Source organism: Bubalus bubalis, chromosome 16, assembly GCF_019923935.1.
Source record: "Bubalus bubalis isolate 160015118507 breed Murrah chromosome 16, NDDB_SH_1, whole genome shotgun sequence".
In the NCBI taxonomy this organism is placed as follows: domain Eukaryota; kingdom Metazoa; phylum Chordata; class Mammalia; order Artiodactyla; family Bovidae; genus Bubalus; species Bubalus bubalis.
Genome location: NC_059172.1, coordinates 12,120,228 through 12,192,316, shown reverse-complemented (window position 1 = coordinate 12,192,316; position 72,089 = coordinate 12,120,228). Strand labels below are relative to the sequence as shown.

Genomic DNA, 72,089 nt, shown 5'->3' with positions numbered 1-72,089 from the left:
CTGGAAGGCTACAATCCATGGGGTTGAAAAGAGTCAGACACAACTGAGAAAACACACACACGAGGTTGTAAAGATTGGGCCCTAATCCATAAGACTAGTATTCTTATACGAAGAAGAGCTCTCTTGCTCTCCCCCTCCTCCCCAATCCCACACACTCAGGAAAGGCCATGTGAGGCTGAGGCAGCCCTCTTCAAGCTAGGAAGGAAGGCACCATTTGATCTTGGACTTCCTGACATCTAGAACTGTGAGAAAATAAATTTCTGTTGTTTAAGCCACCCAGGCTATGATGTTTTGTTACAGCAGCCCAAAGTAACTAATATATTTGAGATCCTATTTGATTAACATGATAAAATATAATTTGGGGCAGGTATATTATGTTTAGTAGTTGCAGAGTTCTGTTGATTTTGGCTTCTTCAGGATTCATTTCTCCTTCTGTTAATAGCAAATTGACTTTTTTTTTTTTCTTTAAGAATTCATCCTTCTTCCTTTGGATATAGTACTCTGGGACTGTCAACCAAAGACTCCTTTACTTTTTTTTTTTTTTGCCAAGAAGTAGATCTGTTACTTGATCTAGACCAATAATGCTTCTCCTATAGAATTTAAATCATAAAAAAATGTGGCACAAAGATGAAAATCATTTGGTCTACATGTTTCCTGATGTTGGTACCCTGCAACATCTAATACTAAAATCTTCTCTAGCACTTTTATCCTAAGCTTTCCTAAACATGGTTTTTTAGAGTGTTTTCTCTGACTTCTAGCCACCTTTTAGTCTTGATTTGTTGCTGCTACTCACCATAGCACCACTTTCTATTTCTTTAAAACAAGACCAACGGATCCTAACAGACATCAAAATTGGAACAATGAGTGGTGCATCCTAAGTCACTTTAGTCATGTCCACCTCTTTGTGACCTCATGGACCATAGCCTGCCAGACTCCTCTGTCCATGGGATTCTCCAGTCAAGGATCCTGGAGTGGGTTGCCCTACCCTCCTGCAAGGGATCTTCCCAACCCAGGGATCAAACCCATGTCTCTTACATCTCCTACATTGCTAGGTGGGTTCTTTACCACTGGTGCCACCTGGGTGGGGCTACCCATAAACATTAGAATGTAAGCTCAATGAGTGTGAGGAGACAGCAGTCATGAATCATTAGGCATTAACTATATAATTTCACAATACATTGAATAAACACTGCAGACATTCAAGAAAAAGATCCACAGTCATAGTTAAAGATATATAATGGGTATAATCAATATAAAAAGGGAAAATATTAAGTCAGTATTCAGGTTAGTTAAATATCTTAAAAGTTAGTATCACCTTTATATTTCTTTAGCCTTTCATGCATTGAAGACATTTTTACACGGACTCATTCATATGAACTTCTCCTTGCCTCTCTAAAGTATACCAGGTAAGCAAGGAACAATGCAATCTGTGGAAGAGCTGTAACAGTTTAGAACTCAAGTCTCCAGGTTTCAAATTGTAGTCTTTTCACTGTATGTTCGGTAATGCAGCTTCTTGGTCTACCAGCCAGCTCACTACTACAGAGGACCTGAGCTTTCAAAGCAGTAGATATGTGCTCCTAAATGACAACTTACTAGATAAATTCAGAGTGTGCTTAGTCGCTCAGTTGTGTCTGACTCTTTGTGACCCCATGGACTGTAGCCCACCAGGTTCCTCTGCCCATAGAATTCTCCAGGCATGCCCAGGAATTCTCCACTGGAGTGGGTTGTCATTTCCTTCTCCAAAGAATCTTCCTGACCCAGGAATTGAACCCAGATTTCCTGTGTTGGCAGGCAGATTATTTACCATGTGAGCCACCAAGGAAGTCCTCAAAAGACCTTGGGCTTCCCTTGTAGCTCAGCTGGTAAAGAATTTGCCCACAATGCAGGAGACCTGGATTCGATCCCTGGGTTGAGAAGATCTCCTGGAGAAGGGCAAAGCTATCCACTCCAGTATTCTGGGCTGGAGAATTCCATGGACTGTATAGTCCATGGGGTTGCAAAGAATCGGACATGACTGAATGACTTTCACAAATTCACAGAGACATCAATCTAAATGATTACTAGAGGTTATTTGTTTTAGATCCTGACCTACAGTGAGTGTTCAATACAGGTAGTTATTACTATGTGTGTCTGTGTGTATGTACTCAGTCACTCAGTCGTGTGACTCTTTGTGACCCCATGGACTGTAGCCCTCCAGGCTCCTCTGTCCATGGAATTTTCCAGGCAAGAATACAAGGGTGGGTTGCCACTTGCTATTCCAGGGATCTTCCTGACCCAGGGATTGAACCCGCATCTCCTGCATTGGCAGGCAGATTCTTTACCACTAGTGGCCCCTGGGAAGCCCAGCAATTACTGCCACTACTGCTAAATACCATGAAAACTCTATTATTTCTAATTTGACTTTTCCTTATCTTTGTTCTGAGAATGTCATTTGCAGTATTCAGATCACTCATTGGTCTCAAAATGCTCTTCTGAATGAGATCTCAACTTCATAACCTTTATACATGGTAGCACGTTTTGACCATTCATTAAATGGTAAGAGACAACACAGAGAAGGCAAAACTTCAATAGTTGCGTAATTGCTGTGCTTTGAACTTTGTTCAATACCATAAGGTTACTTTCCATCTCAGTTCTGCTGATCCTATATGAAAGAAGCGTCCCCAGACAGCACCACAGCATCTGAATTCCACCAGAATGGCTGGATTTCTCTTGCAGACACAACTAGTTGGTACTTGGCAAAGTCTGGTCTTTGAGACTGATTCTAGAACCAGGTTGTAACAGCAGTTGGTGTCTAATAAAACCAGTGATATTTACTCCTTAATGCAGTCCCTCTTTCCAGGGTATGCTTTCTCTGAGGATTGATGGCCGTTTTTATTGTCTGAGCTTGTAAAATGCAAAATGATTAAAGGTACATCTATTTTTTCAGTCCCATCTCTGTCATTTCTTTAGTCAACAGAGGCAGAGTCCTGGCAGTTTCACATATGCTTACATAAAAGGTCAAGTTTAGCCATCAGTGCTGAAAAAAAAATCTTAAAGGGCAAGATTGCTGCATGGTAATGAGTTTGAGGAGCACTTTCAGGCTGACGATAAGCTGAAGGACTCTTGATCTTTCAGAAAGCTCCCCATTTCATTTCTCTTCCCCAGCATGAGCCTCACTAAACAGATCCATTTCCATATCATTATAGAGCATGAAAAGGAAATCTCCTCTCCAGAGCCACAGCTTGGAGTCATTCTATTAAAGTCTTTTCCATCTTCCCAGGCCCCAATGCCTGTTTCTTTGACATTCCAGGACACCTCTCAGCTTTGACTTCTGTTTGATTTACTCTCACTGCGGGCTGCCAAGGTCTCTCACCCTTTCCTTTCTGAAAATCACTTCTGTTCACTTCTTCTCTGTCCCATATCAAGCTTTCCAATTGCACATTTCATTTAGGAATTTTAATGTGGCAGGAGAAAGAGCTCAACAAAACTGTTGTGGGTGGGAAATGATTGAAGTACAATTGTGAAGTGAATGCTCAGCATAGCTTATACTAGAACTTCAGGCAATAGTTTACTGAGTGAGCCATCTCTCCCCAGAGGTGGCCTCATTAACCAAAGAATAAACACACACATCCGAATGTTCCATCTCTCCCCTGGAGAGAAGGCAAACCTGTAAAGAGCATCTGCCCCACCTGTCCTGGGGACAACCTGCTGCTATCCAGGTCATAAGAAGCAAGCTGGGTCCGGCAAAACTTGGACACGATGGGAACTGAGTTGGGGCAAAGAACCCAAAATCATTAGAGAGGAAGTAAAGCCAAGCTTCTGGAGAAGGAAATGGCAACCCACTCCAGTGTTCTTCCCTGGAGAATCCCAGGGACAGAGGAGCCTGGTGGGCTGCCGTCTATGGGGTTGCACAGAGTCAGACACAACTGAAGCGACTTAGCATGCATGCACGCATGAAAAGCCAAGCTTCAAATCCTAGGGATAAGTAAGAGCTGTAAATGTGATACAAATCCAGAAACTAGAAGCTAGGGAATCAAGTGTGTGAGACAGGTATTTGAGGGGAGGAAGGAGATAAAACATTCTGGGTTCAAATTCCAGCGCAGCTACTGACTGACTCGAGGGCTTTGGGTAACTCTCTGAAACTATTGTAAACCTCTATTTTTTCACCATTTAACTGAATTCAATCTTGTTATTGCTTTGTTGTTTAGTCACTAAGTCGTGTCCGACTCTGAGACCCCATGGACTGCAGCACGCCAAGATTCCCTATCTATACTATCTCCTGAAGTTTGCAAAACTTCATGTCCATTGAGTCGGTCATGCTATCTTCCTCTAATGTTAAGATGAGGATTAAATGACATAATGGTACTTACTGGGATGAATATTGTTTAAAATACTAAACTCTTATGCAAATAAAGACCAATCAATGAGAATAAGCAGAGGCTATTTAATTAAAGCTTGTTCTACCAAGTGGATCAGCTACCATCACTTACATTTGGCAGAGACTCCAAGGCAGCCAGAGGAGTGGGAAAGCTTTCTAGTGAAAAAAGGGAAAGACTTCAGGTAAGTTCTGAAGTCTGTTGGAGTGTGCAAGCTAGAGGGGAGCTGACTACACAATTAGTTAGACAGTATGTTTAGCTATTTCTGATTGTCCAGGGACAAATATTGTAAAGGTGTCAGTTATTAATCAAATTCCAGCCATTTGAGGCCAATTGTTACAGGGTCACTGTTTAGCCAGACATAGTGGTCTGACTTCCTGCAAGACTGATTTATAGTAGACTGGCTTCTAGGCTGATTACTGCAGATCATGATAATGTCCTGGGACACTTGCTTCAGACTATGGGTAACAGTTCTGTCTTTACATATGAATGGGCCAATGTCTGCTTGTATATCCAGTGTATAACTTCTGCAGTTTTCACTTCTCTTAAGCAAATGACTACCTGGACCTCCCCCACCAAATCTTACCATCTGTTTCAAGGTTTCAGGGAAAGGGTAGAGATAGGCTGCAATAATGAGGCTATTGCTCAAGTTTTATTTTTAAATTAAATTTTAAATGTATTTTAAATTACTCTAAAGACAGTAGTCTCTAGAATATCAGCTTTTGCAAAGACAGAAAAGAGATTTCTAATTTCCAAAAGACTCCTTCACAGGCGTGATCCTAAATTACTCAGATCAAGGAAACCCTCATGACTCAATGTGAGAAGTCCTTTTGCAGTTTTCTTCACAGGAAGATAATAAAAAAGACAAAGAAGAAGAGAGAAAGCTTTGTGCCAAGTCAGTTCAAAGAAACCTTCCAGTTTCCACAGGCAGCCTAGGGCCATGAATATGTTTGCTGAAATGAAATCCTATGATACTTAACGACATCTAAAAGATTCTCAGGGCTTTCCAGGTGGCTCAGTGGTAAAGAGTCTACCTGTCGAGCAGGAGATGCAGGTTCAATCCCTGGGTCAGGCAGATCCCCTAGAGAAGAAAATGGCAACCCATTCCAGTATTCTTGCCTGGGAAATCCCATGGACAGAGGAGCCTGGTGGGCTGCAGTCCATGGGGTCGCAAAGAGTCAGACACGACTGAGGGACTAAACAACAACAACAATAAAAATTCTCAGTTCCTTGCGTCCTTAGGAACACTTGAAATCTTGCTGTTAATAAACCACTCTGTAAAGTAATGCATTGCTTCTTAACCTCTTCTTTAAAAAAAAAAAAAAAAATTCTGGTCTTTATCGTGTTCAGTCCTTTCCATGCATTACATTTAGGAAACATTTACACAGAAGCTAAGAAGTCAATCAGGATGGTGAACAGGCTCAAAGCTATGTTGTATAAGAATGGAATAAGGATTTCTTAACTTCAGCACTGCTGACGTTTTGGACTGGATGATTCTTTACTGTGGGAGCTCTCCTGTGTACTTTTTTAATGCTTGGCAGCACCCCTGGCCTCTACTTTCTAGATATAAGTGGCCCCCCTCCCCAGTTATAACAGCCAAAAATGTCTCCAGACATTGCCACATGTCCTCTGAAGTACAAAATTATTCCCAGTTGATAACTACTGGAAAGTGAAGATTTCTGTACAGAATTCCTAAAGAACTTGTTAAAATGATTGACTCCAAGGATCCACTGTGGAGATTGTGACCCCAAAGGACTAGAAAACAGTATGTCTTTAGAGTTTCTCCGAGCTCCGATCATCAGTTTGGAAATCACTTTTTGGTTACTAACCATGAATAAGAATTGACTCAAAGGGATCTTATAGCCATCTTCAAATATTTAAAACTTTGCCTATAGAAATGAGACTCAACTTTTTCTGAGTAGCTATAAAGAAAAGAGAGCTCAAACTAAATTAAAAAACAAAATAACATAAAAATGATTCGAATAGAACAGTAATCTTTTTTAAGTTAAGTAAAGTAGGTTTACAATATTGTGTTAGTTTCATGTGTAGAGAACAGTCATTCAGTGTTTTTTGCAGTTTATACTCCATTATAGGTTTTTACCTATAGATAATGAATATAATCCCCTGTGCTATATAGTATGCTATTGTTGCTTATCTTTATATATATATATATATATATATATATTAATTTGTATCTGTTAGTCCCAGGCCCCTAATAGAACAGTAGATTTTTTTTATAACTGAAGGCATTTAAAGAAAAGTTGAATGACCATTTGTCAAGAAAGTTATAAAAAATAAATAAAATCACAGAGGATTTTGAACAGTGACCTTTAAGGCATATTCTAATTCTGAAATAATATGATTCTATTTAAATAAATTATGCCTTAGTGCAAGTTAAAATATTGGATCCTTTTCAGTCTACATTGAAATAAAGGAAAAGGAATTAATGTTACTTCCATCTAAATCACAAGTTCTCAATCCTGGGTAGAGAGCAGAACCACCTGGGGAGCTTTCAGAAAATACGAATATTTGAGCATGTGGGGAGTGAGAGTCCCTGGATGACTCCCTGACAGGCTCCCCTTACCTCAACACGCAGACATCAGCTTATCATTTTGCATGTTCAGATGAGAGTTCTAATGTAAAAGATCGCACAATTGGCTCAGGCCTCCAAATTTCTGAGTAGTAAGATAGACATCTAGTTCTCTCTGACTTTAAAGACCGGTTCTCTTCCTCATGAGTCCCACAGTGACTCACCAAAGAGAAGAAAGGAAGAGTAGATATTTTTGAACAGCTGCTCTCTTCCAGGCCTTTGGTGCGTGACCTCAGAAAACGTTAAAATGACCTTCGTCTTTTTTTGACAGTTTTGTCTCATGCTAACTGAAGAGCAGAACTAAAACAATGAGAACCAGAAAAGACGGTTGTTACTAAAAAGGGAGAAAAATTATACTTAAAATAAAATTTAGTGAGCCTTAATTTCCCAGAGAGGAACATGTCTACTGAGAAGAAGGTGAATCATTATACTGTGTGAATGAGGAGTCTATTACCAGGCATGCTGTTGTTGTTTCGTCACTAAGTCGGGTCTTTTGCAACCCATTCGGACTCTTTTTGCGAATCATGGGCTGTAGCCCGCTAGGCGCCTGTCCATGGGATTTCCCAGGCAAGAATACTGGAGTGGGTTGCCATTTCCTTCTCCCGGGGATCTTCCTGACTCAGGAACCTGCATCTCCTGCATTGGCAGGCAGATTCTTGACCGCTGAGCCACCAGGGAAGCCTGTTACCTGACAAAGTTTGCACAAATTCCTTCCACTGCTGAAAGTCATGATCCACATTTCACAGACGTAGTTCACACTTCCATCCTAAGGTGTCAGCCCAACATATGAATTTTAATCAGATTGAGGAATTACCTAAGATTTCTATCATATCCTAACCCAATGCTGATTTGACCCCCCAGTCCTGAGGTGTTTCTCATGATAGATAAGGATACAGGTTGCATTTGATAAGATCATCTATGATATAGATGTGGAAGGGAGACGGGTGGGGAGAAGGCAGAGGGGATCAAATTGATAAATTAGTATAAACTTGAAAAGAACAAAAGAACATAATTCAGGAATAACAATAATCAGATAATATATTAAGTGTCATATAAAGTATCAGAAACTGTGCTAAATACTTTACATACATTTAGCACAGTTGATGGTTTCAAAAATGCTTCATGTTCTTAATGGCTGACTCATGTGGATGTAGAACAGAAATCAAACCAATACTGTAACAAAGCTATCATCAATCAATTAAAAATAAATATAATTAATAAAAAAAATGCTTCCTGCTATAATTCCATTGTACACCTAAAGAAATGGAGTCAAAGTTAACTACTTGACCAAGGTCACACGGACTGTGCGTGTGGATGCAAACCAAGCCTTTCTAACTTCAGCATATGTACTCACAATATGTACCCGCCCACTCTCCGTTTTGTTCCCACACAGATCCCTTCCATTTTCAAGCACCAGCTAATGATTGATGGTGTGGAGATGTCAGGCAGGGATCCCGTGGTTTCATTCCATTCCCGTTCCACCCACTCTTTTAGGTTTTGTTAGTGGAGTTCATCATTAAAAGCTAATTCAGATGCCCCTGTGACTTGTGGAACCTTCTAATGAACATAATAAAAGTGAGGAAGGCTTTCGCATTTGGGAATGCTCTCGGCTCTCGCATTCTAGCTGATTCCAGAGATTGAGCTCAGCTTCTGAGAAATCAGGTTCAGAGGCCTTTAGCCTGAATATGTCTGAGCAGATGGGCAAACTCTCTAAGATCCTGAATTTGTTTCTGCAAAAGCAAGGCAGCTGAAACACAGGAAGGGTTCGAACTGGACCCAGAGTCATTTTGATTTTCTGCTTGAGCATCCTGGCACACTCGATGTTTAGTCAGAAGGCCAGAGTCCTGCATGCTAAGAGCTGGCACCCGCACAGGCAGGGCCGCAGACCACCCAGCGGCAGAATTTCAGGACGGCTAGGAAAACAGGCCTCAAGTGATATGTTCTTCCTGCAGCTGAACTGAAACCCTCATGCTTTACCTTGAGGCTTGTTTTCTCTTAAAATTCAAATAGCTTCTTGTTAGCCTGCTATCAAGAACCAGCCACGCCCAGGAAAGTTCATGTAAAGCCACTCTAAACACAATCCTTCCATCCTTGCTCCAGACCTCACCCACTGAAAAGGGGACAGTGAGTCCTTGGCTGTTACTTCACCCATTACAGCCCGGAACCGTGATGCTCGCGGGGACCCCCTGCTATCCTGCTGTGGATCCTCTGGCTTCTTCTGCCCCCTACACTGCCTGCCTTTCATGCTTTCCACCTTCTTCATCTTCAAGGATAACTTTTGACCACCATCCAGGCCCTTCTTGCCATGTTGCTGACTCAGACTGCCCTGAGTAAGCATATTCTTCATTTTCTCACCTCTAGTCACCTCTGCTTGCCCACTTCTTGCCTCCAAGTGAGAACAAGATGGTGAAGCATAACATGAACCAAAAGGTGGACACTTTACAAAGAACAGAGACTTGGGTTAAACCTGAAGGCTGAAGCACCAGGGAAACCAAACTGGATTATCAGCCTTGTATTTAGTGTCTACCATGGACAGATTAAAATGAGAGACAAACCAGGAAAACCACCACGTCATGTCTGCCAGTGGCAGTGAAGGAACTATAAAATCTGTGCATCTGGTGCTGTAGTAAACCTAGCAATAGTAGTGATAGCAGAAACAAAACATGCATCCTTCTTTATATTTCACCAGTCACTTTCAGTTACATGACGCTGCTCAGTGTCTTGTTCAGTTCTTCCAAATCTACTGTGAGGTAGGGATTGTTATGCCCATTTTAGATGTTATGCAGTTGGGGTCCAGAGAAATTAAATGAATAAGGCAAAAAATAAATAAAAAGTTAGGTGGCAATAGAATCACAGTGGGAGTCTGAGGTCTGCCTGAGTCTACCTAGAAAGGTTGATGGAGTATCCCCTGACCCTCTGCTTCAATTGTTCCCTTTGACATGAACTGAATGATGGTGATAATGGGTCAGGCTGCAGGAGCAGGGGTGTGTAGGAGCAAGACAAGGAGGGCGGAGCCCAGTCCCCTTACTTTTTCTGGCTATGTGACTTTGCTTAAGTGGCTTAGTTTTTTCATACCTTTGTTTCATATTCTTTTTAGTAGTAATTGCACCAACCTCACAGGATTCTTGTATTAAATAAGATAATACAGAGATTATGGCACTTGGCTCTCACTAAACCAACGTTAGCTGCTATAATTATGCATGCTGTTGTTGTTTATTAATGTGATGATGATGGTGGTGATGAAATTCCTTTAAGATCCTGCTGGACTTGGGCTCTGTGAAGGAAGAATACATCCAATGCAGGGCAAGTATGGTTTTTGAGACCTGAGAGCAATTTCAGAATTTAACCCGAGACTTCTTTTAAAACACTAGCTTCAAGGATAATGTCTCAATGTTTCCATTGTCTTCAGCACTCCTTAATGACAGGGCCATCTCCAGAAGGAAGATCAGGTGTTCCAGATGTACCAAAGTCAATACTGGGATCAGGCACAGCAGCCTCTTCTCCATCCGTATCGTCCTGATTCTCACATGTCTGATGTCCTTATATAGTACAGCTCTGTTATCCAAGCTGGTAGCCACTGATCATTTGTGGCTATTTGAATTTAACTTAATTTAAAAATAAATAAAATTGAAAATCTTGCTTCTCAGTTCTCACTAGCCACATTTCAAGTGATCAATACCCACAGGTCACTGCTGCTGCTGCTGCTGCTAAGTCGCTTCAGTCATGTCCGACTCTGTGTGACCCCATAGACGGCAGCCCACCAGGCTCTCCCGTCCCTAGGATTCTCCAGGCAAAAACACTGGAGTGGGTTGCCATTTCCTTCTCCAATGCATGAAAGTGAAAAGTGAAAGTGAAGTCGCTCAGTCGTATCTGACTCTTAGCAACCCCATGGACTGCAGCCTACCAGGCTTCTCCATCCATGCGATTTTCCAGGCAAGAGTACTGGAGTGGGGTGCCATTGCCTTCTCCAAGGGCTACCATATTGGATAAAGCAGAAGAGAACATTCCCATTATCATAGAAAGCTCTGTTGACCAGTGTTGGTCTAGACATGTCAAAACCAGTTTTCATTAAAAATAAATGTTGGTATTAATAATATTCTGATACTTACTTTACCAGAAGATTTATATTGTGTTTTTTTTATAGTAGTCATCTTAATTTCCATATGAAATGCAAATAAAATCTCTATCCATTAAGTTGGACACTACAAAAAAAAAAAGTGTTGGCAAGGATATGGAGAAAATACAGGAAAATGTATTTCCTTAATGATTAGTGGGGCTTCCCTGGTGGCCTAGTCAATAAATTACCTGCCTGCAAAGGAAACTCAGGTTAGATCTCCAGATCAGGAAGACCCCCTGGGGAAGGAACTGGCAACCCACTCCAGTATTCTCGCCTGGGAAATCCAAAGGATAGAAGAGTTGGTGGGCTATAGCACATGGAATCACAAAAGAACTGGACACAATTAAGCAACTAAACAACAACAATAATTAGCAATCATCTTTTCAAGTATTTTTTGGCCATTTGTATATCTTCTTTGGAAAGATGTCTGTTCAAGTCTTTTGCCCATTTTAATATCAGAATTGTTGTTGCGTTTTATTTTTTTAACTTTTATTCATTTTCATTCTCTTTTTTTTGTTGTTGAGTTGAATTTCTTTGGATTCTTCTGAAGCATTATTTTTTAATTTTAATTGGAGGCTAATTACTTTACAATATTGTGGTGGTTTTTGCCATACGTTGACATGAATCAGCCATGGGTGTACATGTGTTCCCCATCTTGACCCTCCCTCCTACCTCCCTCCCCATCCCATCTCTCAGGGTCATGCCAGTGCACCAGCCCTGAGCACCCTGTCTCATGCATCGAACCTAGACTGGAGATCTATTTCACATATGATAATTTAAAGGTTTCAATGCTATTCTCGCAAATCATCCCACCCTTGCCTTCTCCCATGGAGCCCAACAGTCTGTTCTTTACATCTGTGTCTCTTTTGCTGTCTCGCATACAGGGTCATCATTACCATCTTCTATATATTCTGAATCAATCTTTTCAGATAGCATGATTTATAAATATTTTCTCCCCTCTGTGAGTTGCTTTTTACTCCGTTGCCTTTTCACTCTGTTGATAATGTCTTTAGATGCATAGAAGTGTTTTTAGTTTTCCTGAAATGCAGTTTGTTCTTTCTTTTCTGTCTCTGCCTTTGGTGTCAAATTGTGCCACATTTGTTCGAAGTGTCCTATTTCATTGCTGAATATACTTTTCCTTGCTCAAGAAGATAGATTGGTTAATTATAATAGTAAGGAACCATAATTTTTATTCCACTTACACTGATCTTTAACTGTGGGAAAGTAGCTTAGTTTTCCTTCCCTGGACATAAAGAGTAGAGTTAAGATCATGGTTAGCATTCTGGCTCTGGTAGAGTTATACTGCCAGGAGATGTGGTTCAAAATGAATCTGAGGAGTAAATTTTTACTGTTAACCTAATCAAATATTTAATATTGATATGTCTGTATATTCTTACATATGTAGTTACAGAACCCTACAACCAAGGCTGGGAAACCACTTTTGTCTGGTTCTTGTCAATTCATAAAACATCAGCAAAGAAGGAACACTATGGTGGTCACCTAACCAATTTAGTAGCCATAATCATTGAGCAAGCATAAGAATAAGAATGCACTGCTTTATAAGTTTAGTAATGATGACATATAGGCATAAGGCGTTTTTAAAATGTTGAAGACTACTACATGCTACTCACTGTTGCAAGTACACAAAAGATCAGAACAAAAATCAACCTGAGTCCTGACTTTCATAGAGTTCATTATCTGAGAAGGATGGTGGACAGAGATAATGAACACATCAGTTCAATTCAGTTGCTCATTCATGTCCAACTCTTTCCAACCCCATGGACTGCAGCACACCAGGCCTCCCTGTCCATCACCAACTCCCGGAGTTTACTCAAACTCAAGTCCATTGAGTCGGTGATGCCATTCAACCATTTCACCCTTGTCGTCCCCTTCTCCTCCCGCCTTCAATCTTTCCCCACATCAGGGTCTTTTCCAATGAGTCAGTTCTTTGCATCAGGTGGCCAAAATATTGGAGTTTCAGCTTCAACATCAGTCCTTCCAATGATATTCAGGGTTGATTTCCTTTAGGATGGACTGGTTGGATCTCCTTGCAGTCCAAGGGACTCTCAAGAGTCTTCTCCAACACCACAGTTCAAAAGCATCAATTCTTTGCTGCTCAGCTTTCTTTATAGTGCAAATCTCACATCCATACATGACCACTGGAAAAACCATAGCTTTAACCAGATGGACCTTTGTCAGCAATGTCTCTGCTTTTTTATATGCTGTCTAGGGTGGTCATACCTTTTCTTCCAAGGAGCAAGCATCTTTTAATTTCATGGCTGCAGTCACCATCTGCAGTGATTTTGGAGCCCAAAAAATAAAGTCTGTCACTGTTTCCATTGTTTCCCCATCTATTTGCCAGAAGTGATGGGACCAGATGCCATGATCTCAGTTTTTTGAATACTGAGCTTTAAGCCAACTTTTCTCTCTCTTTCACTTTCGTCAGGAGGCTCTTTCGTTCTTCTTCTGCCATAAGGGTGATGTCATCTGTGTGTCTGAGGTTATTGATATTTCTCCCAGCAATCCTGATTCCAGTTTGTGCTTCATCCAGCCTAGCATTTCTCATGATGTACTCTGCATATAAGTTAAATAAGCAGCGTGACAATAAATAGCCTTCATGTACTCCTTTCCCAGTTTGGAACCAGTCTGTAGTTCCATGTCCAGTTCTAACTGTTGCTTCTTGATCTGCATATAGGTTTCTAAGAAGTAGGTCAGGTGGTCTTGTATTCCCATCTCTTTAAGATACATACTCATACAGTCTCTATAATACAATATATTATGTATATATACATAATATACTTTAATAAATATAATGTAATAGTCTCTATAATATATAATAAAATATAATGCTCACATACAGTCTCTATAATGAGACTCATAAAGCAGGAATGAAGGAAGTGAATGGTTTCACGTGTGTCATTCATGATAGCCCCTCTGAATTTTTAGTAGAGGCTATGACATTTAGGAGTATGCGTGAGCTCAGTTGCTTCAATCATGTCCAACTCTGTGACCCCATGGACTATAGCCCACTAGGCTCCTTTGTCCATGTGGATTCTCCAGTCAAGAATACTGGAGTGAGTTGCTGTGCCCTCTTCCAGGAGATCTGCTCAACTCAGGGATCTTCCCAACCTAGAGATTGAACCTATGTCTCCTGTGTCTCCTGCATTGCCAGCAGATTCTTTACCCACTGAGCAACCTGGGTCATTCTGAGCTATGTGGGTCACCCATATGGATATCTGTAGGATGAATATTCCAAATGGGAGCAGTAAGTTTAATACAAAGGCCTTGCAGAGAAAGTTTACTTATTGCAGTAAGGCAACAGTAGAGAAGAATGAATAAGAGAACAAATGGAAGGAATTATAATTAAAATTTAATTGCATTTATCACATATGAATGCCTGTCTTCATCATTAGAATTTAAAGCCTATGAGAACATGAACCATGTTTATCTTTTGTATGCCTCTGTCTCTAGGGACTAAAAAGATGGCTTGCACAAAATTTACATTAATGAGGTAAGTTTTATTTTATGCACAAATGAAGGCAAGGAAGGAGAAATAAATAAGGGATGGCAGAGGGTGGCCAAGAGATGATAGTCTGGCTTGTTTGGTTTTCCCACGAAGAGAACTTTAGGACAACGATTTCAAGGTAACCTATGTAGGATCCATAAATTGGTACAGCCAAAGAAACATCAGGCAACGTGACAACACTCACCTTCACCCGTTTAAGTAACTTCCCAGAATAAGCCCAGTCTACACATTCACAAGGTATAAGACACATGATTGCAGATTGAAGTAATGACTCAGTTCTCCACCCACCCCCAGATCCATGGCCGTCCTTTGCCATGAAACAGTTTAATGAATTTTTCCCTGTACACAGGGTGACCTGCATTGCCTCTGATTTTGGAGCTTACCTGTGTGGTTTAATAAGGTGAGATTGACCATGTGCCAGGTCTAAACTTGGGTTTCAAGACACATGGAACAGAACTGAGTCACCCCAGTCATTCCAACAGAGACAAGCCAAAATCAGCAGGGCCACCTATTCAGCCCACACTGAACACAGGTTAGTTGCTCAGTTGTGTCCAACTCTGCAATCCCATGGACTGTAACCCTCCAGGCTCCTCTGTCCATGGAATTCTCCAAGCAAGAATACTAGAGTGGATAGCCATTCCCTTCTCCAGGGGATCTTCCCATCCCAGGGATCTAACCCATGTCTCCTACACTGCAGGCAGATTCTTTATCATCTGAGCCATCAGGGAAGCCCACTAAACACATATTCATGTGTAATAAACACTTTCTATTATATGTCACAGAGCTTATGTGGTTGTTCATTTAACGTGAAACCCAAACTGAAAAACACAACCTTTCAAATTCCCTCTAAAATGTTCTTCAAGCTTCTCTTTATGACAAAGAGGAACAATATAAAATTGTGCAACAGAAAGATCTTCCAGTGTACAAGAAATGCTATGATGAGCTATTCCCACCCACCCCTGGTAGACACAGCCGCCTTAATAGTCAACTCTGAAGGTCAAGTCCTTGGTTCCCTTGACATTTAAAATATATTTTATTAAGGGAACTGGGGTGTTCTTTGGAAGGAATGATGCTAAAGCTGAAACTCCAGTACTTTGGCCACCTCATGCGAAGAGTTGACTCATTGGAAAAGACTCTGATGCTGGGAGGGATTGGGGGCAGGAGGAGAAGGGGACGACAGAGGATGAGATGGCTGGATGGCATCACCGACTCGATGGACGTGAGTTTGAGTGAACTCCGGGAGTTGGTGATGGACAGGGAGGCCTGGCGTGCTGCGATTCATGGGGTTGCAAAGAGTCGGACATGACTGAGCGATTGAACTGAACTGAACTGAAACTCATCTCTGTTTTTTATACCATGGGAATGTATTTGACCAGAAGATAACAAGTATAACAACTAGAAAATGATGTGATTTTCCTACACAGCCTGAGAGTTGCTATCATCAGACTCCTTAAAGCACACACAATACCCATTTCAGCAAAACTAGTATTTGCAGTTGTTTCCCACTGGCTATCTAGATGTTCAACTGAGCTTCTGCACTAATAAAAAATGATAATGAATGCTTTTATATTTTTCAACAACTTGTCTCTTATAAATTGTTTAAAGAATATATCATCCAGGGTTCTGGCCTACAAGCAACAGAAATTTCTCTTTACTAAATTAACCAGAAATGAAGGTTTGGGGAAAATATTTAATATTAGGCAGGCAGATGGCTGACTTCACAGAGAAGAGTGTGATATAGGGTGAGTTTGGTCAGAACACCACTGGCACTGAACTCCAGGAACCACTGCTGCCTCCTCACAGTTCTTGGACACTGGATATTCCTGCTGTGGCTGGAATGAATTCTCCACTGACTTCTTCACACCACTCACTACACAGTCAGATTCCGAGGTAGTAGCAAAATGTTCAATCTTTTCTAAAACTTATAGAGCTACTGCTTCAAGCAGCTCAGCAAACCCCAATCTGGATAAATACTAAGAAGACAACAAAGCACAGCATGATGTGATTTCTACAAAATCGTGCAGAAGTATATGCGCACTAAAACCCTCACAAATCAGGGAACTCTTTAGTTTCAATAAAACCAGAACAGCTGTTGCCCAACCTAAGATATCTGGGGAAATGAATATCTGATTCTTTTGCTTTCAAGAGCAGTATATAGGTCCTTGTTTACCCCTGAGACAGGTAAATCAAATATTTCCCCAAATATAGAAAGAGAATATTAAAAAATAACAAACATGTACAACACAGATAATATTTTATTTAACACTCAGGAAAAATAAACATGAGATTTCCAGGGTAGGTATTTTCCTAACTATCTGATGCATAAGAAACTAGGAAATCATTTATTAACTCATTCAACACATGTTTTTTGAATGTGCCAGGCATCCTGTTAGTCACTTGGGATGCATATGAAAAAGACAAAATTCAGGAGTGCATGTTACAGGCAGGGTGCTTTAGGTAAATGAATTTATTATACCAGGTAGGAACATTTGCTATGAAGAAAAAGTAAGGAAGGAAGGAAATTGTGATTAGGTGAGAGAATGAAAGGTATCTATTTTTAAAATGGTAGTCAGAGAAATACACTCTGAAGAGATAACAACAAAACAAATCTTGAAGTGAGGGTACAAGTATTAAAAACAAGTTGAACAGGAGTATCGTGGACAAGAGAGAAGCAAGAATAAAGAACCAAGTCTGAAGCAAATTTGGCAAATTTTAAGAATAGCAAAAAGGGGATTTCTGTGGTTGTCCAGTGCTCAGTACTCAGCATTTTCACTGCAAGTTCAATCCCTGGTTGGATAACTAAGATCCTGCAAAAAAAAAAAAAAAAAAAGAATAGCAGAAAGGCAAATTTGCCTGAAACAAATGAAACAAAGTCAAACGAATATGGGATACGGAAGAAAAGACACAGTTATAAACCAGATCATGGAAAGTCTTATAGGACATGGCAGATATACTCTATACACAAATTCAGAGAGCTCCAAAAGGAGCATTTGAAAGTATTAAGCTGAACTACAATTAAGTTACTCATCAAAAACAAAATTCCCACAATCTATATCGTTGTTGTTGCTGTTTAGTCGAGAAGTCATGTCTGACTCTTTTGTGACCCCAGGGACTGTAACCCACCAGGCTCCTCTGTCTTTGGGATTTCCCAGGCAAGAATACTGGAGTTGGTTGCCATTTTCTTCTCCAGGGTATCTTCCTGACACAGGGTTTGAACCCATGTCTCCTGCTTGGCAGGCAGATTCTTTACCAGGCAAGCCTGTCTCACAATCGATAAAGCAAACCAAAAATATCCAAACCCTTAATATTATATGCATAGTGACACATATTCCCCAAAAATAGTGATATGCAATGAATCAGACAAATGTTACTATAAATATCAAAGTACTCACAAAGTATCATTTATAAATAAAGAGAAATCAGTGAGTAAGATCAGGCCCCAAGATAACAGAAATGATGGAAGTAGAAGACAAGGACTTTAAAACTGCTTTTGTAAATATCATCAAAGATGTGAAGTAAAAATATGAACCCTAGCAAACAGAAAAATTCAAACTCTGGGAAATAATCAAAAGAACATGCAGAGCTAAAACACATGATACATACAAGTGAAAATTCATTAGAAGAGCTTAATGGCAGATTAGATTCTGTGGGAGAAAAGACCAGTAACCTTGAAAACAAGGCAACGGAAGTTATATTTGAAAGAAAGGACAAGAAATAAAAATGTGAAAAAATGACTTGAGTCTCAGTGACCTGTGGGTGGTCTGAAATAGGAGAGCACAAGAAGTAGAGAAGAGAAAAAGGAGGAAAGGTCAATTCATATTTGTCACTAATGTATCAAAGTTTTCAATCTTTTATAAAACTTCAGAGCTACTGTTTCAGGAAGCTCAGCAAACCCCAGTCTGGATAAACACTAGGAAGACAAGGCACAGCCTGATGAGATTGCTACAAAATAGTGAGAAAACCACAGACTCAAGACACATTGTGAACCAGAGCAGTATATATACATAACAAAAGATATCTAGACATATCATATTATATCATAATAAAAATACTGATAACAAAAGCAAGGAAAAACTATAAAGAGCAATCAAAGAAATGTGGAAGCTGGGTATGTTAATTATTACTTCAAGAATTTTAGAAAATTCCAGGCAGGATGAATAGAGCAAATGTAGGCACATGTGCATGTGAGTACCCAGACACACACATACATTTAGATACATAATTATCACACCACAAGATTTTTTTTCTTTTAAATCTTGAAAGTCTCAAAGAAAAAAGAAACATTAACTACAGAAGTACAATGATAAGAATTACAGTAGATTCATCATTCAAAACTATGCAAGAGAAATGAGCGATACATTTAGAATATAGAGAGGAAAACACTATAAGCCCAGAATTCTATATCCCATGGAAATAACTTTCAAAAATAAAGTAGATTTTTCAGGTAAACAAAGACTAAGAACATTTATTTTTAGGAGACCTGGTATGCAATAAAGAATTAGCAACAAATAGTTAATTCATAGGTGTTCAACCGTGCACATTCCAAAGAAAGGTCTGGCTCCTGGGTGATAACCTCTAAGTCCTTGGAATACTATTCCTGATTAGAGGATCCGTACACCCAGGGCCATGAGCCATGCCAGATAGTTTATGCTAAGGATGTGATCTTGATGGGGGCTTTGCAACACACTATATCAGTCTGACCTCTGGTAGGGCTGGAAATAGAGATTGAGTAACCAAGTACAGTCATGTGGGTCCATGCCTACTGACTCATTCTCAATAAAAACCCTATACCATTAAGTCTTGAGAGAGCTTCCTTGGGTGGCCATACCTTAGAGATGTCATTACACACCATTGCTTGGGAATTAAGCACTGTCTACAAAATTCTGCTGGATGAGGATAGTTCCTACATATTGATATGAATATTAGTAGCATGTATGTTTTGACTTTATAAAATTTTACTGAGCTGTGGATGTATTTGTATATATTGCAATTGATAGATAAGATGTATAGATAGATAATTACTTCAATAAAAATGCATAAAAATATATTATAGACATGCAATTGGGGGTTGCCTATGAAGACAGATGTTGCTAAGACAGCAAGACTATCATGCTGCTGTGAGTGTTTCAGTTTGCAGATAATACAGCATCATGGAAAGATTGTAAGTTTGTAAGTCAAAAGGAACTTGATCACTTTTTAATGGCCAGTGACCTATGTGTTCTTAGGTAAATCTGGGAGGTGGGTTAAGTTGGAGGATAGTCACTTTATGATGCTGTGTTTGTTTCTTCTGTACAACAACATGAGTCAGCTATGTGCAGGTTACACGATGTTAGTCGCTCAGTCGTGTCTGACTCTTTGCAACCCCATGGACTGTAGCAGCCAGGCTCTTCTGTCTATGGAATTCTCCAGGCAAGAATACTGGAGTTGGTAGCCACTCCCTTCTCCAGGGGATTTTGCAGACTTAGGTACTGAACCCAGGTCTCTAGCATTGCAGGCAGATTCTCTACCATCTGAGCCATCAGGGAAGCCCCGAGTCAGCTATAAGTACACACGTATTCCCTCCCTCTTGAATCTCACTCATAATCAGTTTCCTCATTTGTAGTGGTGAAAACCGTATTTTCCTTTTAGAATTACAGTGAAGAATTAATGAAATAATATCTATAGAGAGACTGAACAAAGACTAGTACAAGCCAATGATTTATGCAAGCAATCCTTTTTCATACTGCTGTTAAGATGATGGCAAGGAAAGGGGGAAGGGTGAGGATGCTGAGAATATTTCAGTAAATCTAGAAACACAATCAGGTGAAATCCTCATTACCATTACCTTATTATCTGTATCCACACCCTGAGAAACTCCTTTCTCATGAATTTTGTTCTAAGTTGGAAGCAAAAAATAATTATATAGCTAATGAATGCAGTACATTATGAACATATTTATGCAGAGACAAGGAAAAATAACTATCAAGAAACTGGAACTATATCTAGAGCTTTTGGCATTTGAAAAAATTATCTTATATCAGTACCTTCCAAGCCATTATGGTCATTGCCAAATTTCTTCTTCTTGGATTTATAAAACATCACAAGATACTAATCATCTTTCTCCTAATTCACAGAGGAAGGTGCTGCTAAAACTGAAGCTTCAGTAAAATAAATATATTTACCCCCAGAACATGGCAAGTCCAGACCTAGGAAATCGGTGTTGCAAGTAGTCAAACTATCTATCTGAAAATTTCATGTCATCCTTTGAGCTTTCAAAGATGTAATTTCTTCACTGGAAAAATATGGAAGAGAATGCCTACTCCTCAAGGACAGTTCTCATTTAAATATCCAGTCCTGCAGATTCCATAAATACATTTCCACACTCTATTCTGTGCATCCTAATTCGGAATTAATAAAATATGATGAGTACTCTGAAGGAATTCTATAGGAGATGATAATTAGGAGAATAACCTAAATATTAAGTAAAAATAAATTTTAATTTAAAAAGTACTGTGGTATAACAGTACTGATATTTATGCCAGGATGATCTTGGGAAATTATCCTGCTGTGAGTTAATGAGCTTTCATTTCTGGCATTTCAATCATTTAATTCTTCAGTTGCAAGACACATCAGAAATCATTGTTATCATCCATCCCCCTTACCAAAAGAGAAAACAAGCTCAAGGAAGGAAAGTGACTTGCCTGAATTCACATAGTCTGCCAGTACCAAATCTGGAACAAAAGCACTTGAGCTCAGTTCAAGTGCATTCTCTAGAACTCTAACAAAGAACAAAGTCAGAGTTCTGCCTGCCTAGTCAGAGGAACTGGATTCAAGTCTTGCCTTGTCATTTTTCAGTAGGTACAGCGTGAATGAGTTACTTATTTTTAACCCTGACTTCTTTTGTCAGAAAATGGCACCCATCTTAAGGAATATACTGATAATAAATAGGAATACTCTAACACACTACCTGGAATATTGCAGGAGATCGATAAATATTAGATGTTAGACTATTCACTAACAACTTCACATTCAAGAAGGCAATTTTGACAATGATGATGCCATTGACCACTGTGAATAAGCCAAGAACAAGCATTGCCGTGTGTTTTTCTTACTAGTAATAATGAATCAGAAAAGGCTGTTTCAAAATAAATCAATAATTTCATTCTTCCAGCTGTAGATGTTGCTTACATCATGTTTCTAAATTTACTTTCTGTTATAAATATGAGTTCATAATTGGCTCAGAGAAATTGTGGATATCTATGAATCATTGCCTTCAGGCTAATATCAGAAAGTTTTCTTAATAATTTTCCAGACCTTCTCAGTAAGGTACGTCTGCCGTTTACAGAATGTAGTTAATTTTTGTATATACATGTATATGTTATTTTTATGGGGTACTGTACATGGGAATATTTAGACCTTTTGCTTTATGTCACTCTTTAATGAGGGAACATGATTGAGTAAAAAGAGGATTGTTTAGGTTCGTTTCTATAGCTTCCACCAACTGGCTGCCCTAAACTTTGACTTTCATTTGTGTCAGCTGGAAAACGGAGATAAAGCCACCTACCTCCCTGGTTGTGAAGAGCAGTAGGAAAGACCTACAGACTTCTCTCAGATTCCCTTATTTTCACTTCTTGGAAAAGATAAAACAATACTCAGTAATTAAAGGACACAGGGAAACAATATGAAAAAATTACTATGGTGGTAACAATCAAAAAGATGATGAGATGCTTCTTAGTCTAACTTAATCTATGGCCATTTACCTTAGTGAGAAAACTAATCCTGCCACATTTCATAAGAGCCGAACTATACATGAAAATACTAAAACAAAATGTTCGTTGTTCATGGGAGCAAATGAAATAACTCAAAAGACTGCTAATGCAATAATAGTGCCCACCAATGGAACATCCATGAGTAGAGTTTAAATAAAAAAATAATCATTCATCCTTAACAAAAACCACTCTTCCACATGGTATGTGGTTCTCTCATGTAGCCTGAAAAACCAGTTTATGGAACAATCACTTGGATTTCTGTAAAAACATGAATTTGGATATGGAAAGCAGGAGGAAAGGAAGAGAAATAAATGGGGCAAAATAACTGATTTGTTTAAAGACACACCCTGGCTCTTAAAATTAAATACTCCATGTATTATGTCCCACATTCATTATTTTTAGAAACATTTATTGAACCAGGTGCCACGCATTGAATTGGATGCCAGGAATACAGAGATTAATAATATTTTCCAGACTCGCAGGGAACTCACAGTCTAGTGAAGCAAATGAGGTGATGAGAAGACAATTCCTCTACATACTTTCAGAGCATACTAAGTGCTACAGAAACAGATTGTAACATTAAGGGAAAGACTCCAACAGAGACACACCCAAACTGGTTCCTAAAACATGTGGAAGAAGTTAGACAGAAGGGTGGACAGAGATCTTAGATAAGCGTATGGGGAAGCATGCCATTCTGGAAATCAGAGTTGTCACAAGTAAATCTAGATTTATTAGAGTAATTTACTAGATTGGGGTTCTGGTGGTTCAGACAGTAAAGAATCTGCCTGCAAAGCAGAAGATGCCGGTTTGATCCCTGAGTTGGGCAGATCCCCTGGAGGAAGGTGTGGCAACCCACTCCAGTATTCTTGCCAGGAGAATCCCATGGACAGAGGAGCCTAGCAGGCTATAGTGTATGGGGTCACAAAGAGTTGGACGCAACTGAGCGACTAACACTTCTTTACCTCTGCTGCTTTACTAAATTAACTAGTTTAGCACGGACACAGAATTAGAGTAAGTAGGGAACTTTGGAACTGGAGGAGGGTAAAGAAGTCAGCAGGGACAAATCATAAAAGTCATCTTATGCTAAGTAGTTTGAATTGACGATTTTTCTGAGGCTGATAGGGATGCATCTAAAATACATATTTTTTTAGAAGTGGAATTATATAATTAGGTTTACTTGGGGTAGAATATGACTCAAAGCCATCTGGGACAGTCCAGCTAAGTTCAAGTCCAGATATTGGAATAAAAATGAGGGGTGAATACAAGAGGTTAAGAAGTTAAAATACCCAGAACTTGGTGACCAATGAGACAACAAAAATGAAACAAAGACTTGATCACAGGCATCATTCAGCTCACCTCCTCCTCTGATTAATTCAGCACACCTTTACGTCATGCCACGGAATACACTTTATGCTTTATCTTGTTACATCTAGATTATGCTGTGTAATTAAGGTATTGATTTTGCTTTTCCTTAAATATACTAAATGCAGTCTGACCCCAGGCTCACTGCATTTGCTAGAAAGATAATCATCTTTCCCAAAATAATTGCAAAACTAATCTGATAATTTAATTCAACTCTCCATTGCTATCTCTCAGATAAGACTTCCTTTTTTTTTTTTTTTAGATAGGACTTTCCTAATTACCTGAAATAAACTCTCCTGCCCAGTTACTCTCTCAAAACCTGTTTTTTATGGTATTTATTAATACCTGAAAACTAAATCATATAATTATTTGCTTACTTGTTTACTGACAGTCGCTCCAGCAGAATTTAAGCTCTCTAGGGCCAGAGACTTCCTCTTTTATGACCATATTCCCAACACCGAGAATAAAACCTACCACAAGCTAGCAGGCAGTCAACACACAGTTACTGAAAACATGAAGCCTTTATGTCTTATGCCTTTCCAGTTAGGCAGGAAAACTCCTTAACTTTCTCTGATGTTTGACCCAGAGCTGTCACTGGAGTAAATCTAGATAAACTGTTCAATTTTCAAGATAAAGAAATAGCATCCTAAAAAAGTTAGAAAGGCTATATGATCCCTTTAAACTCCAAAATCTAGTTCCTAGTAAAATTCAGGATTTCTGACTCCTAGCACGTCTCTTTCCTTTTGAGCATATTCTCTCTCCACCAGTGTCTTCCCTGGTGGCTCAGATGGTAAAGAAACTGCCTGCAATGCAGGAAACCAGTGTTCAATCCCTGAGTTGGGAAGATCCCCTGGAGAAGGGAATGGCAACCCACTCCAGTATTCTTGCATGGAGGATTCCATGGACAGAGGAGCCTGGTGGGCTACAGTTCATAGGGCTGGCAAAGAGTCAAACATGACTGAGCGACTACCACTTGCAGTTTTCTTGCTCCACCATGGTTAGAAATTGTACCTTCTATTTTTTCTATTTTTTTTTTCCTCCAAAGTACCTATAGCCATACTAGGTACACTGGTACATGAAACATTTACTTCTTATTGAACAGAAAATCAAATGTATTCAACATCTCTCACCCTCAATAATGAAACGAACTTATCACTTTTAATTCCATCTGAAATTCTGACCCTTTTTCTCATAATAATAAGTGTCTGCAGTTTCAATTATAGGAACAATATTGCCTTTTTCTTGAACACAGATAATGTCAGAATCATCCTTACTGGCTTTCCATGGCTTTGGGGTAGGGTGGAAAAATAAAACTGGTTTAAAAAAAAAAGAATCAGGTTGTAGCTCTTCATGAATAGAAAGAACTTTTGAATAGAATGAATTTAAACTATTAGTCATGCATAAAGCCAGTAGAACATAATCTATCTATTAAGCCTCAGAGTCCTGAATTGATGCTAGAATAAAAAGACTTTGATAGCTATTACTTCACACCTCAACAAACAGTTGCATTTAGCTCCCCAGCTGTCAGTGGTCACAGCAATTTTTCACTCCAGAGTTCCATATCTCCTTCAATGTTAGCTTAAAATACTTTCCCAAAGCGTAATATTTTTCTCCCCCTCCTACCGCCACCAACAAACAAAAGAGCATTTTGATTATCATATCCATGTCAGACAGTAATATGTATTAGCCATGTTTCAGGGGCTTCCCAGGTGGTACTAGAGGTGAAGGACCCGCCTGCCGATGCAGGAGATGTAAGAGACCTAGGTTGGGAAGATCCCCTGGAGGAGGCCACGAACCCACTCCAATGTTATTGCCTGGAGAATCCTAGGACAGCGGAGCCTGGTGGGCTACAGTCCATAGAGTTGCACAGAGTAAGACATGACTGAAGCGACTTGCAACACATGAGCCATGTCTCAGAGGCTGTTGGAAGTAATATTATTTCATAGATTTACCATTTTATGATCTCAATTCCACTACCAACACTTCCTGCATTTGGCTTGTGACCTCTAGGTTTCTAGGTTTACTAGTTGCTTTTCTAACAAGTTGCATTTGAAACAATAAATAGCACAGATCTGAATGCTTTTACTTTCTCTTTCACTTTCACTCTAGGTTCTTCAAAGCACCTCAAGATTATTCATACTATTGAATCTCCTCCTCCCACTGTGGGTAAAGTGTGTTTCCCTAGTTCATGCATGTAGATCTGGACCACGTATCTCACTTCAACCAGTAAAACAGCCATGGACAGGACGCAAAAGTGTTAGTCGTTCAGTCATGTCTGACTCTTTGAGACTAAATGGACTATAGCCCACCAGGCTCCTCTGTCCATGGAATTCTCCTGGCAAGAATACTGGAGTGGGTTGTCATTCCCTTCTTCAGAGGATCTTCCAGACCCAGGAATCGAAGCCAGATCTCCTGCATTGTGGGGAGATTCTTTACCGTCTGAGCCACCTACCCATTTCTAAATCCTAGATCTCACACCATCTGACTGACAGTAGAGGATGCTAAAATGTATAAATTATGACTACTCATGTGCATTCCCTTCCTTAAACCCTCCCTGTATGAACAGTCCTGCTTTGATAGGGAAAAAAATATGTAAGTTATATGCAGGTCACTCCTCCGCAGTCTGTACTTCAGAGGTATGTAACTATGCCCTACTAAACTGAAGTTTTACACCACTTGGGCCATAGTGATTGGCTCATTGGGTACATGATCCAAATTTGGTCCATCAGCACCCATCCTGAGGCCTTTTCTGAAGCTACAGAGATTGAGGTGCTCTGTCTTTTCTCCTAATTGCGCATTAAAAGTGCAATACAAGCTTAGAGCTATCCTGGCCATTACTGAAAGCATATTGAGGGAGTCTATGTTAAAATGATACAGAAAAATACAAAAGAAATTAGAGCAAAATATGGAGGGAAAGCAAATTTGTATTCATAACTGAAGCCTCTGAATCCATCTTAGGCTGGAGACAGAACCACCAACAGACATTGCAATAATGTGGGCCAAGGATTTCCCAGTGACTTAGGCCAGTTTGACATGGGTATCAACACTTGCAAATAAAAAATGTGTAGCCTTGGAAAATTTGGCTAATTTCTTTGCATCAAGTTAGTTTCCTACACTGTAAAATAGAAGCAAGAATAGCATTAACTAATAGTATGTAAGTAGGTGTCTGTGGGAGCAGTCAACAAAGAGATATCTTACACATAATATATAGCCAATAAGAAGTATCTGTCATCCTCTCATCATCATCATACCTTCCTATTTTATACTTGCTTTGAAAAATGTTACAGACTAATAAGCCAATGAGAACACATTTATTTATTCCTCTGTGTATTGGTCATAGATAGATGGCAATGTTCAAAGGTATGGCTCAGTTCAGTCACTCAGTTGTGTCCAACTCTGCAACCCCATGGACTGCAGCACTCCAGGCTTCCCTGTCCATCACCAACTCCCAGAGCTTGCTCAGATTCATGTCAGACAATGAAAACAGAGAGGTTTGATATGTGCAAACCCTTTGGAGTTTCAGGCAACCTCAAGATGGGCTATTTGGTCATGGAATATAAAGGGATTGAAAGAACCAATAATTTCCAATATGATGGACTCAACCCACAGTGATTTTAACAAAATAAGAACTTACTTGTGGAAGAAAGGCAAAAACACACAAAAGAAGCCACTTATTCGGGGTTCCTTTCGTCATGCCCTAAAACTGTAAAAGATATTAAAGACCAACTATTGGGAGCAATGGAGTGTGTGAAAGTTAAAGTATTAGTCACTCATTAATGAGGTATTTCTGACCCTCTGCAATCCCATGAACTGTAGCCCATTAGGCTCTCTGTCCATAGAATTCTCCAGGCAAGAATACTGGAGAGGATAGCCATTCCCTTCTCCAGAGGATCTTCCCAACCCAGGGATGGAACCAGGGTCTCCTGCGCTGTAGGCAGATTCTTTACCAACTGAGCCACCAGGAGCAATGGGGCGTGCATGCGTGCGTGCATGCTAAGTCTCTTGAGTTGTGTCTGACCCTATGTGACCCCATGGACTGTAGCCCACCAGGCTCCTCTGTTCATGGGATTCTCCAGGCAAGAATACTGGAGTGGGTTGCCGTGCCCTCCTCCAGGGGATCTTCCCAACCCAGGGATTGAACCTGCATCTCTTATGTCTTCTGCATTGGCAGGTGGGTTCTTTACCACTAGCATCACCTGGGAAGCCTGCAATGGGGCACCAGTTCAATTTAGTTCAGTCACTCAGTTGTGTCCAACTTTGCGACCCCATGAATCACAGCATGCCAGGCCTCCCTGTCCATCACCAACTCCCAGAGTTCACTCAAACTCATGTCCATCGAGTCGGTGATGCTATCCAGCCATCTCATCCTCTGTCAGCCCCTTCTCCTCCTGCCCCAATTCCTCCCAGCATCAGGGTCTTTTCCAATGAGTCAACTCTTCACATGAGGTGGCCAAAGAATTGGAGTTTAAGCTTCAGCATCAGTCCTTCCAATGAACACCCAGGACTGATCTCCTTTAGGATGGACTGGTTGGATCTCCTTGCAGTCCAAGGGACTCTCAAGAGTCTTCTCCAACACCACAGTTCAAAAGCATCAATTCTTCAGCACTCAGCTTTCTTCACAGTCCAACTCTCACATCCATATGTGACCAATGGAAAAACCACTGCCTTGACTAGATGGACCTTTGTTGGCAAAGTAATGTCTCTGCTTTTGAATATGCTATCTAGGTTGGTCATAACTTTCGTTCCAAGGAGTAAGTGTCTTTTAATTTCATGGCTGCAATCGCCATCCACAGTGATTTTGAAGTATAGAGATCTACAGTCTTCAGTCCTAAAGATCCCTGCCAGCTCTATATAACAGATGTCAACGTTCCTTCAGCCACTAGGAGATACCAGTAATTACTGGTCATCCCCTGGACTAGATTAAGTTGGTAGCTCCTTCTGAATAGGTTTCCCTACAAACCAGTTAGTAAGAGAAAGATCAAAACCCAAACTATTTCTTTCCAAAAGACCCAAGTACCTTTCAACAGACAAGGTTCCACCTGCAGATACTGCTCAGTTGTGTTTTGAAAACAATTTAATTTTCTGGTGTATCGGATCTTTTCATTCCCTTGCTTTCAAACACAACAGTCCAACCACACTCCTTTCTAGTCTCTTGATCCCTATTCCAATCTGTCCTAACCTCATCAAGCAGTGACTCAGAGGGAGATGTATATATTGAGTGTATTGTAGGTGGCATCCTCCTGGGGCAGTGAATCAGTGTATCAGTGAACTTACTGTCCTAGAAACTCTGCTTATTTCTAACCACTTGGAGCTCATCCATTTCAAGTAATTGGCCTCTTGGTATTTCTTACTTCCTACATTTATAATAATCAAATTTCCCCAGGGTGCAGCTCAGTTTCTACAGTTAGACAGATCATCCTTAGATCAACTTGTGGATATTGACTTTGGTGCCCTCTTTTACCTCCAAATAAGAAAGCCCCCCATCCCATCGGTATCATGAGGTCAAAATATTTGTAAGCTTTTTGGCAGAATTCATCAGTGTGGCTCAAGCCTGAGCAAAGTTAATTTCTGATGAAAAATGGGATGATGCAAAGAGGTCATAAAGGGGCACTTGAATAATAAGAGCATCAGGAAATAATTTAGTCAATATTTTATTTCCAAATTGTTCCATGTTCTATAATCTAGATGCCATAGAAACTATGACTCAAATGTTTATTCATGTACTTTTAAAGCCTGGAGGACTCATGAATTTTATGCAAGCCCCTCATGTTATAAATAAGAAAATGGAACTTTTTATTTGATACAAGCTAATACCATGGCCAAATCACTGCAGAGAGGAAGCAGTAGGTACCCTATGTTATTATGGCCAGTGCTAGCTTGCTTTTTCTCCATAAAATTATACGTGTTTAAACATAAATAGTGTAACCGAACAGGTGCATATAGAAACCCACATAAACCCACATGCACATGAACACAAGGTAGGTTTAAATTACTTGGAACCTTTTCTGGGGTGATTTGCACTCACTTGGTTCCACCCACCCACATAGCTAAGCCTCTTTAGTCCCTGCAGTGCCATTATTCTCTCTCTCCTGTTTTTGCAACATTCCCAAATTAGTATCATCTGAGAGCACAATTAACGTGCCATTTATTCCCTTTTATATAACATGAACTGACAAAAGTGGGAAAGTTGAAAATTCCTAAATGCAGTTGGTTTTGTCTTCAGGCTCCTTCCTCAGTGCAATGGAGAATATAACTGTAGTGTCCCACATGGTCTGAATATTCTTTTGAGAAAGATGATGCTATAAATCCAAAGTAAAATCATGTTCTATGAAACAGAAATCTTATTTTGGCAAAGGGGAGAGAAGAAATGCTGAAGATGCAGCATTAGAAGCAGGCAGAGAAAGCAATAGTCAAATTCTTGTACGGGGTCCAGGGTGCATGTGGAAATGAATGGAGACACCAGCCTATCTCCGTTTCAATTCAAATTGTTGAAACCTACGGGAGTGGGTAGGGGAAAGGGAGGAATGGACATGTTCAATATACTAAGGCAGGGAAAGAAATGATGTCCCTAAGATAAAAATCCCATCAAGATTAAAAAGAGAGAAGAGTTGTGGGCTAGTTTTCATAGTGAATACGTGTTTTCACTTCCCCCTCCAATTTGACTTTCAGATATTTCATCCTTTGTCCTTTAGAATGTTGATTTAGTACTCAGTTGTAATCATTCCATTTTACAAACTTCTTTTGATGTTTTTACAAATTAGTTATTCAGATAGGAAAAGGTTATATTTTCTTACCATCTGTCTTTTAAATTCATTAAAATAGGATGACCTGTGGGAGTCCTGGTGCTGGTGGTCACTCCCATAATGAGCTAGAGTGTCATAAGAGATCAACCTAATTGGGAAGCAAAATATTTCCCATTGCCCTGAGGAAATTTAAATGGGATGATGTTACATTAGTCATAGGGACACTTCCATAGCAATTAAGAATATCAGTAGAAACTTGGTAAAACAAACACTAACTCTGGGTTGTATGGTATTTCCTGAGATGAATAGATATCTCAAGGAAGATAATTCTAATAAAGGAAGGGTTCCTAGGAGTAGAAATCACCCACTGTCTTTCTTACAAAATTAAAACTGAGGTACACTTAAGATACTCAGATGACAATTGCCTACCATTGTATGGAGTCCCATAGATAGGCATGCATTCCTCTGAGAGGTCAAGATTTCAAAGGAGAAAAAAGCAACATTCCTACTCAGGAGTTTTTAGAAGAAAGGAAATGTCATGTTAAGGTGATAGTCCCGTATCAGGAAAGGCTCTTATCTGGGTGCAACTCAAGACTGAATGGTAGCCAGGCAGCCAATGGTGCCTTCAATGACAAGTAAGGATTTCAAAGGTCATCATAGTACAGAGGGCAAGCCTCCCCCTGGGAATCAACCACCATCTCTTTCTGTTTGTTCGTCCTTGCAGTTTGAATGCAGAAGAAAGGACATCAAGATTATACTGAGAATATAAGTAAAATAAGGGTGAAACTGGACCATCTAAGATGTTCACAAATTTCAGAAGAGACTATCCAGAAAAACAAAATTTCTTGGGGATAAGATAACAATTATTCTGTTCTCTAAGAGTTTTGAAAGGGATGTGGAGATACATGAGTCACGCCTGAAGTTTCATATTAGGTTTCTTAGTAGTTTTATGATGACTGAGAATATGAAGAGAAATTAAGGCAGGAAGGCAACTCCATAGTCCCAGACAGAAATGACTTTCATCCACGCTAGTCTCTTTAGTTTTATGGTAAAAGGTATGAAAGTATGAAGGTGGCTTGTGGGCATTCCTAGGATGGGTCAACCATTAAAGAAGTAATGACCTAAGTCAGGAAGTCTTTTTATTTAGATGTATACTGCCAACAACAGCCAGAATCTCAGAAGTGACCAGTCTGAAACAACAGACCTATTCTTTATTCCAGTTTTAAACAGTGAGCTTCACTGCTGCCCAGCACTAGCTGCACTTCTGGGAAGTTCCAGGTTGTCAGAGGAAATCAAGAAAAGACAGAAGAATTGCCTTATAATAATGAGTTGCGAGCAGATGGATCTGAATATGTCAACATGCTTCTGGGCATTGTTTGATATTTACAATTATATCAGAGGTAAATTTTGATAGTAGGATCAATGAGAAATAAATCATCATTAATTAATTTATCCATAATTTTAAAGAGGATCCAGGTTAACAGATTTCTATATATATAAATGCATCCATGAAAATGTTTGTTTGTTTGTATTTGATTTTGTTTGACCTTAGCATTGCACTTATTCTATAAATGTCCTAGGTCACATCATGAGAAGGACAAAATTTTGAGAACCCCCAGTCACTATCTTTTATGTCATTCCAGAATTATACTAATAGCTAAAAAGCATAATTATGCTTACTCACAAACTGGGATCATTGTTTTCCTTATTTGGTGTGTGTGTGTGTGTGGAGTAACTGACTCTTCTAGATTTAAAGTCTTTGGTTCTGAGTCTAACGTCTTTCCAACTCTATAACAGCGTGTGACTCATTATGCGTTGTTGTTGGGACTTATATCTTAATCTGATTACTTAGATTTCTTGAATTAGCATCTAACAGATTTACCTAACTCACAAAGAGAAACATTTTTCACTCCAGAAACTCATTAAATTTGGCATATAACCATTAAATTCTTCACTATCATGAGCTAAACTAATCATAATATGAATTTCTGGAGTACAAAATGGATAGCCCTTCATTTACTGTACTGAAATATTCTCAGAGGTGCAGGGAATAATGTGTGCAATTCATATTATGATTAACACAGGCTGAGAAAATTTTTCACTGATGAAACTCTTCCCCTGAATTACAGCAAACTCAAGACCAGTTACATAATGTTGTATTATTTCCATAGTACTAATAAAGCTACATCCAAAAGAATTTCCATGGATGAGCACCAAGGCCAAAGTAGTCTCAATCAAGGAAATGTACCAAACACATTCCTTTGAGACCTGAAAATTACTATTAAGCTTTAGTAAAATATATGTCTTTCCCACATTGCACTGATTGATTTCAGCAGTATTATTCAATGTGTGGTTTTCACAATCAACTAACATGAATGTTTAATTCATTGTTCCACCCCAGATCCAGGAATCTTGTCTACTTGTCTTTAGGAATTTGCATTGTAGCAAACTCAACATATCAATTCTACTACAAAATAAAATTTGAGTACCACTCGTATGAAGAGCATTACACTAATGGGAACAGTAAGAAAAGGAATATAGGAAACATGTGTTAGTTTAGGTTCTCCAAGAAGCAGACAGCAAATAGGATTAAATATGCAAGAATTTTTTATTTGGCAAAAAGCCTGTGAGACAAAATGAAGAAGAAGCAATTGATAGTGTTGAACTTTACCTAAGCTCTGTGCTCCTGGAAAACTGTGATGGTTAAGAAACCCTTTTGTGTTCCAGGAAATGGCTTCCTGCAAAAAATATACCGTTGACTTAGATAAGACTGGTGGATGAACAGTCTGTGCCCAAATTTTATTTATGACAAAACCAGACACAGACTGCAAATTCCCATTCTTTGTCACCTAAATTATTGGCTCAACTGTTACCACTGTCCAACTGAATAAAACACCCATTAACCTTACTTCCCTGGTGGCTTAGTGGTAAAGAATCTGCCAGCCAATGCAGGAGACGTGGGTTCCATTCCTGGGTCAGGAAGAACCCCTGGGGAAAGGAATTGCAACCCGCTCTATTATTCTTGCCTGGGAAATTCCATGGACATTGGAACCTGGCGGGCTACAGTCCATGGGGTTGCAAAAGAGTTGGGCATGACTTAGTGACTAAACAACAGCATTAAAAAAATATAATAATAATAATAATAAGGCCCTTTTCTGCCTGACCCTGTAAGTCTCAAGCTCAGAAAACTCTCCATATTTCAGCACGTCCCTCCCCTTATTGCAATAGTCTTTTTGAATAAGTTTCTCCTTATGCAAGTCTGGATCTATTACTTCACAACTAAAGACCGGGAAAGCCAACACAATGAGATAGAAGTCTACCCTAAAGGAAAGAAGGATGGGTGGAACCATCCTAGAGGTTTCTACAGTCTGAAGAAAGTTAGCCATCATGTCACAACACGTCTCCCAGTAACAAGTCTGCTTTAGGAATCAGGCTGTGCTCCATCATTGACTGCAAGCAGCCATGGAAAGCATGGATTTCAGAGTGCACAGCTGGGGTACTTATGAGTCAATTAGACAACCCGAAGTTGACGTTTTCAAAGCATACACTCATGGCTGTTACAATGTGTTTCAGATTATAATTCTGGAGTCCCTTAGGACTCCTCCTTCCACCACAGTGCACACAATTCCAGTAGTGAGCCACTACTAGAGATAGCTGTGCAGCCGTGCAAAAAGCGAGCGACCTCTAGGTATGGATACTTCCTTATGTGAGTCTGTGAATATGTTAGGACTCGAAGGGAGAATGAGCAATAAAGTGTGAGTTTCTAATGGGAGAATATCAAGCAGATGCTTCTGGTAATTATAATTTATCTTCTGAGGCTGAGAATACTGTGGGGAAAGATATGTTTGTTTGAACTTCTGCTGTCTCCAGTCAATGTGCACACTTGGAGGAAAGCACAAATGAGGAAACACAGCAATACAGACGGGTAGTGAGACTGCTGGAACCCAGCTTTTGTAAACCCGGGCAGTTCATTTTGCCCCGCTGGGATTCGTCATCTGAAAATAGTATCTATTTATCACCATACCTCACAGGGATGTCGAAAAACAACATGACATGCCTGTGAAATATTTCAGTGTTCTTAGGAAGAAGACACAGCCTGGATGCAGATTTAAAATCAGCTTGAGCTTTTCCTGAGACGAAAGGGAGACATTGTTTTGCATGGTTTTGAGACGTGGTTTTACAGTTCACAGAAACTGTAGGCCCTTTTTGAGTTATTCTGTGAAGCTGAAGCCTTAAAGGTAGTAGAGATGGAAGGAATATAGGAAGAGAAAGGGAATAGTGCTGAAGGAGACAATTAGATTTGTTGATTTCCTTCTCTGGTGCCTGGAATCGTGTGAAGTAGTTCAGTTAAAGCAGAAGCATCCTACTCATAAGTGATTCTGCTGTCTGGACACTGACTCTTTTTTTTTTTTTTCCAGATGATGACTTTTTTTTCTTCCCAAAACACATTAAACACATACAGTATAAAAGTAATATTTCAACATTATGGCTTCAGGCAAAGACATATTCACCAATTTACTTGAACCAAAGCTTCCAGTTACAGAATATCATAAAGAATAAATCTGATGAGTTATATTTTGAATAAACTTAAATGAGTTTGTTTTGCATATAAATGCTCAGCAAGTGCGATAACAAGGCAACACTAAGACTCCTCAGTTTGCTCTGCATGAATGGTGTTCTCATGTGTTTCAAAGCACCACTGTTGTGGCTTTTATTTTGGCATAAAAGGGTTTGTTTTCTAAGCTATCAACTTATTAAATGTAGATTGAGGGTAGACTCACTAAAATCCCTAAAAGGCTAAACATTTGTTGGAGAAAATAGTTTTAAAAGAATGAAGTTGTATAATATATATATGTGTGTATATATATATATCCAAAGGAAATGAGAATAGGATATTTAGAGATAGCCAAACCCCTATGTGAATTCTGCTGTTCACTGCAGCATTGTTCACAATAGCAATTTATAGAAGCAACCTACGTGTGTATCAATGGATGAATGGATAAGAAGATGTGAGGTATACATCTCTATATATCTATGTATCTGTGTATCTATCTATTTTTATTTTTGTTTAGTTGTGCTTGGAGAATTGATGCTTTTGAACTGTGGTGCTGAAGAAGATTCTTGAGAGTCTCTTGGACTACAAGGAGATCAAACCAGTCAATCCTAAAGGAAATCAGTCCTGAATATTCATTGGAAGGACTGATGCTAAAGCTGAAGCTCCAATACTTTGGCCATCTGATGCGAACGCTAACTAATTGGAAAGGACCCTGATGCTGGAACAGATTGAGGGCAAGAGAAGAAGGAGGCAACAGAGGATGAGGTGGTTGGATGGCATCACTCACTCAATGGACATGAGTTTGAGCAAACTCAGGGAGATAGTGAAAGACAAGAGAGCCTGACATGCTACACTTCATGGGGTTGCAAAGAGTTGGACACAACTTAGTGAGTGAACAATGACAAGTTGCTAACTCATGTCTGACTCTGCAACCCCATGGAGTGTAGCCCTCCAGGCTCCTCTGTCCAAGAATAATATAGTGGGTTGTCATTCCCTTCTCCAGGGGATATTCCTGACCCAGTGATTGAACCTGCATCTCCTGCATTGGCAGGTGGAGTCTTTACCACTGAACCACCATAGAAGCCCTATCTATATATTTATATGCAATTATAGAAAAACATCTATTTCTGCTTTATTGACTATGCCAAAGCCTTTGACATTGTGGATCACAATAAACTGTGGAAAATTCTTTAAGAGATCGGAATACCAGACGACCTGACCTGTCTCTTGAGAAACCTATATGCAGGTCAGGAGGCAACAGTTAGAACTGGACATGGAACAACAGACTGGTTCCAAATAGGAAAAGGAGTACATCAAGGCTGTATATTGTCACCCTACTTATTTAACTTCTATGCAGAGTACATCATGAGAAACGCGGGGCTGGAGGAAGCACAAGCTGGAATCAAGATTGCCAGGAGAAATATCAATAACCTCAGATATGCAGATGACACCACCCTTATGGAAGAAAGTGAAGAGGAACTAAAAAGTCTCTTGATAAAAGTGAAAGAGGAGAGTGAAAAAGTTGGCTTAAAGCTCAACATTCAGAAAACGAAGATCATGGCATCTGGTCCCATCATTTCATGGGAAATAGAAGGGGAAACAGTGGAAACAGTGTCAGACTTTATTTTTTGGGGCTCCAAAACCACTGCAGATGGCGACTGCAGCCATGAAATTGGAAGACGCTTACTCCTTGGAACGAAAGTTATGACCAACCTAGATAGCATATTCAAAAGCAGAGATATTACTTTGCCAACAAAGGTCAGTCTAGTCAAGGCTATGGTTTTTCCAGTGGTCATGTATGGATGTGAGAGTTGGACTGTGAAGAAGGCTGAGCACCAAAGAATTGATGCTTTTGAACTGTGGTGTTGAAGAATACTCTTGAGAGTCCCTTGGACTGCAAGGAGATCCAACCAGTCCATTCTGAAGGAGATCAGCCCTGGGATTTCTTTGGAAGGAATGATGCTAAAACTGAAACTCCAGTACTTTGGCCACCTCATGCGAAGAGTTGACTCATTGGAAAAGACTCTGATGCTGGGAGGGATTGGGGGCAAGAGGAGAAGGGGACGACAGAGGATGAGATGGCTGGATGGCATCACTGATTCGATGGACGTGAGTCTGAGTGAACTCCGGGAGTTGGTGATGGACAGGGAGACCTGGCATGCTGCGATTCATGGAGTCGCAAAGAGTCGGACATGACTGAGCGACTGAACTGAACTGATCTGACATATAAAACTCAGCTATGAGAAAGAGGGAAATCCTGCCACTTGCAACAATATGGATGGAATTTGTGGGCATTATGCTAAGTGAAATCAGCCAGACAGAAAGACAAATATCACACTGTATCACTTACATGTGGAATCTTTTTATAAAAAGTCAAACTCATAAAAATACAGAGTAAAGTAGTTGTCAGAGGCTGAGGAGTGGGGAAAATAGTGAGAGATTGATAAAAGGGTGAAAACTTTCAGCTATAGGAAAAACAAGGACTGAAGATCTGCTGTAAAACATGTGACTACAGTTGATAACCCCATATTGTTAATTGAAATCTGCTGAGAGTGTAAGTTAAACGTTCTCATACCCCCCAAAATGTAAGTTTGTGAGGTGAAGGATGTGTTATTGATGATTAACTTGACAAGGGAATCCTTTCAAAATGTCTATGTATATCAAATCATACAACATTCACTTGAAATTTCTTACCATATTGTATGCCAATTACACCTGAAAAAAGCTGAAATATAAACAAATACAATGCACTTGTAAAGAACAACTCTCTGCACCTTATTTTACAACTATCCATTACCCATCCAACTTTCCCTGACTTCTTCAGTAACTAAATCTATGTTATATTAAATTTTAACTACAAATCATGGTAATTTATTTGCATATACTTTTTATCATTTTTTCATTATGCAATTGATATATTCTTCTATTTTTGAAAATCATCTTAGATTGGGAGCAAAAGTTTCATAACTTTCCCATTGAAATTAATAAAACTATATTTATATTTAATAGTTTTCAGCTGCAGGCAGGGTCATCAGGAATGAATTTAGATTATTAAGAAAATGACCTGTTATGAGCATTCTTTCAGTTCAATTTCATGGCAACCTCATGGGTATGTATTACCATTATCAACATTATTGTTTTAATCACCATTGGCATTATTACCATCATCACCATAATTAATTTTTATCACAATTTCCAGGTAAGGAAACTGAAGCATAAAGTAGTTGTGGGATTTGCCTAAGATCACACAGCTAATGAATGAGAGAGCCATGGTATGCCTGAGTGCTAAGTCACCTCAGTCATGTCCAACTGTTGGTGACTCCTCTGGCCATGAGATTCTCCAGGCAAGAACACTGGAGTGAATTGCCATGCCTTCTTACAGAGGATCCTCCTGACACAGGGATTAAAGCTGAATCTCATGTCTCCAGCATTGGAAGATGGGTCTTTACCACTAGTGCCACCTGAGAAGCCCAGAACCATTATTCCGTTTAAAATTCACCTGACTCCAAGATCAATACTGAGGGCATTCAAGTCAACATGAGCAAAACTTTACAAGGAGTTAACCAAGATCTTTCATTTCTAACTCTCCTGTAAAAAGCTACATGACATAATTCACACTTTGAAAGTTCACTAACAAAACGCTGAAACAATTACAACAGATGCTGTAGAATATCACTCAGTTTAGTCACTCAAGTCATGTCCCACTCTTTGTGAGCCCACGAACTGCAGCACGCCAGGCTTCCCTGTCTATCACCAGCTCAAGGAGCCTACTCAAATTCATGTCCATTGAGTCAGTGATGCATCCAACCATCTCATCCTCTGTTGTCCCCTTCTCCTCCCGACTTCCATCTTTCCCAGCATCACAGTCTTTTCCAATGATTCAGTTTTTCACATCAGATGGGCAAGTTTTGGAGCTTCAATTTCAGCATTAGTCCTTCCAATGAATATTCAGGACTGATTTCCTTCAGGATTGACTGGTTGGATCTCCTTGCAGTCCAAGGGTCTCTCAAAAGTCTTCTCCAACATCACATTTCAAAAGCATCAATTCCTTGGTACTCAGCTTTGTTTATACTCCAACTGCACACCCATACATGACTATGGGAAAAACCATAGCTTTGACTAGATGGAACTTGGTTGGTAAAGTAATGTCTCTGCTTTTTAATATGCTGTCTACGTTGGTCATAGATTTTCTTCCAAGGAGCAAGCGTCTTTTAATTTCATGGCTGCAATCACCATTTGCAGTGATTTTGAGTGAGTGAGTGAGGGAAGTCACCCAGTCGTGTCCTACTCTTTGTGACCCCATGGACTGTAGCCCACCAGGCTCCTTGGTCCATGGGATTTTCCAGGCATGAATACTGGAGTGGGTTGCCATTTCCTTCTCCAGGGGATCTTCCCAACCCAGGGATCGAACCCAGGTCTCCCGTGTTGTATGCAGATGCTTTACCATCTGAGCTACCAGGGAAGCAGTGATTTTGGAGCCTCCCAAAATAAAGTCTGTCACTGTTTCCATTGTTTCCCCATCTATTTCCCATGAAGTGATGGGACCAGATGTCATGATCTTAGTTTTCTGAATGTTGAGCTTTAAGCCAACTTTTTCACACTTCTCTTTCACTTTCATCAAGGGGCTCTTTAGTTCCCCTTCACTTTCTGCCATAAGAGTGGTGTCATCTGCATATCTGAGGTTATTTATATTTCTCCTGGCAATCTTGATTCCAGCTTGTGCTTCACTCAGCCCAGCATTTCACATGATGTACTCTTCATATATGTTAAATAAGCAGGGTGACAATATATAGCCTTGACGTACTCCTTTCCCTATTTGGAACCAGTCTGTTGTTCCATGTCCAGTTCTACCTGTTGTTTCTTGACCTGCATACAGATTTCTCAGGAGGCAGATAAAGTGGTCTGGTATTCCCATCTCTTGAAAAATTTTCCACAGTTTGTTGTGATCCACACAGTCAAAAGCTTTGGTATAGTTAATAAAGCAGAAGTAGATGTTTTTCTGGAACTCTATTGCTTTATCAATGATCCAACAGATGTTGGAAATTTAATATCTGGTTCCTCTGCCTTTTCTAAATCCAGCTTGAACATCTGGAATTTCACAGTTCATGTATTGCTAAAGCCTGGCTTGGAGGATTTTGAGCATTACTTTGCTAGCATGTGAAATGAGTGCAATTGTGCGGTAGTTTGCGCATTCTTTGGCATTGCCCTTCTTTGGGATTAGAATGAGAACTGACCTTTTTCAGTCCTGTGGCCTCTGCTGAGTTTTCCAAATTTACTGGCATATTGAGTGCATCACTTTCAGAGCATCATCTTTTAGGATTTGAAATAGCTCAACTGGAATTCCATCACCTCCACTAGCTTTGTTCGTAGTGATGCTTCCTAAGGCCCACTTGACTTCACATTCCAGGATGTCTGGCTCTAGGTGAGTGATCACACCATCATGCTTATCTGGGTTGAAGATTGTAGAAAATAACTTATTATAAAGGAAATAGAACTTTGGGAGCTTCTGTAGTTGTGGTGTGTGAAGTGTAGAGGAGGCTGAACTGCAACAATCCAAGGCCACAGACTTCAGCCAAAATGGTTGCTTTTCTGTGTGATTTATATATTGAGATTTTTGCATATTTTACTTGAGAAGGGGGTTGCATTATGTTTTTTTTTTTTTTTGCACAAAATGAGTTTGGAAATTATTTGCAATAAATGAATTGTGATACCCAACTCTGAAAGTCTGGGCTTCTCTGATTTTGTGTCATTTCCTAGGGCAGTGATTCTCAACCTCGCTACACAGTGGTGGTTAACAATGAACTCTGAGGGTTTTATTAGAAATAGCTAAACCTGCATATGAGTGAAACATTTCAAATCTGTTCAAAGGTTTCCCATTCATTATGTCAACTATTATTTACCTGAATTTTTATATATTTTAGTAATGGGAGATAAACATGGATGAATAATAGTTCTTAACCTTATATGGGTGACAACTGTTTGGGAATCTAACAGAAGCTATGCATTTTCTCACCATAAAAGCACATATTCCAATACCTGACTTGTGTGTGTGTGTGTGTGTGTGTGTGTGTGTGTGTGTGTGTGTACACTCATGCACATTCAGCTGACTGCTCAGGAACATCCACAGCAGTTGGCTATATTTGTGAATATAACCTTTGACCACCACTGAAATATAAATTTATTTTTGCCCATGCTCTGATAGTTGAGATGGAAGTGACTCTTCCTAAACAGGTCTAAATTGCTAAGCTCACCTGAATCTATGCACAACTTTGCCACCTTGAAAGATTTCATTCACCATTTTCCATTGAGCTTATAGTTAAAGGTGGCAAAGTGAAATCTGCTCATAAAGCATATAATTTCCCCAAACTTGTCAACAGTTGTGGCTTCAGACTACACCATCTACACAAAACTGAGTGTTATTCTTCACAGGACTAATAACACTATCGTGCCCAAAAAGACCCAGAGCAGATTTTTTTGTCAATTAATTCTTACTCTTGAAAAATATCTCTTTGGTGTCATTTCTTTTTCTTGGGAAGAAAACCAGGTGGGAATCCTTTCACTGTTTTTCCTTTCTAATTTGCTCTTAATGTGCTGATAAATTTGCTGATGAGAAAGAATAGAACATGGCAATACTCAGTATGCAAATATACAGCTAGTGAGGAAATCTCAATAGTAGAAAGCACTGTAATGGGCTTGGGTGGGGAATGGGCATTGGAAAGAGGATATATGGTTTCTTCATCCAGGAGAAAAAGAGAAATAGTGAAATTAAACATGATAACTATATGTTATTAATTGGTGTCATCAAAATCCAAAAGCTACCTTATCTTTTAGTTGCATGTGTTATTCAAATTTGTCCTATAAAATGTATCATTACACTTATACTCTTTCTACAAATGTTTTTCATATATGAAGAAAAAAGAAAACTACTTCTTTCTATTATTTCAGGTTAGATCCTTATTTAAAGCTTTGCCGTATGTGATACGCCTCCTGCAATGGCAGGGACACTATCACTCCTTTCAACCCTTAGACCCTCATTTTCACCTCATCAACATAAACTCTACAGAAGATCCCCTGGAGAGGAAAATGGCAACGCACTCCAGTACTCTTGCCTGGGAAATCCCTTGGACAGAGGAACCTGGAGGGATATAGTCCATGAAGTTGCAAAGAGTCAGACATGACTTAGCGACGAAACAGCAGCAGGAATGGCACAATCTGTTAGGCCTATATGGAACACAGTCTTTCTGTTTCTTATTTAAATTCCACATCAATATGATATATACTATTGTTTCCCCCTTCAAAGAGAAAATAGGAGTCGAGGTGTCAGAATCATTGCTTTCTGTACAAGTCCTTTGTGCAACTTATAAACTAGACATTTTAAGTCAAGCTACTGAAAGACACTTAACTTCTACCTACTGTGAAATATCCATAATAAAGATTATTTTTAAAGAATAAGACACTCTACTGCCATCATGCCATAGAAAGAGATTGATAGAGCATTACTACTTCTGTAATCACTCAAACGTCAAACAATTTCTCCATTGAGTTCACTAACTCAATGTTTACTATCCTATAGACAATAGTTCAGAGAAGGCAATGGCACCCCACTCCAGTACTCTTGCCTGGAAAATCCCATGGATGGAGGAGCCTGGTAGGCTGCAGTCCATGGGGTTGCTGAGGGTCAGACACGACTGAGCGACTTCACTTTGATTTTTCACTTTCATGCATTGGAGAAGGAAATGGGAACCCACTCCAGTGTTCTTGCCTGGAGAATCCCAGGGACAGGGAGCCTGGTGGGCTGCCGTCTATGGGGTCACACAGAATCAGACACGACTGAAGTGACTTAGCAGTAGCAGACAACAGTTTGCTCGGCCAAGCTTATATCCTTTGCTCATTCCCGCAATGAAACATATAGAGGAAAGATCAAGCTTCCCGCTCTTTACTTTGAGTGAGACATCAGGAAGAGACAGGGACTAGGACATCCCTTCTCACTTTGCTGTTGTTCAGTCTTTGAGTTCTGTCCAGCTTTTTGCGACCCCATGGACTGTAGCACGCCAGGCTTCCCTGTCCTTCACTATCTACCAGAGTTTGCTCAAATTCATGTCCACTGACTTGGTGATGCTCTCTAACCATTTCATCCTCTGCCACCGTCCCCTTCTCCTTTTGCCTTCAATTTTCCCCAGCATCAGGGTCTTTTCCAATGAATTCACTCTTTGCATCAGGTGGCCAAAGTATTGGAGTTTAGCTTCAGTATCGGTCCTTCCAATGAATATTTAGGGTCGATTTTCTTTAGGATAGATTGTTTGATCTCCATGCAGTCCGTGGGACTCTCAAGAGTCTTCTCCAGCACCACAATTCAAAAGCATCAAATTCTTCAGTACTCAGCCTTCTTTATGGTCCACCTCTCCTTTCCCACTTAGGCAGCACATTAAGAGAAAGGGAGATCAGGTAGCTAACAGGCCAAGGGTTGGATGCTGAACAGTCAAAAGGATAACATCAAAAGTCTTTCAAAAAGACTGTGGTAGTTGATGTTTTCACATACAGATTTCATTTTATTCTCACTGTAACCCTTTGTGGTCAACACGAGGAGGAGAAAACTGGGTTGCAAAGGAGGAATGTGTTTGAGGTTACAAAAATGCCATTTGATCAATTTATGATTTTAATCCAGACAACATTGACTCCAAAGCCTATTATTTTCCCCAAATTCAGCAAGGCGAGGAATGTGAAATTCCATGTAGGTGACTCATATTTCCTTTTGTAATTTTCATTTCTTGGAAGCAGAAACAAAAACTGCAAATATCTTTCTGATAATCTAAAGGTCTGGGTATATATTTGCTTAATCAGTGTTATTTATTATTTAAATGATCTCTGCAGTTATAAAATAAATATATAAATCTAACCCATAAACAAAAGTAAGGAATTATTTTTCCCTCTATGCAATACCTTTTATTTGTTCTAGAATATTCTAAGGTATGATGAGAGAGGTTAGTAAGCATTCAAGGAAAATGATTCTATAACTTGAATCCCTTAGAGATGAAAGGGAGAACAAAAGGTCTAGAAATGCAGCAAAAAGAGACAACATCATCAGAAAGACTGAAGAAGGAATTAAAGTATAATAAGGTTGGAAGGACTGATGTTGAAGCTGAAACTCCAATACTTTGGCCATCTGATGAGAAGAGCTGACTCACTGGAAAAGACCCTGATGCTGGGAAAGATTGGGGGCAGGAGGAGAAGGGGACGACAGAGGATGAGATGGTTGGATGGCATCACGGACTCAATGGACATGGGTTTGGGTGGACTCCAGGAGTTGGTGATGGACAGGGAGGGCTGGTGTGCTGCGGTTCATGGGGTCGCAAAGAGTCAGACACGACTGAGCGACTGAACTGACTGAACTGAAGGTAAGGTATTGCCCTGACACTCCCCCCAAAGAAGGGTGACAGACAAACTGTTTCTAAACTGTTTTCTTTAAAGGCACAATCTCAACAGGAAAGGAACAATGGTACTGACACTGACATAGCTTCTAAAGAAAAAAGTTCTGTTACCAAAAAAGAGCAAACTTATATGTCTAAACTGTAGACATTATAAGACTAAACTGTAGAGGATTTAGAAGCCACTTGGTCTGGCGGAGATGATTCTGAGCTTTTCAGAACTTAATGAACTTCGCAAATCACTAGCAATTAATTTGAAAAGGTTATCCTGATACACAGCAAAAGGGAGAAATTGGATATAACATCAACACTTACATAGTTAGGGGACAGAATTCATGGACTCTGTATAAGAATATGATAAGCCATTATCAGTGAAGCAGTAGGATATAAAAAAAACATTTGCCTGGAGAACATCATCATATTTCATAATCATTCATACCTACAGATTTTTCCTAGAAGGAATGATGCAGTCTCTAAATATAAAATATTATGAATCCTTATGTCACGGCCATTACTTTTATGTATCACTAAATTAGGCTTAGATATCTTTGCTCCATAGACACATGGAGATAAATAGATGGGATTTTATGTCTGGTGCATGCACAAAATGTCATCATCTGAGTCATCCTAGGAAAAATCCTGACTTTACAATTTAACTTATGGGTTTTTTTTAACACTATTGTCCCTACCTGGGCAAGTCTACTTAGTCTTCTTTAAAATGCCTTGAAGAGTCTGGCATTTATTTCCCAAGCATTTGGAAAGATGGTCCTTTAGGGCAGTCTTTAAAGTTAGACTTCAACTCAGTTACCTGATGCCTCTGAGATCATGGGCAAGTTACCTGAATTCTCAGATTTATGGTTTCCTCATTTGTCAGTAGGAACTGTAAATACCTACTTCATTGGACTGGACATAAGTCCTACATCATAGGATTTCATAATGTATTACAGGGAAAAATCTTAGCCATTGAGATTTTCTAGAGTTAGGGAAAGAGATCCAGACTGGATACCAAAAGATCTGGGTTCAAGCCTTGGTTATGCAACATGAAAGTTATCTAGTTTTATGATATTACTTTTGTTAGACTCGGTGTGTGTGCATGCTCCGTCACTTCCGTTGTATCCAACTCTTTGCAACCCTATAGGCTGGAGCCTGCCAGGCTCCTCTGTCCATGAGGATTCTCCAGTCAAGAATTCTGGAGTGGGCTGCCATTAGGATCTCCAGGGCATCTTCCTGACCCAGGGATTGAACCTGTGTCTCTTATGACTTCTGCACTGGCAGGGGGGATCTTTACAACCAGCACCACCTGGGAAGTCCTAGCCCCAGTGTACACATCTCTAAAATGGAACTGACAGCAGCAGCTTTATGTCCTAGCCAATGGTTTTGATACTATATTCAAATGATGGATATGGAAGTACTTTGTAAACTGTAAAAGTGTTAGCCACAAATTCAAGGTAACATTAATGCAAAGAACAGTGACTATTCAGCAGACACATATTTTAATGTCTGTGTTCTCACCAGAAATCCAATTATTACATTTCTATATTTACTATACCTACACTAATATTTTATATATATTTTAAGTGGTATTTTGTTCTCTGCTTCTTATCACATCATCACCAAGTCAATAAGGCACATCCTAAAAGAGTGAATTCCTAAAACCTATGGAGTATTAGAGTTGGAAAGAATGAAAAATACTATTTATATATTTTTATGTTTTTCTATAATGTATGAGGAGATTGAGTCCCAGAGATCCACTTATTCAACAGAGCAAGGTAAAAACATGACTTGAATCAGAAATACCAGTTTTGTGTAACTTTCAACTAACATACTATTCAAAAATATGGTTTTTTCCCCCCATGGCACTGTTGTAGTGTGAAATACATGTTGAAATAATAGGACATCAGTCAGAGTTTAAAAAGTAATTTTTGGAAATGAAAAAAACCCTGCAAGATTAATGTACTAGAAAATAGGACTTGACCTGTACTCAGGGGAATTTAATCTTTTCTCTTGGGATGACTTGCTTTCCTCCCTCCAGTTAGTTTGCCTTTTAAGCTAATTTTGTAGCTTCTGAGGTTACTATTTTCATTTTCCAATTTGTAAGCCCCTTTCCATTTTCCAGATCATTACCATTTAAGATGTTCTGATCATTCTTCTTGAGAACTCCTGAAGTAATTAAAAGAAATCCTCCGGATGGGTCCCAGGCCTTGGGCAGTTCTCACCAAATGCTTCAGGACTGGTGCGAGGCTCAGAGCCTTATATATACCCCGCCAGTGCAGAGCCTCATAAGACGCTCTCACTCATTCATCTGACAGAGATTTATTAAACGTCAACAGTGTCAAGCCTCCCACTTAGAGAGAGGGAAACAACAATTACCATGTGTCCTGATAAGTGCCGTGATAAAAGCATTCACCAGCTTTTGTGTGAAGCCCAACAGGAGAGGGCCAGGCAAGAAAGGACTCTTCGCAGAGCTGTGCGCCCTTCATAGGGCACATCGAGTGCAAATTCTGGAAGAGGGGTGTTCGGGACCTGCATGGTGTTTCGTATGTCCAGGGAAAGAGTGCTTGCCCTTCCTTTTTCAGTAAAATAGTAAACCTTCTTTATTTTACTTCCTAAATATATTCAAAACCTATCCACTTCTCTTTCCTAATACGACCACTGTTGTCCAGACCTTCACCATCTCTTAACCTGAATTATTTTCCTTGGCATACTAATTGTTCTCTGTCCCCACTCTTGTTAAGGATAATTTATTCTCCTCTTAGCAGCCAGGATTATTGGTTAAAAAGCAAATCAGATCATGCTCAAACCCTTCATTAGCTATCCACTGAACTTAGAATAAAATTCATCTTCCTTGACATGACCTACCAGAAGCTATGATCTGGACCTTTCCTCTCCCCTCCCCCCCCCCCCCCCCCCCCGTTCAGTATGTTCAGAACAAATAATCTGTATTCTATTTCTAAAATACAATATATCCTTTCTTTCACACCATAGGGACTTTATACGTATTGTTTTCCTTGCCTGGAATGCCTTTATCCTAAACATTCACAAGAGTGAGAATTTCTTACTTGTAGTATGAAAAGTCCCATCACCTTCTCAATGAATCCTTATCTAACAATTCAATCTAATCTTACCTGCTCAGATTATATCACATCACCCTCCTTTTTGATACAGTAATTACCACTATAGAGATTCATTTATTAATTCATTTGCTTATTGCTTGTTTCACTGTGCTAGAATACAAAATCTTGCCTATGTTGTTTTCCATCATTTCCCAAATGCCTAGAGAGTATACGGCATATAGGAGGGAGGTCCTCAACAAGCATTTGCTGGATGAAATGTAGAAAAATGTAGTGGGCCAGCACTAGATAGAAAAGCCTGGAATATGTTGTAGTCACACTGATAAACAAGATGGACCCTCAACCAAAATGTGCTTCAGATGTCAACACGGAAGATGCCACATACACCAGGTGGGTATGAAAATGTTTATCAATGATATAATGAGACCTCTGAGAGGGAACAGAGAAGGGTTCCCAAGCTGGCCCAAAACTGACCTGAGAGAACAAGGTCAGGGGACTCATGTGGGGGTTTTCACTGTGGTTGGGATGCAGCGCTGGGTAAGGATTCTCACATGTGGATTGCGGCTTACACGGATTCAATCTTATGTCAACCAAGGGAGGCAGCATCCAGGCTCTCCTCACCCAGGCTCTCCTACAAGCTTGACCAGATATAAACAGATGAGAAGAAGGAGGGATGAGGATTAATACTTAGTAGAAATTCCAGCACTAAAAACTGCAGCCCGACTCTATTGCAGAAAGTCATCCCAAAGCGTTCACACTGTATTAAAAGGTGTGCATGGGAGATTCTTGAAGTATTTTAATCATGATGAGATTTATATTTTAGAAGTATTGATCTGGCTCAATATTTGCAGACTCAAAATGCATAATGATTTCTGCAGTGTGGAGAAAAGTAACAGGAGCATGACACAGAAGATGAGGAGAATATTTAGGCTGTTGCAGAGACTCAGGTAGAGATGATGGGAGCTCTAAAACAGAGATGCTTGGCGGCTCTGAAAAGATAGTGTAGAGGCACAGGGAAAAACCCAGAGACATGCAGTCCTCCTGTGCTCAGTCGCTCAGTTGCGTCCAACTCTTTGGACCCATGGACTGTAGCCTGCCAGACTCCTCTGTCCATGGAGTTTTCCAGGCAAGAGTACTAGAGTGGGTTGCCATTTCCTATCCCAGGGGATCTTCCCAACCCAGGGATCAGACCTATGTCTCTTGTGTCTCCTACATTGATAGGTGGATTCTTTACCACTAGTCTCACATGGGAGGCCCATCATGCAATCCTTAGTGGGAAAAAATTATATTACCAGCTTACATTTCTTTAACATCATATCTGATTTGGATTCTGCCAAAACAACCATAGAAAGTTTAATAAGCAGCATAAAATAAAAAGGCCCCTTAACATGGAAAAGATTGAACCTATGGACCATTTTTGAAAATGGGGTCTCTGACAATTATAGCAGTGCATTGAGTAGATGGCATCAAGGAAAAGAAGTTACCATAGGGACGTAACTCATAACTCAGGCGAACTTTTGAGCAGCCTCCAGATTACTTTTGAAATTGATCATTAGTGTTGGACTCATATTTGATCTTGGATATGATCATACCTAAGATATGATCTTAGATACTTGATACTAGGTCTTATTTCAAGTTCTGCTTCCTATTGAACTCAAATCTTAGACCCTTCCACTGGGACATGCTGAGCTGTTTTTATATTTACACTTGTATATAAGAAACTCTTAGAAACTTGACTCAAACATTCCAGATGCTGGCAAGGAAAGTGGACCCTATTGACTTGTTCATAGTGCTATGCTCTGTCAAAGATGACAAAAAGAATAAAGTTTCAAAAATATTCTGTTTGTTAGTATTGTTGTGCAGTTAATATGTGACTTAAAGCTAAGTACTATGTCTCTTAAGGACTTGGATTTTTCCTTCTACTGTTCAAATAAATTGTCTCCCTTTCTTCTGAATCATGCCTATAACACTCATGTCCCCCTATTGCCAGAAATCTGCCAGAGGTTGTCAAGTTAGTTTTGTTGTCTCTATCTGGTGAAGGTAACTTAACTCCCAAGTGTGCCCTTAAAGACCTGTAAAGCATTAACCCCCCGCCCCACCCACTTTGCTGAATTAGCTTTTTTTTTTTCTGTAAAGCCATGCAGGAATTAGTAGAAAGACGTATGTAGCAAGGCAAACGTCAGTTGGAAGGTATATGTAACCAGTTTCACCTTCTTCTCATTAAGTTTATTTTCAGATATTTTACTTCACAGATTCATTAAATTTGCTCATTTTCACCAACAGAGACTGATAAAAGCCATTTCGCTATTTTTGTCTTTTATGCTTTATCTTAAAATGAGTCAGTTGTATTAAACCAGAAACTTCCAAACAATTTAGCCGAGGAAAGATTTTGCTGAAGTTACCATAATCTCCGTTTTTTGAAAGATGAACACTATTAAGAAAACCCTCCTCCGGGTCGTCCCAGTGCACTAGCCCCAAGCATCCAGTATCGTGCATCGAACCTGGACTGGCAACTCGTTTCATACATGATATTTTACATGTTTCAATGCCATTCTCCCAAATCTTCCCACCCTCTCCCTCTCCCACAGAGTCCATAAGACTGTTCTATACATCAGTGTCTCTTTTGCTGTCTCGTGTACAGGGTTATTGTTACCATCTTTCTAAATTCCATATATATGCGTTAGAATACTGTATTGGTGTTTTTCTTTCTGGCTTACTTCACTCTGTATAATAGACTCCAGTTTCATCCACCTCAGGATGGGGAACACATGTATACCTGTGGCGGATTAATTTTGATATTTGGCAAAACTAATACAATTATGTAAAGTTTAAAAATAAATGGCATTGAAACATGTAAAATATCATGTATGAAATGAGTTGCCAGTCCAGGTTCGATGCACGATACTGGATGCTTGGGGCTGGTGCACTGGGACGACCCAGAGGGATGGAATGGGGAGGGAGGAGGGAGGAGGGTTCAGGATGGGGAACACATGTATACCTGTGGCGGATTCATTTTGATATTTGGCAAAACTAATACAATTATGTAAAGTTTAAAAATAAAATAAAATTAAAAAAATAAAAAAATTAAAATTAAAGGAGTAATACAGAACTTAAAAATTTAAAAAAATAAAATTAAATTAAATTAAAAAAAACAAAACCCCATTTATTAAGCAGCTATCTCATTTCATAATTTTTTAATTCATCAAAATTATATTTGTACTCTTGAAATGAGAGCTTGTAATGAGCTACGTGGGATCTTCTTGCTAGGTTTTCCAAAACACAAAAACTCAAATGTTATAAAGGAAAAGTATATATATGATAGCAAAATATGTGTGTTTGTATGTATAGAAAAACATAACAAAAAATCATATCACATATATTAAGCTAAAGAAAATTTGCAACACATGTAACAGAAATACTGCACAATATACAAGTAACTCATCCAAATTGATCAGAAAACTGACAAACAAATCAAGGGACAACTGATCAGTTCAGTTCAGTTGCTCAGTCATATCTGACTCTTTGAGACCCCATGGACTGCAGTACTCCAGGCCTCCCTGTCCATCACCAACTCCCAGAGCCTACTTAAACTCATGTCCATTGAGTCGGTGATGCCATCCAACCATCTCATCCTCTGTTGTCCCCTTCTCCTCCTGCCTTCAGTCTTTCTCAGAATCAGGGTCTTTTCTAATAAGTCAGCTCTTCACAGCAGGTGACCAAAGTTTTGGAGTTTCAGCTTCAGCATCAGTTCTTTTAATGAATATTTGGAACTTATTTCCTTTAGGATGGACTGCTTGGATCTCCTTGGAGTCCAAGGGACTCTCAAGAGTCTTCTCCAGCACCATAGTTCAAAAGCATCAATTCTTCAGCACTCAAATTTCTTTATAGTTCAACTCTCACATCCATACATGACTACTGGAAAAACCATAGCTTTGACTAGATGGACCTTTGTTGGTAAAGTAATGTCTCTGCTTTTTAATATGCTGTCTAGTTGGTCATAGCTTTTCTTCCAAGGAGCAAGCATCTTTTAATTTCATGCCTGCAGTCACCATCTGCAGTGATTTTGGAACCCCCCCCCCAAATAAAAACTGTCACTGTTTCCCTTGTTTCCCCATCTATTTGCCATGAAGTGATGGAGATATATTTGCAGGTCACAAAAGAAAAATTTCAGTTGGCAATAAACATAATAACATATCCAACTGGAAAAATCATCAGAACAAAGCAAGCAAATGATGAAATTATATTTCCACACTTAAAATGGAACACACTATCACACCTTTGAAGATATGAAAAAATGGCTATTCTTATACGTATATTGCTGCAACTTCCTTATAAATTGTATAGTAATATCCTTTAAAATTAAAATAGATATAACCTTTGATGCAGAAATAACAGTCTTAGGTCTCTGTCATATTGAAATAAAAGTACAAGTTGTCAACTCAAAGGACTAAGCGATGTTCTACTGGATCACTGTTTGAAAAAGAGAAAAAACTGGAAATACTCTGAGCAACATCAATAAATGAAGGGTTAAATAAAAATAGATAATGAATGAGTTATTATAGATAATGAATGAATTACTGTATAGCTCAGGGAACTGCTCAGTGCTCTATGATGACTTAAATGGGAAGGAAATCCAAAAAAGAAGGCATATACATGTACATATAGCTGATTCACTTTGCTGTACAGTAGCACATTGTACAGCAACTATACTCCAGTAACAATTAATTTCAAAAAGTGTACTAGTTTATTGCTGTGAAAACTTATGCAGCTCCTTGAAAATATAAAGCTTTAGGGTTATGGTTATTGACTTTAAGGGATGGCCACAATACATTAAGAGAGAAAAATCAATTTTCAAAGTAACATGTAAAATATGATACTATTTTGTCAAAAGGAATAATCCCCATGTGTCTCTCTATAATTACATAACCTTCTGTGATGTGGAAGCAATGAAAATGAGGTAGGGGAAGATTTTGTTTTTTTACAACTTTATGTTATATCAGCAGTTTCAGTAAATAAAGCTTTGTTGTTGACTTTCTGGCTGTTGTTTTGTACCATGGGCAAGAAATTTAATAGGAAAAATACATTTAAGAAATCGTTCACAGAAAACTCTCTCTCCATTTCCAGGATTCTGAAGGGGTCAGACACTCCAGTTATGTGAATAACTGGAGTAAATAATCTTGGGTCCCTTATCTTTCAAAAATTTAACTTTACATGAGACTGGTTTAATACTAACCTCCCCAAACTCTTCAAATTGATGCCATGAGCTCATAGTTGCTTCATTATTTTTAAGCAACCCTTCCATGCAGCTTGATTGAATATAAACTTTCCTCTAAATGTATATTTCCCTCAATTACCATTTGGTCTTTTTCTTCTAACATAAACTCTGAGATTATAGGTTTCAAGTAGAGGATATATTGATTCATCTAAACAGCACCAGCTTTTATGAGAAATGCAAGCACCCATCCACTTGGCTTCCATGGAAGCAGCAATTTCTGTACAATATCATCCTAACACATTTTTCACAGAGTTAAACTGCAGACCCTGGCTAGGATGATAAGACCTTTCCTCCAGGTGTATATAGTATTTGAGCCACAGAGAACAGCAGAATAGTCTCTTTTCGGTGATAAAACTATAATATAAAATTTGTGAGTCGTCAAAAACTAGGTTTCCTACCATGTGAATAAAGCAAAACTTCAGGGAAAGAAAATGAAGCAAAATTCCCAGGAATGGTAAAAGATGAAGAGAAGACTGATGGTACTGGAGTCCCTAATTGTTTCTGAGTCCCAGCACTACCCTGAAATCAACTGATTATTCAACTTTCCTTTGGGTTTGGTAACACTTAGAATTAAGAAGGGCTTCCTCAGTAGCTCAGTGGTAAAGAATCCACAATGCAGGAGGCTCATGAGTCACTGGTTTGATCCCTGGGTTGGCAAGATCCTCTGGCAGGGGGCATGGCAACCCACTCCAGTATTCTTGCCTGGAGAATCCCATGGACAGAGGGGCCTGGCGGGCTACAGCCCATAGGATGACAAAGAGTCGGACACAACTGAAGCAACCGAGCAAGCAAGCACAATTAAGAAAGGCCTAGCAAATATGGATCACATGTTTTGTTACCTTTGGAAAGTCCTGTAAAGTCTAAGGCAGAGTTTGATACACAGAAGATATCTGTACCATAGGTATCTAATCCATTAATCTGGACACTGACTCAATGGACATGAGTTTGAGCAACCTCTGGAAGTTGGTGATGGACAGGGTGGCCTGGTGTGCTGCAGTCCATGGGGTCACAAAGAGTCGGACACGACTGAACGACTGAACTGAACTGAAAACTGAGATGAGCAGGGAGAAAGGCAGAGTCCTGAAGACCTAATACCATCAGAGGAAAGAACCCAGGCAGTGGGCAGATGAAGTTCAATATGAAATTAAAAAGAACAGAAGGATTATTTAAAGCATCCATAAAATAAAGAGATTAGACAATGCAAAGAAAATTATAGCAAGGAAATCTGATATTCCATATGAAAACAAAAAGAACGATGTTCAAAAGGCAATTATATAAGACTAAACTTCCCAGTAAGGTGGCCTAATTTAATGAAGCATTAAAAACTCATAAAGAAGGCAAAGAGTTTTGAAAGTTAATTATAATTATGCCTTGGAGATATTGTGGTTTGGTTTCAGACAACCAAAATAAAGCAAACATCCCAATAAAGGCAGTCACAAGAGTTGTTTCATTTCCTAGTCAGTGCATATAAAAGTATGCTTACACTATGCTATAGTCTATTAAGTGTGCGATAGTTATGCCTGAAAGCAACATACAAACCTTAATTTACAAATACTTTACTGCTAAAAATTTCTAAACATCGTCTGAGCCTTCACGGAGGGTCTCTCGGCTGGCGGAGGGTCTTGCCTCGGTGTTGATGGCTGCAGTTAATCAGGGTTGCGGTTGCAAAAGCTGGATGCTGTGGCAATTTCTTAGAAATAAGAATGGTGAAAGTTGCCCATATGGATTCACTCTCTCTTTTATTGAGCATTTAGAGGCCACTATAGGATTATTAACAGGCCTAAGTTCTATATGGTTGTGTCCTGTGAATAGGGAGCCTGAGGAGAGGGCGGTGGGGAGTGACTGGATGGTGGAGCAGTCAAAGCACACAGAACGTGTAACAGTCATGTTCGTCGTCTTACGCAGGCACGTCCTTGGTGCACCAAAACAACACCAACACGCACACGAAAGCTCACTGACCACAGATCAGCACAACAACTAACAGGGAAACAGCCTGAAATACCGTGAAACTTACCAACGGGAGACACGGAGACGCAAGGTGAGAAAACGCTGTTTGCAAACCGGTATCGATGGACTTGCTTGATTCGGCATTGTCACAAATCTTCAATTTGTAAAAACCACATAATCTGGGAAGCACAAAAAAGCAAAGTGCAATAAAACAAATTATGCCCGTATAGTTGGTTTGATACAGTATATGCTGGGGTATACCTGGCTAGTTTTATAGATGCTGTTACTTGTATGTTTAAAAAAAAAAAAAAAGTCCAATACTGTCCTCCTTTTTATCTGCAACGAGTGGAGATTAAGGTTTAGTTGTTATGTTCACAAAGAGATCAAGAACCTTTCAGTATATTCGCCAATAAATATGTTTTTTCATATCCATTCAAAAAATGTTGATTAAGCACCTACTCTGTGCCATATACTCTTCTAGGTATTACTTGCAAGATACTGCAGAATAAACCAAATTGATCTTTCCTAAAGAAGCTTATCTTCTAGCAGATAGAGAGGAAAACAAGCACTAAGTATAATATATGCTTGAAGAACCTAATGCATTCAATGATTATCAGTGTTTTTTAAAAGGGGAAAGTTGAGAAAGAAAAGGAGAATCAGGAAAGCCAGGTCTGTGAAGGCCAGGGAAGATACAATTTTAAGAAAGTTCCTTAAAATAGGCCTCAGGGAGAGGTGGTACTTGAGGAATGATCTGAAGAAACTGAATTAGTGAGCTATGTAGATATTTAAGGGAAGACAGTTCCAGGCAGTATGTGTCCTGGGTCAGAGTTATACTCTTGAGTTCTTACAGAGAAGAGAATGACCAAGATGAAGAGAAAGAGGCAATGAGGTCAGAAGAGTAGTAGGTGGGTAGAAAGCTATTACATGAATGACATACTTTGGTTGAAACAGGGAATCAAGGCAGGACTTTTGAGCAGGGAGTGGCAAGATTTGACTCAGGATTTTAAAGAATCTCTTCAGCAGTCATGTGAACAGAGTGTAAGGGACAAAGCAAAAGTGAAGTGAGAGTACTTTGCAAGACAGATAATAATGACTCAAAGCATAGTGGAAGCAGAGGAGATACAGAAAAAAAACAGAGAAAGAGGAACACACGAAGTCAGATAAATGCACATATCTGGACTGTGGAAAAGAGGTCCTGATGAATATATAGATTTGAGAGTCGTGAGTATAGAATTGATATAATCCTGAATGAAATCATGAAAAAGAGAGTAGAGAGAAAAAAGAGATAAGAAACAAGGTTTTATTCAAAGCAAGAAGATTGGGGGGAAAAAAGTTCAAAGAAGAGATTTCAGAAACAGAGGTTTTGCCAATGATAGATCACAAACTCCGGATGTCAGAGTGGAAAAGATTCAGCAGTTTAGAGAGAGTGGACAGTTAGGAGAAACAAAGAGAATACGCAGAGCATTAGAGTAAAAAGAACCAGGAGGTAAGGAATAACCAAGCTGTTTCAGGCTCCTTGTCATGACTGACAGAAAGGATAAGGTTCATGATGATATCAGTGCTGGTCAGGTGGAAGCAGACAGCACGGTAAGTGAGAGTATTGTGAAGTCAAGAGTTGTGAGTTTCTGGAATTTTTCTCTTGATCCTTTCCATTGGGGAAGCAGGCTTAGTCCCAGGCTGTGAGCTATTATTATGGAGGGCATAAATCTAAGAGACATTATCTAACAGCATATATTTAGAAGGTACTAAAGTACCAAGGTGAAACAACACGGAATGATGAACTAGCTAAACAGCCTCCAAATTGAGAGCAGGGCCATCTGACATTTCCTAAACCATTTCCTCCATTAAAAGATCATACCAATATTTTATTAAGCTCTTTCCCCAGAGTCAGCTTAGACTGACTTCATCTCTGTGTATATCAGTTTCCCTCTTAGGAAAATGTAGTGAAAAATGTAGTTGAACCCTACCACAAAGGGTTGTTGGGACAATTATGAATTGGTGTTTACAAAGAAGCTAGCACAAAGTCAGAAAAATTTTAAATGTCTAATGTTATATTCTTGATATTATATATTCCACCAAAATAGTTTTCAAATCTGCCACCCTTCCAATTCTATATACTTCCACTGCTACTGCTTTAGTCCTGGTCCCCATGGTCACTCACCCTGAACTGCTGCAATGTGTCTCTAAATCAGTTGCGAGCATGAACACTCCCATGGCGGCTCAGTGGTAAAGAATCCACCTGCAATGCAGGAGGCGCATGTTCCATCCCTGGCTCGGGAAGACCCCCTGGAGAAGGAAATGGCAACCCACTCCAGTATTCTTGCCTGGAAATCCATGGACAGAGGAGCCTGGAGGGCTCCAGTCCATGGGGTTCCAAAAGACATGACTGAGTCAATAACAAAAACATATAGTCTTTACAGAAATGTCTATTCAAATTACGGCCCATTTTGTGGCTGATTTGTCTTTATGGTTGAACTATAAATAGTCTTATTATTCTGGATAAGTGTCCCTTATCAGATATATGATTTTCAAATATTTTCTCCCAATCAGCAGATTGTCTTTTCACTTCCTAAGGGCAATCCTTTGATGTAAATATGTTTGTTTTTTTTTTTTTAATTTTTATGAAATCCAACTTGTCTATTTGCTCCCTTGTCACTTCTGCTTTTGATGTCAGAATTAAGAGACTGTTGCCTACTAAAGGTTCTGAAGATGTACTCCTATGTTTTCTCCCAAGAGTTTTCTATTTTTAGGTTATATTTAGGTCTATAAACCATTTTTAAATATTTCTGGAATAGAGAATAACATAGGGATCCAGCTTCATCCTTCTATATGTGACTATCCAGTGGTTTCTGGACTATTTGTTTTCAAAACAAATTTATTTTCCTGTCACATGGTCTTGGCATCCTTGTCAAAAATCAATTGACCATAAACATAAAGATTTATTTCTGGACTCTGAAGTCTCCTTCACTGATCTACATGTTTACCCTTATACAAGTACCACATTGTTTGAGTTCTATTACTTTTCAAAATTTTCCAATCGTGAAGTGTAAGCCCTCAAATTGTTCTTTTCCAGATTTTTTCTTTCTTTTTTTCTTATTCTAGGTCCCTTAAAATTACATGTGAATCTTAGGATCAGCTGGGCTTCCCTGGTGGCTCAGACGGTAAAGCGTCTGCCTACAGTCGGAAGACCGGGGTTCGATCCCTGGGTTGGGAAGATCCTCTGGAGAAGGAAATAGCAACCCACTCCAGTACTCTTGCCTGGAAAATTCCATGGACTGAGGAGCCTGGTGTACAGTCCATGCGGTCGCAAAGAGTCGGACAAGACTGAGCGACTTCACTTTCACTTTCACTCATTTCTACATACAATCCAGATGGGATTTTTGCTATGAATTGCACTGAATCTGTAGGTCAATTTGGAGAGTACATCATCTTAACAGTACTAATTCTTCTTATCTATGAAGACAGAATGTCTTTAATTTAGGTCATCTTTAGTTTCTTTCAATACTTTGTAGGTTTCAGACTATACATTTTGATTTTTTAGTGTGTATGAATTTATTTCTAAGTATTTATTCTTTTTGATGCTACTATAAAGGGAATTAATTTTGTTTATAGCTAGTATGCAAAATTGTAATTAATTTCTATATATTGAGCCTGTATTTTCCAATCTTTCTGAACTCGTTTATTAGTTCTAATAGATTTGTGTGGATTTCTTAGGAATTTCTCTGTACAACTTCATGTCATCTGTGACCAAAGATAGTTTTACTTCTTTCTTTTTCTTTGAGTTTTTTTAATTTCATTTTCTTGCTAATTGCTCTGACTAGAAGTGCAAGGATGATTACATGTGAGTGTACATCACTGTGTTGCTTCTGATTTTAGGGACAAAATGCTAAGTCTTTTATTTCTTAGTATGATGCTAGCTGAGGTGTTTTGTAGTTACTCTTTTTTCACATTGAAGAAATTCCCTTCTTTTTCTAGTTTATTGAGCTTTATATCATGAATTTTTCAAGTGTTTATTTTGCATTTATTGATATTATCATATGATTTTTATCTATTGTTCTATGTATGTACTGGATTACATAAATTAGTTTTCAGATGTTAAACTAACCTTTTATTCTCAGAATAAATTCCAGTTGGTTGTGGTATAAATTTTGTTTTATGCATGTTGCTTGCTTTAGTTTTCTATCACCTTTCAAAGGAGTTTTGCATCTATATTTAGAAGAGACATTGATCTGTAGTTTTCTTCTCTTGTGATGTTTTTATATCAAGGTAACACTGACCTTGATATTCTGTATCAATATCAAGAATACAGACTATCTGTACTGACATTTTATATCAATGTATATTCTGCTGTTCTTGGATGGAATCTTCTATAAATATGTTAGGTACAGTGAGGTTGCAGTGTTTTATGAGCCTTTCATTTCCTTGCTAACCTTCTGCCTACTTTGTTATATCCATTATTGAAAGTGTGTTATTTAAGTCTCCTATTTATTATTTCATTTTCGCATGTTCAGTTTAGCTAAGGTTTTGTTAACTTTGTTGGTTTTTTCAAAAAAATATTGCTTTTCCTTTCAATTTTGTCCATTTTTGCTTCACCTTCACATATTTTGGGGCTATGTTGTTAGGCACATATATATTTACACTATTTGTAAACCACTGGACATTTTCCTTTGGTTCTTTGAACATATTCATGATAGCTGGTTAAAGGCTTTGTAGTAAGCCTAATATTTGGACTCCCTCAGGGACAATTTCTACTGCTTTTTTTCCTTGTGTTTAGGCCACACTTACCTGTTTCTTTACATGTTTTCTAACATTTTTATTTTTAAAACTGGACATTAGAAATACTTTGGCATGTATATAATTATACTGTGGCAACTCTGAAAACCAGAACCCCCACACCCCACAGGGTTTTTGTGTTGTTGCTGCTTTTGTTACTGTTTGTTTAGTGAATTACTTTATCTAATTCTGCAAAGTCTGTATTCCTTGCTATGTCTGACTACTGATTGAAATCTCTCCTTAATTATCTCTGCAGCTGCTGCTGCTAAGTCGCTTCAGTCATGTCTGACTCTGTGTGACCCCATAGACGGCAGCCCACCAGGCTCCGCCATCCCTGGGATTCTCCAGGCAAGAATACTGGAGTGGGTTGCATTTCCTTCTCCAATGCATGAAAGTGAAAAGTGAAAGTGAAATCGCTCAGTCGTGTCCAACTCTCAGCGACCCCACAGACTGCAGCCCACCAGGCTCCTCCATCAGTGGGATTTTCCAGGCAAGAGTAATGGAGTGGGGTGCCATTGCCTTCCTTGAACCAGGCAGTCTCTCACTCTTTGCTATGGGGCTCTGATAGAGTAGTAGGGTGCATCCTCAGCCCCTCAAGTTTACAAATCTGTCTCCACCTTTACTTCCTGCTTGTACAGATCTTTAAGGTCAGCAGAGGTGAAAGGACTTTTTTAGGTCTTTTTGGGTGGGCGCACTGCCCTGTACATGTGCATGGCCTCCTAAATCCCCAGGAATATTTCAGAGCTTTCCAAAGCCCCCCATAGACATGTTATAGACCAGATTTTTTCTTTCTTTTTTTTTTGGTCAGTCTCTTGTTTCCCTCAATTGGCAAAATTGCCTTAGGCCGTTGTGGTGTTAAACAAATGTCAATGATTATCAGCAGATGCCCTGAAAAAGGGAGCTTTTCCCACTGAGTGATCACTGAGTCAGATCAAAAAAAAACAAGCTCTGTGAATAGCTTTTTCCAGGGAGCTGCCAGGCAGGTCAAATAGGGACCACTCTCCGAGGATAAGGCTTTTTGAGAGGCTCCATAACATTTGCACGCCTTCCAAGGGCTGCTAGCCTTCTGGATTTCATAGCTACCATGTTTGCAAGACTGCCATTTTCAAAGCTATCCGAGAGCTGGGGAGTGGGAGACAGGAATGAGGCAAGCTAAAACACACAAACTCATTGTTCATATTCAGTTTTGACTATTTTTCTTAATAAAACAGTCTTTAAATTTTTGCAAACCTTTGGTTAATCTCGAGTTCAAAAAAGCTGATTCTTGCAATTCTTGCCACTATTTCTTTTATAAAGGAGTGGGTTTTTGATGTTCTTACTTTGTCATTCTGGAAACTCTTCTCCTAAAGCAGTATCTTTAAAAGCTGTTTCAGTATTTAACTCTTCTTAAAATTATGCAATAGCTTCCCTTTAATTTTTAGGTAAAATCCCCAAAGTGACCTACAAAGCCCCCAAATAATCTGGCCCCGCCCTCCCTCTTAGTCTCAGACTTCATGTCCTCCCCCTGGACCTCCTTTTTCAGTCCCTATTATAAACCTTCTTCCCACTGGCCTTTTGCACAAATCATTTTTTCGCCTATAACTCCCTCTTTCCCCATTCCACCCCTCATTCCTATCAACTAATTCCTACTTCTCAGTTCTCCCAGTAAATGCTACCTCCCAGGGAGCCTTCTCTGACTCGCAAGCTAGATTCAATCTATCAAACGCTGTCACAAACACCCAGCCTGTTTCCTTCCAAGCACTTATCATAATCGTAACAAAATGCAATTTGTGTATGTGTTGAATTTTAAGATCCACGATGGCAGAGATTTAATCTGGTTCAGAGGCAAATGTTCAATAAACATTTGTTTAAAATAATGAATGAATAAACAGAAGAATAGAATATAAATGCATGGTGCAAATACCTGACCACAAAAGTGGTTCTATTTTGGTAAAAGGTGACAGAGGAAAGGGATAAGCAACCTCACTTTAAAGCAGCTCTGAAGCTTCATGCACATGTTACTGCTTCAGTGAGTGCAGCTCCTCAAAATATCTATGTTGAAAATTAAAGAGGATTATAGTCTTACAATGAAAATCTTTAAGTCCCTCATTTTCTAAATGAACATACCCACTCCAGGGGAGCAAGGAACTTTTTCAAGAGTTGTCAGACTACAAATTACACAAGGAAAAAAATTTTAAATACCGCAATGGCACCCCACTCCAGTACTTTGCCTGGAAAATCCCATGGATGGAGGAGCCTGGTAGGCTGCAGTCCGTGGGGTCGCTAAGAGTCCGACACGACTGAGCGACTTCACTTTCACTTTTCACTTTCATGCATTGGAGAAGGAAATGGCAACCCACTCCAGTGTTCTTGCCTGGAGAATCCCAGGGACAGGGGAGCCTGGTGGCTGCCGGCTGTGGGATCACACAGAGTCGGACACGACTCAAGTGACTTAGCAGCAGCAGCAGCCCAGATCACAGTTCCAGAAACTGTCATAATTTGCCCTTCACTGTGGCCCAAGAACATGGGTATTCTTGAAAAGCTCACTAAAATTCTCCCAATGTGCAGGTTTGGGAACCATTAGAGATAAAAAGTATCTTGTATCAGGTTTGTTCCTGTCAACCTTCCATTCAAGGTGCTCCAGTCCTTACAGCGAGGAATGTAACAAGATCTGGGGACGATGTGATAAATGACCACCTTAGAAAGATAGGAAGATAGGCCACGTGGGTGTCCCTCAACCAAAAAGACTAAAGCAAAGCTGCTCTTCGCATCGGAAGTAACAGAAAAAGCTTGTCACTGGGGTAAGAGACAACCTGTTTCCTGCTAATAAACTCTAAGGTGGCTTTTGTGGCTGCCTTGATTAATTGGTGACGATGAAATAACCAGTGCTCAGGGATACATGAGATGGCAAAGGATTGTAAGTGACAATCTGCTGTTAAAATTCATCGGCCCCTGCAAAGCGCTGTGATTAATGAAGTCTCTGTGCCTGCCTGGGCTCCGAGGAGGTGGGGCCTCTGTGGGAGGGAAGGGAAAACAAATTTGCAAGGATGCTCTCGCTAAAGAGGTTCGGCACCCGGTTGCATTTAATCTGTCTGCTGTTCCATTACGCCGGTACCTTCTCCCTCTCGATTGTTCACTGGCGCTGCCATTAATCACAGACTATTGTAAAGAGAAGGAGCGTAGGGAGGAGGGAGGGGAGACCGAGCTCTCCTTCCTGGCTTGTAGCGGGGGAGGATGATGCGTGAGCAGGGGGCCCAGGCGGGGGACCGCTGGGTTATGACCAACCAGAGGAACTTAAAACCGGATTCACAGAGTTGAGCCTCAGCAGGGCACAGCTGGACGCTCCCCGCCTGCCGCGGCCTCTGCGGAGGTTCTTGGTGCAACATCGCCATCTACAGACAACCTAGTGAACTGCTCCGAGGGAGTTGCTGAGCGCCAGAGAAAGCGCCGATTTCAGATCACTTGCAAATCCGGTGGTTTTAGCAAATCCCTGCGCTGGCCAGGAAAGCAGGATTACTACACTGGCTTCCATGATACAAGACTCCCTTCCTTACTTGGTGTTCGGACAGCGTGTTCTCCTGCACAAGGGTCAGCTACTGCCAATGGAAATATGTCATAAAGTACAGGTTCCCATAAAATCAATTGAAGGTCCTCTTTTGTCCCTAGAGAAAAAACAACAGCAGCCTGTCGCAGTTTACCCAGTTAGAGGAGCCTTCTGCACTGCGCTGGACCTTTCTTTGAAAACAGTCTTCAAAGTTTTCAAAGTTAGTGTTAAAATCTCTTTATGTTGCTATATTCAATGTAAGGACATCTCAGTGCAGAGTTCAGTCACTCAGCGTGTCTGACTCTTTGCGACCCCATGAACCGCAGCCCGGACCAGGCCTCCCTGATCATCACGGCCTCCCTGATCATCACCGCCTCCCAGAGTCCACCCAAACCCATGTCCATTGAGTCGGTGATGCCATCCAACCATCTCATTCTCTACTGTCCCCTTCTCCTCCTGCCCTCAATCTTTCCCAGCATCAGGGTCTTTTCAAATGAGTCAACTCTTCGCATGAGGTGGCCAAAGTATTGGAGTTTCAGCTTCAGCATCAGTCTTTTCAATGAATATTCAGGACTGATTTCCTTTAGGATGGACTAGTTGGATCTCCTTGCAGTCCAAGGGACTCTCAAGAGTCTTCTCCAACACCACAGTTCAAAAGCATCAATTCTTCTGCCCTCAGCTTTCTTTATAGTCTAACTTTCACATCCATACATGACCACTAGATAAACCATAGCTTTGACTAGATGGACCTTTGTTGGCAAAGTAATGTCTCTGCTTTTTAATATGCTGTCTAGGTTGGTCATAACTTTCCTTCCAAGGAGTAAGCATCTTTTAATTTCATGGCTGCAATCACCATCAGCAGTGATTTTGGAGCCCAGAAAAATAAAGTCTGTCACTGTTTCCACTGTTACCCCTGTATTTGCCATGCAGTGTTGGGACTGGATGCCATGATCTTCATTTTCTGAATGTTGAGCTTTAAGCCAACTTTTTCACTCTCCTCTTTCACTTTCATCAAGAGGCTCTTTAGTTCTTCACTTTCTGCCATAAGGGTGGTATTATCTGCATATCTGAGGTTATTGATATTTCTCCCAACAATCTTGATTCCAGCTGTGCTTCTTCCAGCCCAGCGTTTCTCATGATGTACTCTGCATAGAAGCTAAATAAGCAGGGTGACAATATACAGCCTTGACGTTCACCTTTTCCTATTTGGAACCAGTCTGTTGTTCCATGTCCAGTTCTAACTGTTGCTTCCTGACCTGCATACACATTTCTCAAGAGGCAGGTCAGGTGGTCTGGTATTCCCATCTCTTTCTCAGTTTTAAGTTTATAGAGTCATAGTCTCCAAGTCGCATTATACTTAACACCTGAATATTTTCTAAAATGTGATGAATAACAACTCAATATTTGAACAGCCCTAGATCCTAGTCTGTCAGGAATGGAAGGGTCTATTTGGAATTTCTGTTACTCAACAAATTCCTAAAGTGTACTAAGAGTTTACGGACATCATCTCATTTAATACACACAAAATCTAAGTAATAGAGGAATTCCCAATTTATAGATGAGAATAATTTAGATGAGAGGTTTTCAAAAATATCTAGGTAGCTCCCCCAAGATCCCACATCTACAAATTTCATTCAAACTTTGGTTCAATCAATAATATAATGTCATCCTCCCAGGCTCCATGAACACTGCTCTTCCTCTCTGAAGACAATGGGGCTAATATCCCAGCAAAGGATGTCATCCCAGCTCTGCTAGTATAAGCTGTGTGACTTTGAACCAGTCACTTGACCTCTCTGAGTCTTCCTTATTTTTGCCTGTACACTGATAAGGTTGGGTGAATGAATTAGCTTTGGGATGCTAGAATAGAAGTTGAACTTGTTTTAAAGATACTGAAAATTGGAAGTGATTCAGTGATTGAAAGTAGCCAAATACAACTGGACTATTAAACTGTTTATGATAATACAAGGCACTGGTCATCCCTGGACACCCCTGATCCACCTCTCTGCTTTGGGCAGGAGGTCAATTATTGACAAAAGGAAGCATCTTTCTGTCCTTGTCTCTGACATGCAGTACGGGAGATGGCTTTGAATTTGATGGCCTGAAGAGCCTGTCTGCCTTCCTGCTTCGTAGCATTCAGAGAAAGCTAGCCTGCGCAAGTGCATCTTGGCCGCACGTGGCCCCACCTCTGAGCCCACTTCCGAGGACTACACCTCAGAACAAGATGTGGGAAGCAGCTACTCCCTGGCAATGTTCAAACAAAGGAAAAAGTATGTTCTAAGAATCTGAAGTTGTTTTTTTTTTTTTACAATCTTTTTAATAAAGCCACCTTGGGATAGGACATGGTTGACAGCATCTCCCCAGACAGAATGTAAAATATTGCATTCAAACCAGAAAATGACTCATTGATTTGCCCTGGAAAAAGATAAATGTGCATTTGACTCTGTTCTACTCCAGTGTGGGCTTTATTGTTTTTAGTGAAACAGTCTGAGCCAGCCTCCCTAATGAAGCAACAGAGCGCGTAAACACGGCAAGCACATGAGGCAGGAACCAGCCCTTGCCAACCACACTCAGCACCCCAGAAGGCCACCCACAGGTGCTGAAAGCAGGCTGCGCACACCAGCTTAACAAGGTTGTCTTCACTACCCTGGCGCAGCGGCAGACACAGCTCAGGAGAACAGAGGTGGCAAATGAAAACTCCGGCAAAGGATGGAGCGGAAGCAACAGCTTATCATTCCCTGCCTCAAGAGCCACGAAAGTCACCACCGGTTCGGCTTTGGCGTGAGACAGTTTTCATAATGACAGGTGACTGCCATCTGTAGGACCCTGCCAGACCACATATGCCTAATAATGGTCTCTCATTTTTACCTGGTGCTTTACAGCTCACAGAGGGCCACTGCGTGCCCAGGCTCATCTGATTCTCTTAACAACCCTATTAAGCAGGTGGTGCAGGTCCTGACTGCATCAGCTGCGTTTTGTTTCTCAGAGAGATGCTGTCAAGTAGCACTGTGTGTCTGAGTTGGTTCGGTGAGCATGTATGGAGGGTCAGGTCGGTTCTAGGGGCTAGGGGCGGGGGAGATGCAGAAGCACAGAGAAGGAAGGAGAGAAAGCGGAGGTGAGTCAAATATGACCTCCCGGTCAGTGTTTTCAAGGAGTTAATAAATCTCAAGAGGAGGCAGATGGGTAAACAGATACCTCTAATTGCATCTGGACAGAACTGAGAGGGAGGGATGCATAACCCTCAAGGGAAATGCAAGGGAGTAGTGATGTGGTTATGATGAGTTTTCTGAATGATCAAAGGAGTTTGAGTATATTTTTCACTCTGATTCTTAGGAGAGACTGTTACAGTTATGAAACAACATGCACTCTGAGTTTCAGACTAGTTAATGAGCTTATAAAATATTTTATTGTTGTTTATTTTCTTGAGACTAACAACAAAACCTCCAGGTAAGATGAGCAAGCACTTTTATCCTTATTTTACGGAGGCTTACCGAGGTCTAATGGCTTGTGCGAGGCAATAGGTCAGGAATTCTAATTTACTAGGGAACTGCTTGATCTCAGTTTGAATCTGGATTCTAATCTGGTGTTTCTCAAAATTAACGAATCTAAAAACCACTTGGGGATCTTGTTCCCCCAGATCTTGTTACAGATTCAGGTTTATTCAGTCTGAAGTGGGGTCTGAAAGTCAGTGTATCTAACAAGCTGCCTGACAACACAGAGGCTACTGGTTCCTGGGCCTGGCTTTGAGTAACAAGAACCCAGAGTGATGTCCTTGCCCCAGATGTGTGCGTTATAAGGGGGCGGGGGGCGGGAATCAATTCACGAATGCTAGCAATGGTGGATTAGTTTATCATAAACTAGAGGGGAAGATCGTAGAAAATTGGGGGAAAATCAACCTTAAAATTTAAGGACGGGCCCAGGGTTTTGAAGACCTAACTTAGCTGAAGGGACCTTAGACAAAGCCAGTAGTATGTAACCTGGAGTTCCCAATTCTCCAGGGGTCCAAGGAAGCAGCGGGGAAGGTCTTTGAATTATTTTAGATATTAAAAAAATAACTACAAGAAGTTGAATATTTACACAAGACAAGGCCTCATTTACCAACGAAAACCCAGACTCATTAAAAAAAGATTCACCACTGCTTTGTTCGTACCGTTGGCTTAATTCTACTGTCCGTGCTGTCTGCTCATATATATGTATGATTAAGAATAGGAAAACAAATTAAGAATTAATAATGCAGTTCAAGTAGTAGATGGAAATTAAGAGGAGGAATACTTGGTAGTGAAAATGTTGGGAACTAATTCAAACCCCTTATTTTATGCAGTTGTTTTTATTTGTTGCTTTGCTTTATATTTTGTGGGGTTTGTGCACTGGTTTTACATTAAGAAAGAGTTATTCACTCAGTCGTGTCCAGCTCCTTGCAAACCCATGGACTGTAGCCCATCAGGCTCCTCTGTCCATTGGATTCTCCAAGCTAGACTCTGGAGTGGATTGCCATTCCCTTATCCAGGGCATCTTCCTGACCCAGGGATCAAACCCAGGTCTCCTGCATTGCAGGCGGATTCTTTATCATCTGAGCCACCAGGGAACCCCAGTTTTGCATTAGATTAGGCCCATAAATATTAAATAACTAAGCAAAGGTTTAAGAGTAAGCAAAAAGAAGAACCAGAATCAGATCCCAATTGTTTTGACTTCAAGTTAATAATAGGTACCATTTATGAACAGCCTATAATGTGCCAGGCACCTGCATTAATTATCACATTAAATCAAAATAACTGTGAGAAAGTAACTTAAATCACCATTTTATTTTATATGTATATTTTTTATATCACCATTTTATAGGCAAAGAATCTGAACATCAGAGACAAGCAGTAACTTGACCAGGAAAACACAGCAAGTAAAATCTTTATCCAGGAATAGAGCTGAAATCTCTGCCCCAAAGGCCATTCTTGTCATTGAAATCCCAGTTTCAATTCTCTCAAGTTGCTGTTAGATTCCAGGATCGTCATACTGGGTATTTGAGCTCTGAGGAGAAGTTACTGGTTTATTTATTTGAACCTGGCCTCTTTGCGAAACTGTCTGTGAGATCTAGAGGAAGCCTGAGCAGAGTCACCCAGAGTTCCACCCATAACAATGGTCCCCTCAGCAGCAGATCAGTGTGTGGCCATTTCTCTAAAAAACTCGGAAACTTTCACTCCTACAGACACACAAAGAGGGGCATATATCGTGGAAAGAGATTGCTGAGAATGCCAACCGAATTGTCTACCTTTTACCCTATGGGTACAGCAGAATAAACACAAGTTTAGGGATCAAATAAACCCAGATTTTCATCCAACTCTCCATGTATTGTACTGACTTGTGATCACTGACTGATCACTGGCCTCTCTGAGCCATTTTTATCATCTGATAAAAGAGAAATAATACCACCTGCTTCGCTGGATGGTGGTGAGGATTCAATACCCTCGTGTAGGTAAAGCCTCTGGCACAGGTCAAGAACTAAACGAATGTGTCAGTAGCCCTTATTTGATGAGCTAGCAACCACCTTAGAAGACACAATTTAATTCTGGCGTGTCTCAGCCAGGCATGGGCCACCCACAGAAGTTGCCCTCGTGGCTTGAGATAACCCAGTATGAAAACCTGAGCATTTGTTTATCCATCTTTATTTCGGACATATTCCAAAATACTATGCCCGGTGACCACAGTTTATGACACTATCCATTTTGAAAATAAATGTCACTTGGCAAAGACCCCTAGTGTGACCAGGGTGGAATCACAGTAACCAGCCTGAGGATAATGTCCATTTCTCAGGTTAAGTATCAGACTCCTGTTGTTTAGTCGCTCAGTCATATCCAGCTCTGTGCAACCCTGTGGCCTGTAGCCACCACGCTCCTCTGTCCATGGGATCCTCCAGGCAAGAAACCTGGAGTGGGTTGCCATGCCCTTCTCCAGAGGATCTTCCCGACCCAGGAATCGAACCCATGTCTCCTCCATTGGCAGGCAGGTTTCTTTTACCACTGAGCCACTTGGGAAGCCAAAGTATCAGACTGGATATCCTAGTTTGGACTTCATTTTTAATCTCTGTCTATTGTCAACTAAAAATTGTCACTGGACATCAGCTTCTGTAAGAATGACATCGCTAATCACTGCAGTTCCTGACCTTCAACAGAGGCTGAAAGAGTTGAAGGAGGAGATAAGGAATGAGGCACTCTGTGCTCTGGAAAAATCTGGCAGAATGGACCTTCAGAGAATTAGATATTTTCTGGAGAGGATTTTATGAACCCGATTGCTCGCATCTTCTCATATCTACAAAAGTACTAAAAATCATGAATGGGGACAGCTGTCCCTTGCGACTAGGACTGACCTTCTTGTGACTAGGAGAAAACCTCTACCAAAATGTGTGCTTGACTGCCCATATCCCCCTTCACCAAAATCACATCTATACTGACCTTCCCTCCAGAGCAGTTCCGCAGAGCTCTCTGAGAGGCTGTCTCCTGGATTAGAGCCCATATTTTGCTCCAAATAAAATTTAACTCACAACTCCCACATTGTGTTTTTTTCTCAGTTGACACTGTCAGGGTTGCAAGATGAAGTCATGTCTCCCCCGGCTTCGTCCAGCCCCATCATGTTTTGTTTACCTCACTCAATCTGGGAAAAAAAAAAAAATCAATTTTCCCAACTAGCAATCCAAACAAAGGAAGACAACATGAGCAGAAGAACCCTGTGGTGCCAAACTGGTTATACTGAGACATCTTGGAAAGTACAGTGGTGGGTGCTGAGATACAGCAATGCAACCCTGTTTCACCTGCCTTTAAAAAGAGAATGATGGCTTTGTTCAGGGGACTAAAGCAAAGCCCTAGGGTGTGTGTGGGGGCAGGGGGGAGTTGTGGATACAACTTTAACTTTCTAAAACTTCAGTTGCTCAGTGAAACCAACCAATGCCTGATTCTTTGGCTCTATTCAGATTCTCCTTGCACAGCCAGCTCCAGACCTCCCATATTCAAACAGACTGATGAATACTGATTGTTAACACTGCCAGTGAAGGACTCCTTAGTCAGCTCTAGGGAACACATGTGTGTGGAATGAATTTTACATGTTAAGTCATGTCAGCCCCGGCTGGATCCCTTCTCCTGCTGCCAAGGCAAGTCCAGCCAGGCAGCCTGGACCCCAGAAAAGGGCAATCTTCTACCCAGGGCGGCCACAGCTTTCTGAGAATCCCCTGTACTTCCTAAGACATGGGTCACTCTACAGAGTCAGAAAGGGAACTACAGGATAGACCTGAGTAAAAAGATATTTGGGATTGAAGTGGATAAAGTGAGTGTTAGTCGCTCAGTCGTGTCCAACTCTTTGTGACCCCACGGACTGTAGCCCGCCAGGCTCCTCTGTCCATGGGATTCTCCAGACAAGAATGCTGGAGGGGGTTGCCATGCCCTTCTCCAGCAGATCTTCCCAATGCAGGGATTGAACCTGGGTCTCCCACACTGCAGGCAGATTCTTTACCTTCTGAGCCACCTGGGAAACCATTCAGGAGTCCCTTCTCAAGGCTGTGAAAAACTCAGAAGTTCACCAGGACTTGACTTAGCTCGCTTCTCCAGTCCCATGACTGCACTTTCCTGCCCTTGTAGCTCCAGCCGGTTGAATCATCGGTTCCTTGAACTAGCCACGCCTGCTCTTATACTCCATGTCTGCTCAAAAACGTGTCCTCCAAATACATCCCTTTTAGTGGCCCTTATCCCAGTGTATTGCAAATGCCTGTTTTTTAACCTCTCTTGTCCCTGATACGGTGAGTTCTTTGAGCCTGATGGGCTGGATCTTTTTCATTCTTGTGCCTTCAGTGCCTAATAATTTGCACTTATTAATATTTTGATTAAATACTAAATATCTGAGTGAATGAATAAAAGAATGAGAAAAGGCTGTTTCCAGCCCTATCACTGGTAGGCTCTTGAAAACATATTAAGCCATACCATTTAATGAGTTCTCACTTGTGCTGGTAACAAGCTAAGTGCTTTATATACAATGTTCCTTTTCATCTTCACACTACCACTGTGAGATAGTAAAAATTATTAGCCTCATTTCAGCAGGAAAAAAATAATAATCAGAGGCTCTGGAAACAGAGAAACTTGCACAAGTTCACACGTTTAGAAAGCAACAGTCAGGCTTTGTGTCACGATGTGCTGTCTCCCTGTAATATTCAAGGTTTGAACAAAGGCTGGGGACACTCCAGGTATAGAATATTTAAAGTTCCTCTCTTGAAATATTATTTTTCATTCATTCGTTCATCCACCAATTTTCATATCCATTTGGTATTTATTTAGAAACTACTTTAAATGGGGTCTGTGTAAGGCTTCCCAAGTGGCGCTAGTGCTAAAGAACTCACCTGCCAATGCAGGAGACGTAAGAGATGGGAGTTTGATTGCTGGGTCTGGAAGATCCCCTGGAGGAGGGCATGGCAACCCCCTCCAGTATTCTTGCCTGGAGAATCCCTTGGACAGAGGAGCCAGGTGGGCTACAATCCATAGGATCACACAGAATTGGACACGACTGAAGTGACTTAGCGCACAGGCACAAGAGGCTCCATGAGGATGCAAAAATGAACAATACCCCTTATTTTCAAAGAGCTTGCTGTTTAAATGGAAAGATGATAACTCAGCTGCTCTAGAAGTTAAATCCCTCAAAAGCTATGACATGTAATAGAAATTAAAGCAGAAAAAAGTCTCAATCGCAGCAGTTTTCAACAGACCCTTTTGTCTCTTTCCATTGCCCAAATAGACCCCCAACTGCTCCACCAGCAGGGATCCAAGAAGAAGCACCTCTTTTATTTAATCAATTAAAATGCATTTTGATCAAGGTACTGCCTGTTGCAAGGGAGGAGGAAACTTTCCCCTCTACCTTTCTTAAAATCTTCTGGCTTGGACTAACAATAAAATTAACATAAAACAGATAAAGAGAAAAAAATGAAACAAATTTCAATTTGTGTGCAATTTGTCTCATAGAAATAGGACCTAAGAAGTAATAAAAGCAAACAGCTCTTTTTTTGGATTGAGAAGCAATGCATTTGCAAGAAATTAACAGGACAAAGAAACTTGGA

At 40.0% G+C, this 72,089-nt stretch overlaps 1 long non-coding RNA gene across 1 annotated transcript; it reads right to left on the bottom strand.

The window, feature by feature from the left end:
* Positions 1-16,827: 16,827 nt before the first annotated feature.
* On the bottom strand, positions 16,828-69,986 carry LOC123329713. Its single transcript, XR_006545247.1, has 3 exons — positions 69,451-69,986; positions 54,782-54,893; positions 16,828-17,395 (listed from the first exon to the last, which is right to left on the bottom strand). It is a non-coding gene; the product is annotated as an uncharacterized LOC123329713 (long non-coding RNA).
* Between the last annotated feature and the right edge of the window lie 2,103 nt (positions 69,987-72,089).